The 70,059-nt window shown below is 39.9% G+C and overlaps 1 protein-coding gene, 1 long non-coding RNA gene and 1 pseudogene across 2 annotated transcripts; 1 reads left to right on the top strand and 2 right to left on the bottom strand.

The window, feature by feature from the left end:
• Window positions 1-10,848: 10,848 nt before the first annotated feature.
• Window positions 10,849-13,640, bottom strand: LOC116527957. Its single transcript, XR_004258800.1, has 2 exons — window positions 12,964-13,640; window positions 10,849-12,516 (listed from the first exon to the last, which is right to left on the bottom strand). It is a non-coding gene; the product is annotated as an uncharacterized LOC116527957 (long non-coding RNA).
• A 28,335-nt stretch (window positions 13,641-41,975) lies between these two features.
• Window positions 41,976-53,951, top strand: LOC116528036 (annotated as a pseudogene).
• Window positions 53,952-58,510: 4,559 nt separating this feature from the next.
• On the bottom strand, window positions 58,511-65,014 carry LOC116527956 (olfactory receptor 9A2). The gene has a single exon (XM_032245186.1). The coding sequence runs from the start codon at window positions 61,134-61,136 to the stop codon at window positions 60,192-60,194; it is 945 nt and encodes a 314-aa protein (XP_032101077.1). The 5' UTR covers window positions 61,137-65,014; the 3' UTR covers window positions 58,511-60,191.
• Window positions 65,015-70,059: the final 5,045 nt, after the last annotated feature.

Here is a 70,059-nt window from a genome sequence, read left to right as displayed (position 1 = left end):
AGGGCCATGGTGTACTTGCTGGATGACGGTGAGTGTGGAGAAGTGGAATAAAGCCATTCTGCCCCCTGGGGCCAGATGGTTGGGGTGTCATGAAAGTCATAAAGAAAAGTCAGAACTTCATACATTAGAAAAGAAAGCATTGGGGAAAATAAAGCTTTTGAGGAAAGGTGTGACAAGACACAATAATATCTAAGAAGCACTGGTGTGGTATTGGGGATCCGGACTGATTGGATAAAAGACAAGAAACAGAGTGCTTAGCTTGGTGTTGGAGGAATGATGAAGATAGGGCCCAGCCCAGGGGGATGGCAGAGGGGAGGGAAGTGCGTAGAAAGAAAAATTGTATGGAATAAAGTCATGGCAATGGACTGAGTGGAGGAGGGGTCTATCATACAGCCACAGAGGAGCTCCACGTTGCATTTCTGCATAACTAGGGGAATAGTGATGCCAGTGATAGAAACAATGGAATTATGGTTAAGGGTGGGGGTAGGAATCAGTGTGAGGGGAAAATGATGACTCAGGATTCTAGAGGTGTTTGGTCTGTGTGGGTACATCCTGATGGTGCCTCCTTTGCAAACTTCACTTCACCAGAAAGTCCAACACTCTACCCATGGGCTTTTAGTTCCTTCACATATATTCCCTTCCTCACACCTTTTCTACCAATCAAATCCTCTGAGCTGATGTTTCCTTAGGAAAATGATAATGTAGAGCACTTAGATTAGATAAGAGAAAGTTGAAAAAGGAATGTGCTATGTGACATTACCCTATGGACAGCGCCACAGCCTAGACTCAGATTCTCTCCCTGTCAGAGAAGCTGAGCCACCCACAGGGATGAGGCAGCACAGCTATCAGGTTCACCAATCCCTACTCAGCTGCCTCCTGAAGGCAAAGCAACGTCCATCCTGGGAGCTGTCTCAGGAGCATGGCTTCCTCTTATCACCCAAGTCCTACTCCATGCTGAGTCATCACCAGCGCAGTCATACCTGGTCATGGGAGTGCAGCAGCCTCCACTCAGATCTAAGCACAGAGAAGAGGTGTGTTAACAGCTGGGGCACATGGACCACATTTATCTTTGTGGACACTGCCTCCTGCTTGCCTTAATTCTCCTGTCTGTCTATTCTAATTCCAGGAGCTTTTGTTGGATGTCATAAGAGTATCAAATAAAATACTGGTAATAATAAAAATAACCACTTTTTACTGAGTACCTCCTTTGTGCTAGGAATGTGCTAAATGTTTTGCTTCTATGTTGTCCTTCAATCTTTACAGAAATTTTGTGAGGAAAATAAGAACTATTTTTAATAGAGACGAGGTTTCACCATATTGGCCAGGCTGGTGTTAAACTTCTGACCTCGTGATTTACCCACCTGGGCCTCCCAAAGTGCTGGGATTGCAGGTGTGAGCCACTGCGCCAGCCTGTTTTTGGTATTCTGTACGTGTCACTTTTTTTCTTCCCAGTCCAACAGGTGTTGAAGGCAGTACTCTGAACACAGAGACTCTAATAAGTTGTGTCAATTCAATGTACGTTTCCTCAAGAAAATTTACATAAGCTCTTGCTAAAACCAAGGTCTGAGTCAAATACTACCATAATAATTGTTTGTGACAAACCACCCAAAACTCAATAGTTAGAGAAACAAGCATTTATTCTTATGTTTAAACGTCTCACTTGGAACAATGAGAAACAAAAGGTTAGGACAAGCTGTGTGGTTCTCCCTCTGTGAACACAAGAAATATGATTAAGGGGTTAGGAAACATACCAGTTACTTATTGCTCCATAATAAACAACCCTTTATTTGGTGTCTTAAAAAAATTATTCTCTCCTTTCTATGGATTGGCAAATTAGGAACAGCTGAAGTATCCTCTGTGCTCCTTTGTGTTTGTTTTCACATAACAGGCCAGTTCAGGGCTACCTATTCCAGCATGGTCTCACTCACATGGTTCATGGCTGACTGAGGCTGTTGGCCAAGGTGCCTCAGATCTCCTCCATGGGGGCCTCTAGCAGGCTAGCTTGGGCTAGTTCCCATGGCAGCTGCATTCTAAGAGAGCAAGAGTAAATGCTGCAAGTCTCTGGAGACTTAGGCTTCGAAGCTCTACAGTATCACTTCTGTCATATTCTATTTGTCAATGCAAGTCCCAAGGCCAGCTGAGATTAAAATAAACTCCACCACTTGAGGGGAGGATTTGCAAATAATTTGCAGTCATGTTTAATATGCCACAGGAGGAAGACAGTTTTTCTGTGAAGCAACCTATCATGAAGAGATCACTGAACCAGGAGTTGAAAAACTTGATTTTCAGTCCTACATTAGTTTTAAACTAGCTGGGTAATATTTACCTATTTTTTCATCTCGATAAAATCTAGCACTGAAAATCTATGTTTCTAGGTTTCTGGTATGGTATCTATTTCTTTCGAGGGGCCTTTAACATCCTGAGTCTTCCAAAGTCTCTTAAGTTTAAGGTCAGAGCATTAGTATCAGTGTATGGTAACTGATTCTCTCCCCGTTAAAGATGACCATAGATGAAAGAAGGAACTATCTAAATCCACTAACCCAGTCCTGAAAGTGCTGGCCAAGATGTAAGCAGAGGGTCAGAGTAGCTACTGAGACTCTTCCTTAGGAGGCACGTGGTATTTTTCCATTGCCTTGGCGTGATTTGCTGTTGCTGTTGCTGTTTTGTTTGGCCCTTCCTCTATTCTGCTGCCCAGAAGGAAGATGTTTCCTTCTAGGAAGCTAAGCTTGACAAGAAGGAGGTTCACACTTGCGGGAACTGTTAGGCTCTTGAGCTGGAAGGAACCCAGCGTCTAGGTGCTGTGGACATTGTGGAGAAAAGTGGCTATATTGGCTCTGGACTGCATCTCTACAAACTTTTACATATAAGAAAATAATCGTTTTCTTTAGGCTACTGTTCTTTCTTTCTAGTACTTAAAACAACTTTACTACTACTAATAGATAAATAGTAATACCTAAGATAAATGAGGTTTGACAATGTCTACCTACTCAGTGTTGTTAGGTACAGATGACCATGTTGTAAACTGTACAACTTTAAGGACTGACAATTACATAAACTAAAATGTGCATGGTTTTCTACAGGGTTGAGCCACACAACCCGTACCTAACAACTAGTATGATGTGGAAAGAGGAAGTTGATCTCATACTAATGTGTTGTTCCTACACTTCGTGTTGGTTTACTCAGAGGCCTCAATATTCTTGCTGAAGTTATTCAACTTGTGTTATTGTTTTCTTTTTTCTTTTCTTTCTTTTTTTTTCTTATACACAGGGTCTTGTTCTGTCACCCAGGCTGGAGTGTAGTGGTGCAATCTTGGCTTACTGCAGCCTCCACCTCCTGGCTGTACAACCTTAAATTGTCCCCTTTGTTTTGAGATGGGGTCTCACTCTGTCACTTGGGCTGCAGTGCAGTGGCATGGTCACAGCTCACTGCATCCTTGATCTCCCGGGCTCAAACAATCCTTCCACCTCAGCCCCATCAAGTAGCTGAGACTACAGGTACACACCACCACACCAGGCTAAATTTTTGTTTACTTTGTAGAGACCAGCTCCCACTATGGTGTCTAGGGTGATCTTGAACTCTTGGGCTCAAATGATCCACCTACCTTAGCTTCCCAAAGTGCTGAGATTACAGGAATGAGCCCCTGTACCTGGCCACTTTTAGAAGTCTAAAACAGTTGGAACCCTCCCAAGAAAACAGAAATAGCTCTAGGTATTTCAGAGAAAACTTAATACATCTAACTAGATACATAGATAATAGAGTAACTGAGAAGTTAAATGGGTGGGGGAGGGAAAATGAGGCAGCCCTAAAATTATCAGCAGAAAAAAGCCACTACAAATCTTTAGTTTAGAGGAACAAAGAGAAGGGTGTTATCAGAGCCTAGGAGTTGTACCACCTACAGAAGATGGACCATTCTGGACCTTCTCAGCAACGTGGGCTTTTAGAAGAAAGAACTATTTGTGGACATATTCCTGCCCTTGGAGGTACTCCTTGAAGCAGAGAGAGAAAAGAAGAAACATCCTAGTTTCTTTGCTTCCACCCTCTTCCCCTTGTCTGAATCTTTGCAGAAGTCAGAAAGGAAAGAGCCTTGGGAAACATAGTTCCTTGTGATACAGAGCAGAACAGAGGAAGCCAGGAAGCTGACCTGCAAACAGGCAAATGACTGGCACGGAGTATTAGTAGGAGTATTTGATTCATGCGTAAAGGCACTGGGAACACACAGTACTGCTTCACAGCCCAAGGGTGGCTCAAAGCTGAGCAGAAAACGCTTCTTTTATGCAGAACTCCTCAGTATCTTGAAAATTAGATGTTTTTATTATCTGGAAACAGCATCTTTGAAATAGACATTGCTATTCTTATGATAGTCTGCAACAGCAGTAACAAAGGTAAGCCTCCCTCATATACCTCTGTAGATAACAGACATTAACTCAGAGAAATAAGAGAAAAAGAAAAATAACACAGTGGATGCTGCATAGTAACCACAGCTGACTGGATGATTTATTTCCTGTGAAAATCTACCCCTCAAGGAATTCCAAAAACACTTGAAGTGAACTTTTTGGGAGAGGCAAGTACAGGAAATTCGGGTTATTGATGTTCATATGACATCATGTGTATCCCCAGATGAATGGATCAGGCATCACTTGAATTCTATGAATATGTACTTCAAGAGTATAGTCTGTATTAATAAGCAAGCATGGTCTATGTTTTTTCTTTTTAAAAATGTCATTTGCAGTCTGGGCATGGTGGATCATGCCTGTAATCCCAGCACTTTGGGAGGCCGAGGTGGGCAGACCACCTGAGGTCAGGAGTTCAAGACAAGCCTGACTAACAAGGAGAAACCCTGTCTCTACTAAAAATACAAAATTAGCTGGGTGTGGTAGAGCATGCCTGTAATCCCAGGTACTTGGGAGGCTGAGGCAGAAGAATTGCTTGAATCCAGGAGACAGAGGTTGCAGTGAGTTGAGATTGCACAATTGCACTCTAGCCTGGGCAATAAGAGCAAAACTCAGCCTCTCTCTCTCTCTCTCTCTCTCTCTCTCTCTATAATATATATATATATATATATATATATATATATATATATATATATATAATTTGTATAGCCTGGGCAACATAATGAGATCTCATCTCCACAAAAATTTTAAATAATTTAATCCTATCTACTCAGAAGGCTGAGACTGAGGTGGGAGGATTACTTGAGCACAAGAGTTTAAGGCTGCAGTGAGCTATGAAGGCAGTGATTTTGTGACTTGCAGAATGAGATGGCCTGGGTTTTCTTTCAGCCTCATATATCCCAGTCATGGAGCTGAAGAATGCAGAAACCTGGAAATGAAATAGATGCAGACAATACGATCCCCAAGGGAAGCCTGCTCTCTCCAGCCAAAGAAGCAGGAAGAGAGCAGCCTACCAAGACAGAAAACCTGTAATGTCACTCTACTCAAGCCAACTACCACAGAAAAAATGGTGGCTCCTCTCCCATCCATGCCAGCAAAGGCTGACGGGAAAGCCTAGATTTCCACCTTTGAAACGCATAGTGAGACATGCAAACAACCTCCCACCACACACACACACACACACACACACGGCATCAGAGAAGCCCAGGTAGGAAGCCAGAAATTTCATCCCCACTGGGCAATAAAGAGGCCCCCATCCCCTCCTGTTAGAGATGCTGATAGAGGGAGAGTCAAGACTTTCAGCATTAATCAGTAGTAAGAAGAGCAAACCATCCCCCAGCCATAATGTCTTGGAGGCCATGTGGGGAGGAATCACTCCTACCCCTCCAGACAGAAAGTCCTACCCCTTCACACAGAAAGGTATTAATAGACATCAAACGGGGGCTGGAACCCCAACCTTGCCCAACATGAATGAAGAGTCCTCTGGGTTGTCAACAGAGGTCAATTGAGGAACTCAAATTTCTCTTTCACCAAGATGGTGCTCCCGACTGCCACCACTCTGCTGGAGAAGTGCCTGAAAAAGCCAGCTAAAATAGACGGCTTAAATAAGATCTAGATTCTCATAATAGAATACAAAGATGCCCGGGTTTCTATGAAAATATCACTCATTATACCAACAACCCTGGAGATCTGAAACTGAAAGGAAAAAAAAAGAGATAATCAATAGATATTAGCATAGAGGCCTGTTGTGGTGGCTCACACCTGTAATCCCAGCACTTTGGGAGGCCAAGGCAGGTGGATAACCTGAGGTCACGAGTTCGAGACCAGCCTGGGCAAAACTACTAAAAATAAGAAAATTAGCTGGGCATAATGGAGGGTGCCTGTAATCCCAGCTACTCAGGAGACTGGGGCAGGAGAATGGCTTGAACCCGGGAGGTGGAGGTTACAGTGGGCTGAGATCGCACCATTGCACTCTAGCCTATGTAACAAGAGAGAATCTCCATCTCTCTCTCTCTCTCTATCTCTCTCTCTCTCTCTCTCTCTCTATATATATATATATATATATTAGCATAAAGATGATAGAAATATTAGAGTTATTTGATAATGATTTTAAAGCAATCATAATACAATTGGTTAAATGAGCTGACACAAATGGAAAAAAAAGAAAGTTTCAGCAAAAGAATAGAGGATGTAAGGAAGAACCAAACAGAAATTTTGGAACTCAAAACGCAAAATTAGAACCCCAAAATAAATAAATAAATAAATAACAATTTAAAACTCAGTGGATGGACTCAACAGGGAACAGATGGGAAAAAAAAGCAATGTACTAGAAGATAATATAAATTACCCAATCTGAACGACAGAGAGAAAATGGACTGGGAAAAATTTGAACAGAGCCTCAGAGATGTGTGAGACTATAATATTATAATAAAAGATCTAGACCAGGCACAGTGGCTCACACCTGTAATCCTAGCATTTTGGGAGGCTGAGGCAGGGGTATCGCTTGAACCCCCAGAAGCGGAGGCTGCAGAGAGCCGAGATTATGTCACTGCACTCCAGCCTAGCGACACAGTGAGACTCCATTTCAAAAAAAAAAAAAAAAAAAAAAAAGATCTAACGTACTTTCATCAGAAAAAAGCAGGGCTAAAAATGTACTCAAAGAAACGATAACTGAAAACTTCCCAAATTTGGCAAGAGACATACACCTACAGATTCAAGAAGCTAAGCAAATCCCAAACAAGATCAACCCCAAAAAATCCACACTGAGACGCATCATAGTTAAACTTCTGAAAACTAGACACACAGGAAGATATTAAAAGCATCAAGAAAGAAATAACGTCTGTATTGGAAAAATGATTCAAAGGACAGTGGATTTCGCATCAGAAACCATGGAGGCCAAAAGGAAGTGACATAATGTTTTCCAAGTGCTGGAAAAAGAGGACTGCCAGCCCAGAATCCTATACTTCGAAAAAATATACTTCAGGAATGAAAAGGAAATCAAGACATCTCAGATAAAGGAAAACTATGAGAAGTTATCATTAGCAAAACTAAGAGAAGTTATCACCACCCTAAATGAATGACTGAAGAAAGTTCTCTAAACAGAAAGGAAATTACAAAAGAAAGAAGGAAACTTGGGGCCGGGCATGATGGCTCACGCCTGTAATCCCTGCACTCTGGGAGGCTGAGATGGGCAGATCATCTGAGGTCAGGAGTTCGAGACCAGCCTGGCCAACGTGGTGAAACTCCCTCTCTACTAAAAATACAAAAATTAGCTGGGTGTGATGGCCCGCGGCTGTAATCCCAGCTACTTGGGAGGCTGAGGCAGTGAACTTGGGAGGCAGAGATTGCAGTGAGCCAACATCATGCCATTGCACTCCAGCCGGGGCAACAAGAGCATCCATCTCAAGAAAAAAAAAAAAAAGAAGGAAACTTGGAACATCAGAAAATAAACCATAATAAGCCAGTATGTTGGTAAACACAATCGACCTTCCTTTTTGTGGAGACTTTGAAATTGTGCTTGATGATTGAAGTGAAAATTATAATGTATCTGATAGCAATGTAGAAAAAGACCAATTACATTATAAATATGGGAGAAACTGCTGGGCACGGTGCCTCATGACCTGTGATTCCAGCATTTTGGGAGGCTGAGGTGGGCGGATCACCTGAGGTTAGGAGTTTGAGACCAGCCTGACCAACATGGAGAAGCACCATCTCTACTAAAAATACATGTAATGTAATATTAAAGAAACCACTAAATTTATTAGAGCAAGGGCCAGATGTGAGGCTCAAACCTGTAATCCCAGCACTGTGGGAGGCCAAGGTGGGTGGGTAATTTGAGGTCAGGAGTTCAAGATCAGCCTGGCCAACATGATAAAACCCCATCTCTACTAAAAATACAAAATTAGCCAGGTGTGATGGCATGTGCCTATAATTCCAGCTGCTCGGGAGGCTGAGGTAGGAGAATCACTTGAATCCGGGTGGCAGAGGTTGCAGTGAGCTGAGATCATGCCACTACACTCTAGCCTGGGAGACAGAGCAAGACTGTCTCAAAAAAAAAAAATATATATATATATATGTGTATATATATATATATATGTGATACATATATGATACACATATATCTTACACATAAAAGAGAAATAAATACACCCAAAAAGACTATAAACGTATCAAAATAGTTTGAAAAATGTTCAAGTAATCCACAGAAAGCCATGAAATTACAGAAATAAAAGAGAGGCTAAACATAAACAAAAAATTAAATAAATGTTACGTTTTAATGCACCAATAATTACATTCTATGTAAGGGGTCTGACAAACCAAGTTAAAGACAGGGATTGGCAGAGTAGGTTACAAACATCACCCACTTGGTTGTCTACAAAAAATTTACTTAAAATATAATGATATAGACCGCTTAAAAGTAAAATATTGGAAAATGGTATATCATGCGAACATTAAGCAAAAGAAAGGAGGACTAGCTTTATTATTACCATGTATAATAGAGTTCACAGCAAAGAAAATCATCAGAGACAGAGATATTTTACACGGTTACGTCTCCAAAAAGACATAGCAATCCTAAAAGTGTGTGCACCAAACAACAGAACTGAAAAATATGTGGAACAAAAACTGATAGAACTGGGAGGAGAAATAGACAAAGTCACACTTATAGTTGGAGATTTTAACACCCCTTCTCAACGAATTATAAACTATCTAGACAAAAAAACCCTCAAGGATATAAAAGAACTCAATGTTCTAGTTAACTGGAGGACTTGCATTGGGCCCTGATTTTGTTCTCTGGCTCTTTGAGGCATGGAATACGGTGTGCTGGTGGCGGGGTGGTGTGTTGAGGCACAGCCGCTGTGGCAGAGCGCCATTGGGTGCCAAGTGCCTGCCTCCTTGCAGGTGTTCACCACAGTGACAGCGGCAATGCAGACGGGTTGGGGGACAGTGGAGTAGGCGAGCCCTGCTGGAGACTGTGTGTATGGTCACACCGGAGGTAGTGCTGGGTCTGGTGTGAGGTGCTGGCTGGTGCAGGGTGCCTTCTCTATGCCCTACAAACAGGAGTGATTGTTCAGGGTGGAGGAAGATCTGCTGTTCTCTGCACAGTGTTAGTGCAGGACCAGGCACTGGCAGGGGTGGGGCTTCTGAACTTGTGCCCACCGAGGCTCCATCTGCAATGGCAGTCTGCGAAGGGAAGCGGGGAGGATTGCACTCCCCTCCGCTGACAGGGCAAAGAAAGAAGCCCTTCCCATTAGTGTTGGCACATGCCAGCAAAGTGATGTGGGGAGTTGCTATGGGCCTGGAGGAAGCTTCAGTCTGAGGAGTGAATGGGTAGCCTGGTGTGTGGCCATGGAGCCACCCAGCTGGAGCTCTCCCCTGATCAGGCACAGTCCACCAGCACAGAAGCTATGGTGCCAGCCCCCAGGGCATCGGGGACTGCCCTACAAGCAGGTGTGGGACCGAGGAGGTCCCGGCTAGGGACCGAGGAGAGGCCAGCAGACCAACGAGTGTTCAGGTCAGATCAGCCTGGTCTGATGGGCAAGACCACCCTGAAAGATCAGGCCCTACAGTTCCTCTAGGGTTAAAGTCTCCCATGGGAGCAAGTCAAGCCTGGGGGATGAAACGCATACATTTCAGGCCATCCCTGGAGGTGCTCCACTGCAGACACTCCCACATCAAACCCTCAGGCTCCACGTCAGCTGGCTTGCTGCCTCTACCTCTTCTCTAAGCAGTGCTCCCTGCCCACTTGAGTGTCTGTGGTGGTTGAGGAGGCTCCTCCTGCCGGGTTCCAGAGGCCTATGGTGAAAGCGGGTTGCCAGAGGCCCTGGCACTATATTTGCCAAAAGTTGATCCACACTTTGTACTCTTTCTCCCAGTTTTTACTTGGCAATTGAAGTCTGGTTGCAGATGCATCTCATTAGCAAAGCCCAGGTCAAAGCCTGTGTCTGACTGCAAGGGAGTCTGGGAGAGCATAGTCTGATTTCTCTCTTGGAGAAGAGGAATTTGTAACATGGGAAATTCTCCAAACATAGAAAGACGTTCAAAAGATACTTTTGAGTTACAAACACAATAAATGTCCACTACAGATAGAATACCATGTTTGGTAACTATGAGACTATATTTGCTTTCTGAAGATCTAAAGACAATTTTCAAGTTCTGCTGGATAGAGTAGGTAGGAGAAGCGAGTACGTTTCTTTCGTAAATTATCCACTTTCTCTTTCAGTTCTTGGTGTTCTCTTTTTCCTTGATTCAGTATTAATATATTGTATTTTAATAGAAATACACACATTTCACTTATCTAATTTTATTAGCATATAATTGTGCCTAACACATCCTAGTTTTAACATTGTTCTCCATTGCTATGTATCCTATTTCTAATTTTATTTTCTTTTGTATTTCCTTCTTTTTATTACAAAACATATGTTCATTATAGCAAAATTGAAAATCGTAAAAGCACACAGAAGAAAAAAATCATTTTTATTTTAGTAAAAATAGCTGTAATATGCCTAGCAATAGCTGTAATAAACACCCCATTATCCATTCCACTCATACCCCATTGTAAAACAGACAATGAAGTTTCTATGGGATTCCGTCTAACATCCTATCTGGGGTGGACCATATTTGACCTGAGCAAACCAGACGGTTTTATTCCCCGGGCCAATGTGATTAGTTCAGGTAGAGTCCCGAACTCAGGAGAACTCAGGGAGAGCCCTGTCTTTATAACAACCCATTCTCAGGGAACGAATCAATTTTCAAGAAAACTACTTCAGGCTCACCAGAGCAAAAACTCACTCACTACCGTGAGAACAGCACCAAGTTATTAAAGAGGGATCCATCCCCATGACCCACACTCTTCACATTAGGTCCCGCCTCCCAACACCACCATATTAGGGATCAGATTTCGGCATGAGTTTTGGTAGAGACAAACCATATTGAAGCCATAACTGAAATTAAGTCTTCATCCCATCACTAGACTCTCTAACATCATAATTTCAGAGGTCTAGTCCCAGGCTGTTGCTTTTACTTCTTAGTTGAACAAAATAAGATTTATACAGATTTATCATTTGACAACAGGAAAATGTGTATTTTGGCTCTAAACCTACTCTAGATCTGCTTGTGTGGCTGCCTTGATAAGGGGTCTCCACGATAATTCTCTTTTGGGGACCTGGAGTCTCCCAAGCAAATCCTATTTTGAAATAAAATGTTCTTGCTTTGCTTTCCAGATTGTCCTCTAAATTTTCTAAAGTCTGTGGTCCATAAATATAGAACTGGCGGATGTAACTTGATTTTATTACAGCAGTCTGGGTTTTGGTGCCAATGCTATGTTGAAATGTAAGAGTGTTATTGGATTTGTACTATCTATATTTAAAAGACTGGTGGGTTACTTGAGCCTGGAATGCCTAACAACTTCCGAGAAGGGTCAGAACCACACTCTGCTCACCCAAAAAAGAGATGGCCTAGAGGCTGGCTAGCTGTGAATGTCGAAAGCCACATGACATGCACCCTGTCCTGGCTTCTACTGTGGAACCTACGGAAACCCACTTAAAACTGTTGTTCCTCCCCTGACTAAACCTGAGGACAGCCAGATGCTTGAGGGCCTCCAAGCTCTCACATGTGTCATGAAGACACAACCCTCCAGCTTCTCTCCAATATTTCCAAACACACTGGGCCTGGGGTCGTGAGAAGCCATGCAGTAATACTGTATACTTTATTTTATTTGAGATCCTCCTCTGTGAGCCGTGGTGGATCAAAGCTAGCATGCCTCCTTCATACCTAGAGATTCACTCACTTAGGGAAATAATCCATTCTAGTTCCTCTGTGGAAGTTGAAAGACAGTCTGCATAAAGTGACCTTTGACTCACATTCTCCTATTTATAGATGGCAGGCCTTTTCTTCATTCCTGACAGGCATTCATTAGTGCGGCTCCTCTCTTCTGAGGTCTCAGTTGTCAGTTCTCAATTGTGGGTGAAAACTCTAATCTCCAGTATGTCTTAAAAACTCTGTGAACTTTGTACAGGTCTCTGACCAAGACATGGGACAGGGGACTTCCATGGCTTCAAGCAATGCACTGCCTTCTCTAGGTCTGCACTTCACCTTCTGGGTTAGAGAGTTTTGGGAGTTGCTGTTTCTGAAAAAAAGAAAGGTATTGGGAGTGGGGCAGGGCAGGGTGAATGTGTGTTCTGACACCCAGGGGGAGAAATAGGCAGACAATATACAAGTATACAAATGAATACTATAATTTCAGGTCACAATAACTGCTGTGAAGAAAGATAAAGCAGAAAAAGGGGACAGCAAGAAAGGTAGTGGTATAATGAGGTCATTTTTGATAAGGTGATCCAGCATTTGAGCAGAAGGAGTGAAGGCGTTACCCATGTGAGGATCTGAGGAAACACGATAAACTTTCCTTCATGTGCGGTGGGATGTCACTGGGCAGATTTTAAAAGCTTGTCCAGGCTCCTGAGGCAGGTGGTGGTAAATGGAATTACTGCAAGATCCAGGCAAGAGATAAAGATATGGATTAAAGTGATAGGAATGCAGGTGGCAAGAAGCAGCTGAAATCAACATATATACATACTTTCCTCAAAGGTAGCACCGGTAGGGCTAGTTGATGAATTCCAGGTGAGATGATAATGCTGAGGTTGATGCCTGAAGAGCTGGATGAATGGTGGCGCCATTTTCTGAGGGAAAGACAGTTGAAGGAGGAACTGTATGTGAGTGGGTACACGTGGAGGGCTTCCTTGGTTTTAGATGTTTAAACTAAGGGATGTTTATTAGATTTTGAAGAAGAGATTTTTAAGTAAAAAATTTTAAAAAGCATTTAGAGCTTAAGGAAGAAATCAAGGCCAGAGATAACAACTAGGAAGTTATAATTACAGCCAGAGACCCCAGAAGACCACGCAGGGACGAAGACAGAGCATGGACCTCTCTAACACTGGACAGACAGAAAGAGAATCCAGGAAAGGAGATTTTTTTTTTAATTGTAGATTCAGAGGGTACAGGTTTGTTCCATGGATATATTGTGTAATGGTGACGTTTGGGCTTCAAGTACACCCATCACCCAAATAGGGATCATTGCACCCAATAGATAAGTTTTCAACCCTCACACTTTCCCTATTTTTGACGTCCTCAGTGTCTATTATTTCCATTTTTATGTCCAAAGTATACTCATTGTTTACCTCGCACTTGTAAGTGAGAACACATGCTATTTTATTTTCAATTTCTGAGTTATTTCACTTACGATAATAGCCTCCAGTTCCATATATATTGCTGCAAAAGACACAATTTCATTATTTTTAATGGCTGCATAGTATTCCATTACACACACACACACACACACACACACACACACAGAAAGAGAGAGATATCTCTGTGATGTATATATACACACCATATATATTAAATGTAAGTGGTCTGATAAACCAAGTTAAAGACAGAGATTGGCAGAGTAGGTTACAAACATCACTCACTTAATTATATACATATATCACATTTTCTTTATCTAACATCTGTAGATGGACACTTGGGTTGGTTCCATATCATTGCTATTGTGAATAGTGCTACAATAAACACATGAGTTCAGGCGTCTTTTTGATATAATAATTTCTTACCACTGAGGAGATACCCAGTATTGGGACTGCTGGGTCAAATAGTAGTTCTATTTTTAGATATTTGAGAAATTTTCACACTGTTTTCCATGGAGATTGTACTAGCTTACATTCCTACCAACAGTATATAAGTGTTCCCTTTTCTCTGCATTTTTGCCAACATCTGTTGTCTTTTGACTTTTTATTAATAGCCATTCTGACTGGTGTAAGATGGTGTCTCATTGTGGTTCTAATTGCATTTCTCTGATGATTAGTGATGTTAAGCCTTTTTTCCTATGTTGGTTGGCTGCTTGTATGTCTTCTTTTGAGAAATGTCTTCATATCCTTTGCCCTCTTTTCAATGGGGTTATTTGTTTTTTTCTAATTGAGTTACTTGAGTTTTTGTAGATTCTGTTTACTCTTTTTTTTTTGTTGTTGTTGTTGTTGTTTTGTTTTGCTGTGCAGAAGAATTTTACTCTAGTTGAGGTTCATTTGTCTATTTTTTATTTTGTTGCATTTGCTTTTGGGGTCTTTATCATAAATTCTTTGCCTAGGCCAATGTCTAGAAGAATTTTTCCTACATTTCCTTTTAGGACTCTTATAGCTTCAAGTCATACATTGAAGTCTTTAATCCACCTTGAGGTAACTTTGGTATGTGGTGAGTGATAGGGATCCAGTTTCATCCTTCTGCATATGGCTGTCCAATTTTCACAGCACCATTTATTGAATAGGGTGCGCAGGAAAGGAGATTAATTTAGGGAACATTAGGATTTTTTTTCTCTCTGTCTCTCTCTAGGTGTGTATATTGATGTTTTTTATTTTTTACTTTTATTTATTTATTTTTTTTGAGGTGGAGTCTCCCTCTGTCGCCCATGCTGGATTGCAGTGAGGCCATGTCTGTTCACTGCAACCTCTGCCTCCCAGGAGCAGGTGATTCTTCTGCCTCAGCCTCTCGAGTAGCTGTGATTACAGGCATGCATCACCACACCCAGCTAATTTTTATATTTTTAGTAGAGATAGGCTTCACCAAGTTGGCCAGGTTGGTCTCAAACTCCTGACCTCAAGTGATCCACCCACCTCAACCTCCCAAAGTGCTAAGATTACAGGTGTGAGCCACTGCACCCAGCCTGATATTTTTAAATTGGATATATCACATTGGGGTATCCATATAGATATATTTATGCACTAAAATTATTCTGCGTTTTTAAAATTATATTTTATCACAAGTTTATCAGTGTTCTTCCTCTCATCAAATAATTAGCTTTTAATTTTGTATATAATTGTGCCAGTTACTTTCCAGGTTATTAATTTATGCTTTTAAATTGCTTCCCTATTTTGCTTTAAATTAATATTTTATTCTGTTCTAGAATTCTACAGTACAATCATTTTTTCATGAATATTTCTTTTTTATTTCTTCTTATTAAAGACCTTTAAGTGAGTACATTTTCTTCTAAACACTGTTTTGGCCTACATCCCAATACATTTTAATATGCAGAGCTCTGTTTATTATTACTTTAAAATAGATTTTTATTGAATTCTTAATTTGTTTCCTAAGCCAATTTTTACTTATAAAAAAGTATTTTTAATATGCAAAAAATTAAACAATTTATTCATGTTCTCATTATTTATTTCTTTTTAAAATATATTGTGGCTAAAACATGTATTGGGCATAATTTCTGCCATTAAGAGGTTGGTGGTTAATATTTTTAAATATATCCTTATGGCTTACTTAAGATTTTTTGTTAACAGCTATATACAAATATATTTTTAATTTTCTCATCTAAGCTTACAATTTATTGAAGTTGCCTGAGTAACTGGATTGTCCAAGTAGTCAATATTTTTGTTAATTCATTTTATCATCTTGATATTGTCAGTTCCTGTCTTCCCACCCTGAAGAATCGCCATTCTTTTTGAGGTAATCCTGAGCAAGAAGTATTACATTGAAGGTATTAGTACTGCCCATACAAGGAGTCTGTGATGAGTTATCTTTTTCCTAACAGGTTATTTGTGATGACCAGGTGAGCCTCCAGAGTTATTGTTTTCTTACCATGACCTCTATAATGACTGATGCAGTAGAAATTCTGCCTCCATTTCTGGTTGTAAAAACTCTAGGACTGGATATCAGCTCCACCTTGACCATTGCTGTTCCCTGGCGAGCTTGATTTTGCTCCTTGAACCCTCAGTAACTGGGTGAAAAAAGGAGTCACCCACAATTATGCATTCCCAGTTACTTCCTGGTGCTGATGCTTCCTGCATTTGAGACCTACTACTACTTGAGACCTTCTCAAAACATTGAATTCTGCCAAAAAGAAATCCAAGTTTACCACTAGTATCTACCCCTCTTAGAAAACCACTGCATTGCTGAATCCAATTCTGACTTCCTTTTTCTGCTACACATGAACTATTGAGGTTCTAGTATGCTGGCTACTTGAAATTGCTAACTTCAAATGATGTGCAATTCAGATCTTTCTCCACAAGTGTATTGTTTTGTCACTCTTTTTGTGTTATTCCATGTTCTCAGAGAAGCAGATGTCAAAACCAGATTCACCATGCAGGTGCTTATTAGGGGGAAATGTGAAGGAATATGGAGAAGGAATATGGAGAAGGAACCAGAGAACACTGGGAAGAGTCATCAAGCCACAATGCAAGTCTGACCTGGAGTGTAGGAAACAAGGAGAAAAGGTGAGCGGAAACCTTCTAGACAGCCACATTGTCTGAGAAGGCTGGGAAAACCAATAGGGAGTCCTCAAGCCAAAGTTGCAGTCAGAGATAATCCTTTTCTCCAGGAATAGGTTGTGCCTTAAATCCCATGAGAGCAGTATGTAGGTGGCATAGCCTCGCATAGGGATAGATTCCAAAGCTGGCAGCTGGAGCTCTCCTCAATTAGCTCCATGTACTTGAAGGTTTGCAAAGAGAATTTTGATGGCTGCCACACTCTCCTCCATGTCAAACAATTGTGCATTAATGTTTTAATGATACATTATTTAATTGAATGCAAAGTTGTTAAGTGTTCTTTTATAGTGTGTCTTTTCCTTACATTATATAGTTCCCACTATGCCTAATAATTTGTGTATTGATTTCTACTTTTTTTTCAAGACAGAGTCTTGCTCTGTCACCCAGGCTGGAGTACAGGGGTGCGATCTCAGCTCACTAAACCTCCACCTCCCAGGTTTAAGCGGTTCATGCTTCAGCTTCTTGAGTAGCAGGGATTATAGGTACCCACCACCATGCCTGGCTAACTTTTGTATTTTTAGTACAGACGGGATTTTGCCATGTTGGCCAGGCTGTTCTCGAACTCCTGGTCTTAACTGATCTGCCCACCTCGGTCTCCCACAGTGCTGGGATTACAGGCATGGGCTACTATGCCCCACCATGATTTCTACTATTTGGAATATTATTTATACTTTTTCTGTAATTTAGAAATGTCTTAACTCATCTTCAGTTTTTGAAATTGTATAAATTGACTTTGTTTTTCAGTATAGAACGATAGTTTTCTGAGAGGTTTGTTTATTTGTTTGAATTTCTTTGCAAAATAGTAATTACCGTTGAAATCCACTCTAAGGAATTGTTTTGTCCCCTTCCTATACTTCTTATCCTGTTCTGCTTTAACAATTATGAGTTTTTATACATAGACTATATATATATATATATATATTTATTTTTTTTTTTATTTAAATTTTTTTTTTTTAGAAAGAGTCTTGCTCTGTCACCCAGACTGGAGTGCAGTGGCATGATCTCAGCTCACTGCAACCTCCACCTCCCGGGTTCAAACTATTCTCCTGCCTCAGTCTTCTGAGTAGCTGGTACTACAGGCACGTGCCACCACAACTGGCTAATTTTTGTATTTTCAGTAGAGATGAGGTTTCACCATTTTGGCCAGGATGGTCTCAATCTTCCGACCTCTTGATCTGCCTGTGTCAGCCTCCCACAGTGCTGGGATTACAGGCGTGAGCCACTGTGCTGGGCCACATAGACAATATTTACATGTTCTTCTAAAACGAGTTGAAGATAGCTTTATTTAATTCAATTATACAAAGTTAACTAATGCAAAGATTTTTTACTTCTGGTTCCAAAATGGCAATATAGAAGCAAGATGGTTTCACTTTCCCCCCCACACACACAAAAACAGAAAACCATTACACAGTGCCAGGATATTCGCCAGCAACAACCCAAAAGTCAAATGCAAGAATGAAATAGTTCCCAAGGCCACAGAGAAGTAAAAACATTAAGCAAATGGTAAGAGAATCAGACTTACACATCTGCAATGCTCCTCACCCACCATTCTGCCTAGCACCAAGTACATGGAAAATCGCCCCCCAACTCACAATCTACACTTGAAAAAGAATGATTAAGGGGGTTAACCAGCTTCCCCATCATCTTAGGTGCTCTGGCAGGAGACCTTTTCTTGCCTTAACCCACAGAAAGCATCATGACTGCCTGAAGGGAGAAATAACCCTAAGGAGAGGCAGAGACAAAGTGTGTAGGCAGGACTAACATCCCCAGCTGTGGAAACTGATCTATTACTTAGCCAATGAAGACACCAGATCAGAGTGGTTGTTCAGCAGCACCATGCTTTAGAAGGTACATTCCACAGGTCTCCTGGGCACAAAGCCCTAGCCAGCCTTGACACAGATAATCCCAAGATAATCCCTTTGGGTTCTCCCCAATTCAGGATAGGCAGTGCCTTGATCATTTACTACAGCTGAGGTGAACCTGGCACCATCTTGAGCCAAAAAGAGGGCAGCAACCTAGCAGCGAAGATTCACTAAGCAAATACATCTAATAAAAACCAAAACAAGCTGGACAGAGGAGATTGGAATGAACAGTCCTTCAATGCAAAGACATAGACATATACCCATAAGAAACAACTGCAAACAGAGAATCATGACCTCACCAAAGGGACAAAGCCAAAATCCAGTAACTGACCCTAATGAGATGGCAATATGTGAGCTCTCTGACCAAGAATTCAAAAGCGCAGTTTTGGGTAATGAAATAATCTGTACACCAACCCCCTGTGACATGCAATTTACTCATGTAGCAAACCTGCACATATACCCCCTGAACCTAAAATAAAAGTTGGAAGGAAAATGAATAAATAAATAAAACTTAAATCTCACTTTAAAAAGATATCTTCATCAAAATAAATCCAATCATTCAGCATAAAGACTAAAATAATCACCTGTAATGATGAACTAGTGACATTAAACAGTACAAAGATGGTGTTATTAATGAGGAGGAATGTTATAATAGCACATATCTGAGTTGGCATAGCTATTCATTGCAAAGGTAAAAGACTACACAGAAGCATTCTTGGAACCAACCCAAATGTGCATCAATAATAGAATGGATAAAGAAAATGTGGCACATATATACCACGGAGTACTATGCAGCCATAAAAAATAATGAGTTCATGTCCTTTGCAGGGACATGGATGAAGCCGGAAGCCATCATTCTCAGCAGACTAACACAGATACAGAAAAACACTGCATGCTCTCACTCATAAGTGGGAGCTGAACAATGAGAACACATGCACACAGGAAAGGGAACATCACACAATGGGGCCTGTCAGGGAGTGGGGAACAAGGGGAGGAAGAGCAAACACCTAACGCATGTGGGGCTTAAAATCTAGATGACGGGTTGATAGGTGCAGCAAACCACCATGGTACATGTATAGCTATGTAACAAACCCACACGTTCTGCACATGTATCCCAGAATTAAAGTAAAATTAAAAAAGAAGAAGAAGAAGAAGAAATATTCTAGGATGTCAACTAAGAGAATGTAAATAATTTTTTTTTTTTTAAAGATGGGGTTTCACCATGATGGCCAAGCTGGTCTTGAACTCCTGACCTCAGGTGATCCACCCACCTGGGCCTCCCAAAGTGCTAGGATTACAGGCGTGAGCCACCGTGCCCGGCCCAAATTTGTGTTTTTCCTTTTTGTGGAAAATGGGGTCTCGCTATATTGCCCAGGCAGGTCCCAAGCTATCCTCCCGCCTCTGCCTCTTTAAGAGCTGGGATTACGGGCGTGAGCCACAGCACCCAGCAATAAAAAATTTAAAATTAGACAGTAACCTAGCAGTAAAGATTCAGTAAGCAAATGTATCCAATAAAAACCAAAACAAGCTGGACAGAAAAGACTGGAATAAATAATCCTCCCATGCAAAGACATGGACATATTTCCACAAGTAACAAGCACAAACAGAGAACCATGACCTCCCTGAGAGGACAAAGCAAAAATCCAGTGACTGACCCTAAGGAGATCAGATTAACAGAATCAAGGACAAAAAATATAAGATTATTTCAATAGATGCTGAAAAAGCATTTTATAAAATTCAACATTTCTTCATCACAAAATTTCTCATAAAAATACATAAGGAAGGAACATATTTCAAAATAATAAAGACCATATATGACAAACTCACAGGTAACATCATACTGAAGAGGGAAAAATTGAAGGCCTCTCCTCTAAGGGCTGGTAAGGATGCATACTCTCACCACTGTTATTCAATATAATACTGGAAGTCCTGGCCAGAACAATCAGGCAAGGTAAATAAAGGGCATCCAAATTGGAAAGAAAGAAGTCAAATTACCTTACTTGCAAATGACATGTTCTTATACCTAGAAAAACCTAAAGACTGTACCCACCCCCCCAAAAAACTGTTAGAGCTGATAAATGAGTTCAATAAAGTTGCAGGAATCAAAAATCAACACACACAATTTAGTAGCATTGATATGCACCAATGTCGAACAATCTGAAAAAAAAAATTAAAAAATCGATCCCAATTAGAATAGCTACAAAAATATAAAATACATAGGAATCAATCTAACTAAAGACATGAAAGATCTATGGGAGGAAAACTAAAACTCTGATGAAAGAAAGTGAAGAGGACATGAAAAATAGAAAGATATTTCATGCTCATGTATTGGAAAGATTAATAATGTTAAAATGACCATTCTACTAAAAGCAACTTATAGATTTAATATGATCCGTATCAAAATGTCAGTGACATTCTTCACAAAAATAGAAAAAAAAAGCCCTAAATGTATAAGTAACCATAAAATATCCCAAACAGCCAGCTCAATCCTGAGCAAAAAGCACAGGCTGGGGGCATTACACCACCTAACTTCAATGGTTTATTTATTTATTTATTTATTTATTTATTTAATGAAAAAGGTATAACTTTATTCATGAATAATTATGAAAATTTTTTTTTATTTTTTTAATTGCGTTTTAAGTTTTGGGGTACATGTGAAGAACATGCAAGATTGTTGCATAGGTATAGTAAACAAAACAGCATGGTACTGTCATCGAAGCAGACACATAGACAATAGAACATACTAGAGAACTGGGATATAAATCCATGCATTTATAGCCAACTCATCTTTGACAAAGATGTCAAGAACATACAAAGGAGAAAGGATAATCTTTTCAATACAGGGTGATGGGAAAACTAGATAATTATATGCAGAAGGATGAAATTAGACCTGTATCCCTCATCAAACATACAAATCAAATCAAAATTGATTAAAGACTTAATCTAAGACCTGAAACTATGAATCTGATAGAAGAAAACTGTGAGGAAATGCTCCAGCACATTGATCTGGTGAAAGATTTATTTGTCTAAGATCTCAAAACCACAGACAACCACAGCAAAAATACGACGAGATTATAGCAAGCTAAAAATCTTCTGCACAGCAAGGGAAGCAATCAACGAAGTGAGAAGACAACTCGCAGAATGGGATAAAATATTAGTATCTACCTGGCAAGTGATTAATAATAGCCAGAATACATAAGATGTTAAAAGTAGCAAAGCAAACAAACACAAATAATTCAGTTTTTAAGTGGGCAAAAGATCTGAGCAGACATTTCTAAAAAGAAGACATACAAATGATCAACAGGTATTTGAAACAAAATGTTCAACATCACTAATCATCTGAGAAATGCAAATCACAGCCACAGTGAAATATCATCTCATCTTAGCTAAAATCATTTATCAAAAAGATAAGCAGTAACAGATGCTGGTGAAGATGTCTAGAGAGGGAAGCCATCATACACTGCTGGTGGGAGTGTAAATTAATTATTACAGCCCCTATAAAGAACAGCATGGATGTTCCTCACAAAACTAAAGACAGAACTGCCATGTGATCCAGCAATTTTACTATGGATGTGTACACATAAAATCTGGATGTGTACCCCATAGTAAATTAGTTGAACCATTGTGGAAGACTGTGGCGATTCCTCAAAGATCTAGAAATAGAAATATATATATATATATATATATATCTTTTTCCTTTTTCTTTTTTTGAGACACAGTTTGCTCTGTCACCCAGGCTGGAGTGCAGTGGCATGATCTCAGCTCACTGCAACCTCCACCTCCGGGGTTCAAGCGATTCTCCTGTCTCAGCCTCCTGAGTAGCTGGGATTACAGGTGTGCACCACCATGCCCAGCTAATTTTTGTATTTTTAGTAGAGATGGGGTTTTGCTATGTTGGTCAGGCTGGTCTCAAACTCCTGATCTCGTGATCCACCTGCCTTGGCCTCCCAAAGTGCTGGGATCACAGGCATGAGCCACTGCACCTGGCCAAGGGAAGCGTGCAGAGTCTCTGCACTCTCACGTTTAATGCAGCACTATTCAAAATGGCCAAAATATGGATTCACCCTAAGTGCCCATAAACAGATGAATGGACAAAAAATGTGTTATGTATACACAATGAAATATTACTCAGCCTTAAAAAAGAGTAAAATCCTGTCATTTGCAGCAACATGGGTGGAACTAGATACCACTATGTTTAGTGAATTGAGCCATGCACAGAGAGATCAATATTGCATGATCTCACTTATATAAGCTGAAAAAGTAGATCTCATGAAGACAGAGAATAAAATGGTGGTTACCCAGATGCCAGGAAGGGTGAGAAGGTGGGAGGGATAAAGAGGAAAATAATAATATAAATGTATTTATTACCACTGTAAACTTAAAACAGTAAAGACAGTAAATTTTAAATGTATATTTTACCTCAATTTTGTAAGGTGTAAACAAAATTTCTATTTATAAACTGCAAATAGAAATGTTGGATTTCTTTCTTTGATGTGAAGTTTTGTACTAGTGGTTTTATGTCTAAAAATGCCTCCTTCCTTCTCTTTTTTGATCTCATCCAGGGTTTTAAATCCAGCATTATACTAATCATGACATCAACCAATTAGCTGTCAGGGTTCTCAATGATACCTTTCAACATGATTTTCCCATTCAGTAAGTTTCTTAGAAAAATAACTTAAAAATTTTTAAATATATATGTATATTTTATTGAACTTTAGGTTCTGGGGAATATGTGAAGAACATGCAGGATTATTGCATAGGTACATACATGGCAATGTGGTTTGCTGCCTCCATCCGTATCACCTATATCTGGCCTTACTCCCCATGTTATCCCTCCCCAACTCCCTACCCCCATTGTCCCTCCCTTAGTTCCCCCACAACGGACCACAGTGTGTGATGCTCCCCTCCCTGTGTCCACATGTTCTTATTGTTTGACCCCTTCCTATGAGTGAGAACATGTGGTGTTTGATTTTCTGTTCTTGTGTCAGTTTGCTGAGAATGATGATTTCCAGATTCATCCATGTCCCTACAAAGGACACAAACTCATAGTTTTTTATGCATGCATAGGATTCCATGATGTATATGTGCCACATTTTCCCTGTCCAGTCTGTCATGGATGGGCATTTGGGTTGGTTCCAGGTCTTTGGTATTGTAAACAGTGCTGCAATGAACATACATGTGCATGTGTCTTTATAATAGAACAATTTATAAACCTTTGGATATATACCCAGTAATGGGATTGCTGGGTCAAATGGAATTTCTATTTCTAGATCCTTGAGGAATTGCCATGCTGTCTTCCACAATGGTTTAACTAATTTATACTCCCACCAACAATGTAAAAGTGTTCCTATTTCTCCACATCCTCTCCAGCATCTGTTGTCTCCAGATTTTTTTAATGATCGCCATTCTAACTGGCGTGAGATGGTATCTCAATGTAGTTTTGATTTGCATTTCTCTAATGACCTGTGACGATGAGCATTTTTTCATGTTTGTTGGTCTCATATATGTCTTCTTTTGAAAAGTGTCTGTTCATATCCTTCGCCCACTTTTGAATGGGTTTGTTTGTTTTTTCTTGTAAATGTGTTTTAGTTCTTTGTAGATTCTGGATATAAGTCCTTTGTCAGATGGGTAGATTGTAAAAATTTTTTCCCATTCTGTTGGTTGCCAGTTCACTCTAATGATTGTTTCTTTCACTGTGCAGAAGCTCTGGAGTTTAATTAGCTCCCATTTGTCTATTTTGGCTTTTGTTGCCAATGCTTTTGGTGTTTTAGTCATGAAGTCCTTGCCTATGCCTATGTCCTGAATGGTTTTGCCTAGGTTTTCTTCTAGGGTTTTTATGATGTTGGGTCTTATGTTTAAGTCTTTAATCCGTCTGGAGTTAATTTTAGTGTAAGATGTCAGGAAGGGGTCCAGTTTCTGCTTTCTGCACATGGCTAGCCAGTTTTCCCAACACCATTTATTAAACAGGGAATCCTTTCCCCATTGCTTGTTTTTGTGAGGTTTGTCAAAGATCAGATGGTTGTAGATGTGTGGTGTTGCCTCCGAGGCCTCTGTTCTGTTCCATTGGTTTATATCTCTGTTTTGGTACCAGTAACATGCTGTTTTGATTACTGTAGCCTTGTAGTATAGTTTGAAGTCAGGTAGCATGATGCCTCCAGCTTTGTTCTTTTTGCTTAGAATTGACTTGGCTATGCAGGCTCTCTTTTGGTTCCATATGAAGTTTAAAGTGTTTTTTTCCAGTTCTGTGAAGAAGGTCATAGGTATCTTGATGGAGATAATGTTGAATCTATAAATTACTTTGGGCAGTATGGCCATTTTCATGATATTTTGTTCTTCCTAACCAGAGCATGGAATGTTTCTCCATCTGTTTGTGTCCTCTCTTATTTCCTTGAGCAGTGGTTTGTAGTTCTCCTTGAAGATGTCCTTTACATCCTTTGTTAGTCGTATTCCTAGGTATTTTATTCTCTTTGTAGCAATTGTGAATGGCATTTAGTTCTTGATTTGGCTCTCTTTAAGTCTGTTATTGATGTATAGGAATGCTTGTGATTTTTGCACATTGATTTTGTATCCTGAGACTTTGCTGAAGTTGCTTATCAGTTGCAGGAGATTTGGGGCTGAGACGATGGGGTCTTCTAAATACACAATCATGTCATCTGCAAATAGAGACAATTTGAATTCCTCCTTTCCTAAGTCAATACCCTTTATTTCTTTTTCTTGCCTGATTGCTCTGGCTAGATCTTCCAATACTATATTGAATAGGAGTGGTGAGAGAGGGCATCCTTGTCTAGTGCTAGATTTCAAAAGGAATGCTTCCAGTTTTTGCCCATTCAGTATGATATTGGCTGTGGGTTTGTTGTAAATAGCTTTTATTATTTTGAGGTATATTCTGTTGATACCTAATTTATTCAGAGTTTTTAGCATAAAGGGCTGTTGAATTTTGGCAAAAGCCTTCTCTGCATCTATTGAGATAATCATGTGGTTTTTGTCTTTGGTTCTGTTTATGTGGTGAATTACATTTATAGACTTGCGTATGTTGAACCAGCCTTGCATCCTCAGGATGAAGTCTACTTAATCGTGATGGATAAGCTTTTTGATGTGCTGTTGCAATCGGTTTGCCAGTATTTTATTGAAGATTTTTGCATCTATGTTCATCATGAATATTGGCCTGAAGTTTTCTTTTCTTGTTGAGTCTCTGCCAGGTTTTAGTATCAGGATGATGTTGGTCTCATAAAATGATTTGGGAAGGATTCCCTCTTTTTGGATTGTTTGCAATAGTTTCAGGAGTGGTACCAGCTCCTCTTTGCATGTCTGGTAGAATTCAGCTGTGAACCCATCTGGACCTGGGCTTTTTTTGGTTGGTAAGCTATTAATTGCTGCCTCCACTTCAGCCCTTGTTATTGGTCTATTCAGGGTTTTGACTTCTTCCTGGTTTAGGCTTGGGAGGGTGCAAGTGTCAAGGAATTGATCCATTTCTTCCAGGTTTACTGGTTTATGTGCATAGAGTTGTTTGTAGTAATCTCTGATGGTGGTTTGTATTTCTGTGGAATATGTGGTGATATCCCCTTTATCATTTTTACTGAATCTGTTTGATTATTCTCTTTTCTTTTTTATTAATCTGGCTAGTGGTCTATTTTGTTGATCTTTTCAAAAAAACAGCTCTTGGATTTATTGATTTTTTTGAAGGGTTTTTCGTGTCTCAATCTCCTTCAGTTCTGCTGTGATCTTAGTTATTTCTTGTCTTCTGCTAGTTTTTGAGTTTTTTTGATCTTGCTCCTCTAGCTCTTTCAATTTTAGTGATAGAGTGTTAATTTTAGATCTTTCCATGCTTCTCATGTGGGCATTTATTGCTATAAATTTTCCTCTAGACACTGCTTTAACTGTATCCCAGAGATTCTGGTACAGTGTGTCTTCATTCTCGTTGGTTTTGAAACATCTTTATTACTGCCTTCATTTCATTGTTTATCCAGTCAACATTCAATAGCCAGTTGTTCAGTTTCCATGAAGTTGTGCAGTTCTGAGTTAGTTTCTGAATTCTGAGTTCTAACTTGATTGCATTGTGGTCTGAGACACTGTTATGTTTCTGTTCTTTTGCATTTGCTGAGGAGTGATTTACTTCCAATTATGTGGTCAGTTTTAGGGTAGGTGTGAAGTGGTGCTGAGAAGAATGTATATTCTGTAGATTTGGGATGGAGAGTTCTGTAAATGTCTATTAGGTTTGCTTGGTCCAGGTCTCAGTTCAAGTCCTGGATATCTTTGTTAATTTTCTGTCTTGTTGATCTGTCTAATATTGACAGTAGAGTGTTAAAGTCTCCCTCTATTATTGCGTGGAAGTCTAAGTCTCTTTGTAGGTCATTAAGAACTTGCTTTATGTACCTGGGTGCTCCTGTATTGCACACGTATATATTCAGGATCATTAGCTCTTCTTGTTGCATTGATCCTTTTACCATTTGTAATGCCCTTCTTTGTCTCTTTAGATCTTTGTTGGTTTAAAGTCTATTTTATCAGAGACTAGGATTGCAACCCCTGCCTTTTTTTGCTCTCCATTTGCTTGGTAAATCTTTCTCCATCCCTTTATTTTGAGCCTATGTGTATCCTTGCATATGAGATGGGTTTCCTGAATACAGCCCACTGATGAGTTTTGACTTTTTATCCAATTTGCCAGTCTGTGTCTTTTGATTGGGGCATTTAACCCATTTACATTTAAGGTTAATATTTTTATGTGTGAATTTGATCCTGCCGTTTTGATACTAGCTGGCTGTTTTGCCCATTAGTTGATGCCCTTTCTTCATTGTGTCATGCTCTTTACCATTTGGTACGTTTTTGGAGTGGCTGGTACTGGTTGTTCCTATGTTTAGTGCTTCTTTCAGGAGTGCTTGTAAAGCAGGCATGGTGGTGATGAAATCTCTGAGCAATTGCTTGTTCGTAAAGGATTTTATTTCTCCTTCTCTTATGAAGCTTAGCTTTGCTGGAAATGAAATTCTAGGTTGAAAGTTCTTTTCTTTAAGGATGTTGAATATTGGCCCCCATTCTCTTCTGGCTTGTAGGATTTCTGCTGAGAGATCCACATGAGTCTGATGGGCTTCCCTTTGTGGGTAACCCAACCTTTCTCTCTGGCTACCCTTAGTATTTTTTCCTTCATTTCAACCCTGGTGAAACTGATGATTATGTGCCTTGGGGTTGCTCTTCTTGAGCAATATCTTTGTGGTGTTCTCTTTATTTCCAGGACTTTAATGTTGGTCTGCCTTGCTAGGTTGGGGAAGTTTTCCTGGATAATATCCTGAAGACTGTTTTCTAGCTTGGATTCACTCTCTCCATCACATTCAGATACACCTATCAAACGCAGATTAGGTCTTTTCACATAATCCCACATTTCTTGGTGGCTTTGTTCATTCCTTTTTCCTCTTTTTCCTCTAATCTTGCCTTTTCATTTTATTTCATTGAGTTGATCTTCAATCTCTGATATCCTTTCTTCTGCTTGGTCAATTCGGCCATTGAAACTTGTGTGTGCTTCATGAAGTTCTCATGTTGTGTTTTTCAGCTCCATCAATTCATTGATATTCCTCTCTAAGCTGTTTATTCTCATTAGCATTTTGTCAAGCCTTTTTTCAAGGTTCTTAGTTTCTTTGCATTAGGTTAGAACACGTTCTTTTAGCTCAGAGAAGTTTGCTATTACCCACTTTTTGAAGCCTATTTCTGTCAATTCATCAGATTCATTCTCCATCCAGCCTTGTTCCCTTGCTGGTGAGGAGTTGTGATCCCTTGGAGGAGCAGAGGCGTTATGGTTTTGGGTGTTTTCATCCTTTTTGTGCTGGTTTCTTCCCATCTTTGTGTATTTATCTACCTGTGTTCTTTGTATTTGGTGGCTTTTAGATGGGGTTTCTGGACATCCTTTTTGTTGATGATGAAGTTCTTTCTTTCTGTTTCTTAGTTTTCCTTCTAACAGTCAGGCCCCTCTGCTGTAGGACTGCTGGAGGTCCACTCCAGACCCTGCTTGCCTGGGGATCACATGCAGTGGCTGCAGAACAGTAAGGGTTGCTTCCAGTTGTCCCAGAAGGTTACCTGCCAGATATCAGCCTGAGCTCTCCTTTATGAGGTGTCTCTGGATATACGGGGATCAGGGAGCTGCTTGAAGAGACAGTCTGTTCCTTATAGGACCTCAAATCCTGAGCTGTGAGCTCTATTCTTCTGTTCAGAGCTGCTGGGCAGGTACGTTTAAGTCAGCTGCAGTGGAACTCATAACCACCATTTTCCCAGGTGCTCTGTCCCAGGAAGGTGGGGCTTTATTTATAAGTTCCTGTCATGCTTCTGCCTTTTTTCAGAGATGCCCTGCCCAGCGAGGAGGTAGCCTACTCACAGTCTGTGACCTGAGGTGTTGCTGAGCTGCTGTGAGCTCTACCCAGCTGCTGTGTGAACTTCTTTGCAGTTTTGTTTACAGTGGTATAGTTAGAACTGCCTTGGTAATGGCTGTCTGCCTCAGTAATGGCAGGTTGTCTCAGTAATGGCGGACTGCCTCAGTAGTGGTGGACTGCCTTGGTAATGGCGGATGCCCTTCTGCCCACAGAGCTGGATCATCCCAGGTCCTGCTGTGCTTGCTGTGAAACTCTCAATCCAGAGTGTTTCAGATTACTGGTCTTTTGGGGGGTAGGACCAGCCGAGCCAGATCACCTGGCCCCCTGTTTCAGCCCCCTTTTTTTTTTTCAGTTGAATGGGCGACTCTCTCTCCCAGGCTTTCCAGTCGCCAGTTGAAATGGCACCCGGTTTGTGTGAGTTTTTGTGCAGAAACCCACTGTGCTGGCTGAAACAGCTGCGCTGGAGACTCATGGTGATTTTTCACCAGGGGAATCTCCTGGTCTGTGGGCAGTAAAAATGTGTTTGGAAATGTGGTGATCACTCACCCTCTGCGTTTTCACTGGGAACTGCACTCCAGAGCTGTTCCTATTCAGCCATCTTGGATTGGCTTCCTTAATTGTTATTCAGCGATAATAAATGTGGTTAGCAATTCTCTCTCTGGCCTTTGAATCTATGAATGATTTTTCTACTTTTTGTTTTGTTTCCAAATAAATGATCACCTAACAAGAAAAAAATGATCTTTGGGGTGTAGGTTTTCTTCAATAACTTACAAATATTGTCCTCTTCAAGAATTTTGTGATATAGGTTCTAAAAGTTGTAGTCATCCTAGGCTGGGCGAGGTGGCTCATGCCTGTAATCCCAGTACTTTGGGAGGCCAAGGTGGGTGGATCATTTGAGGTCAGGAGTTTGAGACCAGCTTGGCCAACATGGTGAAACCCCATCTCTACTAAAAATAAAAATACAAAAATTAGCTGGGCATGGTGGCAGGTGCCTGTGGTCCTAGCTACTTGGGAGGCTGAGGCAGGAGAATCACTTGAAGCTGGGAGGTGGAGTTGCAAAGAGCCAAGATCACGCCACTGCACTCCAGCCTGCATGACAAGAGCAAACCTCCATCTCAGAAAGAAAGAAAAGAAAAAGGAATAAAAGTTGTTGTCTGCAATCTTTTGAATTTTATCAGCTTATTTTTAGGCTCATGTATCATCATTGCATTGCCGTGGAAATGAAAGGTGGAAGCAAGTAACTCCAGGCTTATTCATTAGTTTTTCTTTTTTTCCTATTATTGGTCAGTATGTTTCTGGATGTGAACAACAGATACCCAATCTGAACTAATTTAGTCAAAAAAGATTTTTTTCTTGCGTAACCACAAGGAAGGAAGAGTATTGGGACTATTTTGCCCTCCACTCCTTGTCACAGCTTCTTCCTAACACTGGCTCTATTATCTCTTCTTCAAGGTTTCCTCCATGTGGGTGGTGATAGCTCTAGGAATGCACCTTTGATTCCCAATATCAACAAAGAGATGACACTCCTTCTCCTCAAGTGCAGTTTGGCATTTGCTGAGGGAGAGCTGTGATTGGTCTTGCTTGAGTCAGGTAGACACCAGTGCCATCACTTATCACTGGGGTAAGGTGGTGTCTACATGATTGGCCCAGTTTGAGTTATGTGCTCACCTTCAGGCCTATCATTTGTGGTCAAGTGCATAGACTGGGAAGGAAAATCACATGTTCTTAAGCCAAATGTTTGCAAAGGGGAAAGAAGCATTTCCCAAGGGAAAAAGTTGCTTCCTCAGAGAAAGGAGGAAGGCGTTCTAGGCAGACTAAAATGATTCCTATTAATTATAATGACTTTTACTTATTTGACACCACCTATTCAAAAACTCTCTTTATATCCAAGACAGATTATTATACACCATTCTCAAGTTTTGTCATTTTTAATGCCTTATTTTAATCCAATTATAGTTTGGGTTTGATTTCCTGGTCTATCCATCAATTAGCTTTTCAAGGTTGACAACAATAATCTTCTTTATTGACATTTTAAAAATAACTTTAAAAAATCAAGAAATACAGCTACGCATAAAGTAATGTGAAAATTTCCGGCCTGTTGTCCACTTCCCTCAAATCCTCAGCCAACCGATATAACAGTTTGGGGGGTATCTTTCTAACCCTTTTTCTAATCATATCCTAACACACACACACACATACACACACACACACATACACACACACATACACACACACACACAAATGTTTTAAAACAAAATATATGATACCTTGTATGATATTCTATAGCTTTATTTTTATTTTAAAGTATTCAATTTTATATATCAATATACATAGTATTCCCCACTTCTATTTAATGGTTACATAGTAAGTATTCCATTTAATAAATACAACAACATTTATTTAATCAGTTCCCTTTCCTTACACACTAAAGTTGCTTCCAGTTACATTCTTTTATTTTGTTTATTTTTATTTTTTGCGACAAAGTCTCACTCTGTTGTTCAGGCTGGAGTGCAGTGTTGTGATCACAGTTCACTGAAACCTCGACCTCCCAGGGTCGATCCTCCTGCCTCAGCCTCCTGAGTAGCTGGGACTAAAGGTGCCCACCACCAAGCCCAGCCAAATTTTAAAATAATTTGTAGAGATGGAGATCTTCCTATGTTGTCCAGGCTGTTTTTAAACTCCTGAGCATAAGCGATCTTCCTGCCTTGGCCTCCCAAAGTGCGGGAATTACAGGCGTGAGCTATCACATCCAGTCAAGTTGCATTATTTTAAAGCAAAAGACATGTATGTTTCCAACCAGAGTATATGGGTCCTTTTGTACATATCTTCACACCCTCATGCAAGTACCTTTAGAAGAACAATTCCTAGAAATGGATAGCTGGGTCAAAGAGTATGTCAGCAATACCCCTAATTACTCTGTTAAGGTTAATCATTATGTTACCATCTCTTTTATTCTAACCTGTCCTAGATTCATGGCTGCTACAATTCCTCTCACTTATTTGCTAAAACATATTACCCATTCTTTCTATTTTGACTGTGATTTTCGGAGTCATTCCATTGAAGAAAAGTTAGAAGTTTCTCCTGAGCTCTTATGTATTATAATGTTGTTTTCTTTTGCAAGAATAATTTTCCTGACTCCATTTTTGCATACCTAGTGCCAATCTTTGATACTGATGTTTTCATTTGTATTGATGTTTTATTATGTTCAATAGAAAAGGAAAGCTCTGACCAATTACTTTGGCATTTGGTGACATCTTTAGTTAAGCATTTAAAAATATACTGCAGTTGAAACACCACCAACATGAAATGTGTTATTCCATTTTCCAGAGAGCCGAGCCTAAGTTTTAGACTTAATCATTAAAAGTTTGTATATTTTATTTAAATTTAGGCATGAAAATCAGTCTTAATTGATTCTTTTGAGCATATCCGAATGTCTTCTTGGTTTCTCAAGGCCATCATTAGGACTTCACTGTCATAAATATGGGATCTCAGAGAAGGTTTGCTCCTGCACTAAATGAACAAAATGTCTTAAGTCCTTTGGTCACAGTTGCTTGTTAATTTCTCTTAACATGCCTCTTAATTGAGAGCTAACATGCTGCTTGTTTTCAGTAGAACCAGCCTTTTTTTTTTTTTTTTTTTTTGGAGACAGAGTCTCACGCCGTTGACAGGCTGGAGTGCACTGGCACAATCTCGACTCATTGCAACCTCTGCCTCCAGGGTTCAAGTGATTCTCCTGCCTCAGCCTCCCTAGTAGCTGGGACCACAGGCACGCGCCACCATGCCCGGCTAATTTTTGTATTTTTAGTAGAGACAGGGTTTCACCATGTTGGCCGGGATGACCTCAATTTCTTGACCTCCTGATCAGCCCACCTCAGCCTCCCAGAGTGCTGGGATTACACGCGTGAGCCAGCTTGCCCGCCGACCCTGCCTTTCCTTATCTCCTTTCTATGCGTAAATCATTTTATCAAGCTTGATGTAATTGTCTCCAATAAATAAATTAACAGATTAAAGGGAGTCTAACAGACTTCCTGTCAGTAAAGTGCCTAAGCTTTACGTAGTTCATGGACTTTGTAACATTTATTTTGTCTGCTTGCTGGTTTATTTTGCTATTTTCTGATTCCCATTTATGTTCTAGAAAGACTACATGGTTGAGTTTTGGATTAATAAGACATGTATGTTAATTATAACACCTAGAGAACACCAGGATCATAGAGTACCCCAAATACAGACGTTTTCGAAAGTGCCAGAATATCGAAAGAAGATATAACTATACTCAAATATTGCATGGTTCAAAATTTTAAAGGATACTGTGAAACACTTTTCTACCTGATTCTCCTCCCTCAAGGCAACCAATGTTATCACTTTCTTCTGTGTCTTTACAGAGGTAATTTTAAGCATATACGTCTGCATAAGCAAATGCATGCAAGTACATTTTCTTTTTGTACAAACGGTAGTATATCGAACATATGTGCTATGCCGCACAGATCATTGTATATTTATACATAAGACATTCTTGGTTTCGGTTTCCTTTTTTAATAACTCCAGATTATTCCACCAAATGAAATATATATATATACATATATATATATATATTATTTCCCTGTACCAGAATATCTAAATGACAATTTCTAGAAGAGGAATTGCTAAGCCAAAGCATAAAAGCATGTGTCACTTTAATATATATTACATAATTGCCTTTCATGCAGGTTATTACGTTTTACACTACCTATTTTCATGCAGTGTATTATAAAAATTTTTGACATTTGTCAGTTTAATAAGTGAAAATGGTATCTTAATATGGTTTTAATTTTTATTGTTCTCCTTATGAGTGAAGATGAAAATAGTCTCACATGTGCTTATCTTTTGCTCATTTTTCTGCTGAGTAGTTATATTTTTTTCTTATAGGAGCTTTTTACAGATGACGCAAATTAACCTTTTGTGATATGAGTTGTAAATGTTTTCTGGTGTTTTCATGTGTCTATGTACCTTGGGGTGGTATTAACTACAGCAAATATTAAAAAAATTCTTCATAAAGGCAGGTTTGTCAATTTTCTATGACATTTGTGTTTTATGTCATCCTAAGAAAGGTCTTATCCATTCTTTTATAATTCTTTTTATAAACATTCTTTTATTTCTTATGTTAAATCTATGGGTTTTTTTTTTTTCAACATTTAAATCTTTGACCCATTTGAAACAGCCTGGTTTGTAATGGAATTACAGGCAGTAATGGAATTAACTTTTGTTTTTTGGATAGCTGACTAGTTTGTTTGACTATGTATTGAATAATTCATTTTTTCCCAATGATAGTATTTGAGTCTTTAAATTATAGCTATATAAACTCTTTTATAGATGTAGTTATTCCTCATTATGCTTCTCTTTCAGAATGTTTTTGAAAAGTTTTTGATTATTTTTTCACACAAAATTTAATCTGAGCTGGGCACAATGGCTCACGTGTGTAATCCCAGCTATTTGGGGGGCTGAGGTGGGAGGATCACTTGAGTCCAGCAGTTCAAGGCTGCAGTGAGGTATGATCATCAAGACTCTGTCTCCAAAAATATAAATGAATGAATGAATAAATAAATAAATAAAATGTAATCTGCTTGTCTAGCTTTAAAAAGTACTATCAATTTTAAAATTGTGATTGTATCATTTTTATGGATACACTTAGGGGAGAATTTATATCTTTATATTGTTTACGTCACCTTTCCATTTGTTCAAGTCTACTTTTGTGTCTTTCAGGAGCATTCTTTTTTAGTGTGAATCTTATTTAAACGTGAATTTTTACTTGGTAGGTTTATTCCTAACAATGTTATATTTCTTTGTTTTTGCTTTTGTAAATGTGGTCCTTTTCTTCCATTATATTCTCTGCATATGTTTTACATGTGAAGTCTTTTGACTCTCAATATAAATTTTGTGCCCACCCACATTGTTTTTTTAGTTTATTTTGTTGAGATTTCCAGATATGCAAATTATATCAAATTCATGTTAATCTTATTTTCTCCTTCTTTGTAACATCTTGCCCCTGCATTTTTTCTCTTGTCTAATTGCATAGGCTAACATGCCAGAAATTTTAATTACTTTATATAGAGATGAAGTACATAACTTTAAGTTGAAAATCTGTCATTTCATGAGACATAAGTTATGTGTGTTATTATTTATTTTAGATCAATCTGTCCTTTCATTGGGAGTTCAGGCAGCTGTTAAACTCTGGAAAGAGGGCCTGAAAAAGATAGGGGTATGGATAACGGAAGCCCTGCATACATTCCAAGCAAAGTGGCAGAAGCATTTTCTAACCCACCACCCTGCCTCTAGGGAGGGCAAAGACTGACGTTAATGTCTTTGCTGACCTCTTCTGGCAAATCTGAAGTTAACCAGAAGATGGAAGATTTGATTGGTTATTTTCTCCATTTCAATTTACATGTGATCACAAACTCCCTGGGTTTGCCTGATTTGCCTGTTTGAAAATATTTTTCAGTATCTCAGAAGTTATTTTTAAAGTCCACACTTACTTTAACCTCGCTGTCTTCTTCTTTTCTTCCTTCTCTTTTATAAAATGTTAAAATCGTTATCTCTTTTCCCGCTCTCACATTTTTGGCTGTTCATACATTTCTGTATTCATAATTATCTTCCCCAATTGGCTTTATTTCTGAGCTCCAAATTCATGCAGTCCTTGGAAATAGGGCAAATAGGAAGTCACTGATCACCTTGGCTGGAAAAGTTTCAGTGGACAGTGGGAAGGAGAATCCAACTTGCTATGGGTTTAAAAAAAATGCATAGGAAGTATGGAAATAATAACAGTGGGAATGCATTTGCATTTCAAAAGCTTTGCAAGAAAGGAGTTATAAGATTGGGTGGCAATGTAATGGTTAAACAAGGGTAAGAAAAGGGCATTCATTCATTCATTCTTTCTTTCTTTCATTTATTGTTTAGGGTGTGCAGTGGTCCTGCAAATAGCCCTCTCATATCTCTAATGACAGGGAGCATAGCTGACTGGCAGCCCTAGCTGCTATGCTCCAAAATCCTTCTTATGTCTTGGTTAGACCATGCTTTCCACAGCTGCTCCCAGCTAATGACTGTGGATGGCAGGTGGCAGCTCAGGTAAGCAATGTAGACTCAAGAACAACTCGGTGCCCTTGTGGGACTTTGTTAGAGCTGCACTGCAATCTCAAACTCTTCCACTCAGACTTCCCACCTTCCCTTTCTCCTTCATAAGGCTCACACGCCCATCACTATCTGAAAGCTCTCCCTGCCTTCCCAATGCCAGGCTTCGTTCTTTTTCTCCCTCTGCATTTTCCCTAAGAAATTGCTCAGGCTTCTGATCTTGTTTGGTGGCTAATTCTTGGAAGACTCCATCTACCACAGAGTGGAATAGCCTGGAGCAGGTTTGTAGGGTAAAAGTAGAAGTGGGAGAGGAATGCTTTACTTGCCATTTCTCTCTTGCAGGTTCCTTCCCAAACTTTTTTTTTTTTTTTTTTTTTGAGACGGAGTCTCACTTTTGTCACCCAGGCTGGAGTTCAGTGGCACGATCTCAGCTCACCGCAACTTCAGTCTCCCTGGTTCAAGCAATTCTCCTGCCTCAGCCTCCCAAGTAGCTGGGACTACAGGAGCACGCCACCATGTCCAACTAATTTTTGTATTTTTAGTAGAGATGGGGTTTCATCATGTTGGCCAGGATGGTCTCAATCTCTTGACCTCGTGATCTACCTGCCTTGCCCTCCCAAACCTTCTCAAACTTTCTAGTCTTTGTCTGTCTGCCAGTCTGGTGTCCTGCTGTCTTGCTACAACTTCCCCTTTTTGCATTCTCCTGATGTGACCCTTGACCTTGTACCAATTTTGAACTTTCCATCTAGCTTTTAACCTAAGTAGACCAAAGGCATCTGATTAACATCAGTGGACTCCAAGGAGGGCAGCCATCTTCCCCTAGGGTTTTTTTTCTGCTGCTGAAACATTGCCCTCTTGTGGTTGGCACCCATAATGACATATGAAAATGTTATGAAATTAACTGGCATCACCTGCATAAATTCTAAGCAAAGTGACAGAAAGCACTTTCTAACCCACCATCCTACCTCTCGGGAGGGCAAAGACTGACGTTAATGCCTTTGCTGACCTCTTCTGCCAAATCTGAAGTTAGGCAGAAGATGAAAGATTTGACTGGTTATTTTTTCCATTTCAATTTACATGTGATCACAAACCCCCTGGGTTTGTGATGAAATGTTACGAAATTCACATTTTCATATGTCATAGAATTTCAAGGCCACAAGAAATAGGCATTTAGTACAAAAACAATTTAAAGAAGTGCCAGACACAGATCTGTAAGACTTATTAAAAATGTCATGACCATCCATTGGCCTTTGTTTCCCCACCCACCCATGCTATAAAGAAAAAGGGTGTTTACTAGAAGGAGTAAATTCACAGGAGTAGAGTTTTATAGTTCCTGCCACATGCCCTAGGCAAGTAAAGGCAGTCTCCAAGAGACTTAGATCCTTTACTTATTCTATAGAAGTTAGGTCTGTTACTTACTCCACTTCTGGTTGAACACAAAACCCCAACAGACCCAACCTGGTGAGTGACATGGTGAGAGAATCTTAGGAAGCAATGTAGCCGAACCGAGATTCAGCTGATCACTGCTCAAACGCCCAACACGAGACACAAATTGGTGGGAGGAAAAGCATGTGCATTTGGAAAGACAGCAAATCCAGACGATGATGGAGTTGCATCCTAAAGTACCATCTTAAGTCAGTACAAATTGTACTCTTTTTGTTAATGTTGGAGAAGGAGAGGGTTGGGATGGAGAGGTGACCAATGACCTCAGACATCCAGGCACCAGTGAGGGTCTGAGGAGGTGGGGAACTTCCTTGTCTTTGGTCAGGCCATGATGCTCCTATAAATCTTTAACAAAACACAGTTGTTTACATAAATTTCCTTTAATCTCAGAGCTGCTTTTTAAAATTACATGATTGCCATTTTTGCATAATATCTCAGTGCTCTAAAATTATCCTAGCCTACATGCAGGAATGGGTAAAGCCCCGTTAAACAAAAATGTAGTTAGTTATATTAGTTATCTTGCTGTCTCACTGTTACAGCAATGAACACCCATCTTCAGAGTCTGAGAGAGCAAAGAGTCCTCTTGCCTTATCCACGGGAAGTTATGATAGCAAGCTGGTATTCCTATCATTGATAGGGCAAAAGGGGCCATGTGGATGCCATGGGAATGATGAACCATGGTGAAGATTCCTGGCCCAAGAGTGCTACCTCCTCAAATGAGGAGACCCCAGCACTGAGAGGCTGTAAGTTAAAGAAAAGTGGGAATTAAAGAGGATCACAAGGCAATGTGAAATGCAGGTGTTCCTATAAGGTATCTAAAGAATCCACAAATGCACCCACTCAGAAAGATATCATTTGGATGCTTGCCGCACAAAAGGGCATCAGCAGCTAGGGATGGGACGAACAGCTCCAGACAAGTGAAAAGACATCATCCTCCTCCCCTGGACCTCCTCTTTCCTGTCTTAATACCAGAGGATCCAGGCAGAGAAGGGGGATGGGAGTAGATGAATAAGGAGAAGTGAAAAGAAGAAGCCGTTCCTGAGCTCCAGGTCTCTAAGTAGCCGGTCAGCTATGGCCAGCAGAAAAGAAGTTCTTTAAATCGGATTCAATATTGAAGTTCGAATATAAATTGGAAAGCACAGTTTAACACCTGATAATGGGTCTTCATGGACACTATGAAGGCGTTTTTAAGCAAAGCGAGGAAAATTAAAGGATCTGCCCTGAATGTGACAAGGGAAGGCAAGGGAGAGCTGATGGAGCCTGTTGGAGGCAAAGGGTGAAGGAAAAACACAGTCATGTCCTACTTCCATCCCACTGAATTTCGCACATTTAATCGACTACACGCACTTTAAAATGTCCTTACATAATACAAGATGAATTAAAAAGTTCTGCCAATAAAGTGAATGGAAGTATTGTCAAGCCCCTTCAGGGGAACCCGATATTTTATTCCTAGTTTATGTCACCCTTCTTTAGGGGCAAGGATCTTCCAGTGCCTGTGGCTTCTCTAATTTTGTGGACATCAAATTGTGTAACCCTTATAACGCTTACAGATTCCTGTATTCCATAAGGCCACTCTTACAAAGCTCATGCAGGAAACAGATTGCTTCTTCTCTTGATCTCAAAAAGCATTCCTAGTAATTTTTTTTTTTTTGATGCTTCAAGACTGCCATATTCATTCGAATCTGGCCAATGTTGTGTACATTCAGGAGCATGAAAAGCATATTGCTGCATTTCATCATCACATATAATTTTAAAACTAGTTAGTTACAATAAATTAATGGTTGCTTGGCAACCAAAGAACTGAGGTTTTGAAAGGAAGTTCTCTATTACTGTTCAAATTAGAACAGCAAGACTTGTTGAAATATTCTGAGTTCTGTTGAATTCTTTATGATGGAACCAAACCCAAAGAAAAACAAGGGAACACTCACATTTTACAGCTCAGTTAATTTTAGGAGAGTGGAGAGGAAGTAAATTGCATCTCATCTCCTAGCTTGGGTTGGAACTGCCCAATTTAAGAACAAGTACTAATTAGCTGAAAGTAAAGCTCAGCTGTGACTTGGCTAAAAATGGGACCTCTTGCAAAAATGTACTTAAAACTGCGTGTGATGGATCTGATTCATTTTGCATGTGAAAACTGGACTCATCCTGACAAAACAACATTGGGGAAAGAGTTTGGGAGCATTTTTAAGACTTCAAGATGTTTTGTTAGAGAAATGACCATCTAGTTTGTCTGTAATATAACGGAAATGAAATCCAAACTGACATTTTGGCCCAGAGTCTTGATGAGTGCCTCTGGCCAACATCCACTAAGTTGGCTACTGGTCAGTCTCATAACCAAGAAAAAGATTTGGATATTAGAACAACATTTTTTTTTCACCTTCCCCCCCGACTAGAACAACATTTTTAACAAAATAAAGGAAAGGAAGACGTACGGTATAATTCGGAGCTTTCTAACAGGATTCTGAAAATGTGCATAAAGCTTTGGAGAAATTTTAAGCAATCATTTTGAAGCCTCCATTAGCTGCGACTCAACACTATTCAAAAGACTGAATGGTGAATTAACACATTTTATTTTGAAAATCCTCTGTGCTTAGTTTTTGACTGAATTTAAATTTCCGTTGGAGCAAGCAAAGTTGTTTTAATTTTGATGTTTAAGTCAATTAACCTCTTGTTGAAACTTTTGCCTTAGTTATACAAATAAAATTTTATATAATGTTGGAGACTCAGTCATTTCGTTGCTGACACTTCTTAATCCTACACGTGGTCATGTCCCTGGAAAGCTATACAAAGCTCTGGAAGCACAGCTGCCTCGGGGAAGTGAGATTGGGTGGCTGGGAGAGAGACTGCTTTTCACATATTCTTTGTTTTCATGCGTTCCTATACTTGTGTACTTTTTGAGCCCTATATCATATGGATGTATTAATAATTTGACAAATAAATGCAATTTAAAACAAACTTTAAAATCAAATTTCAAATGCACGTGGCTCAAAGAAATGGTTCAAATTTCAAATGCACATGACGGAATGGAAAGAACAGGATCTGGAACTATGGACCTGAATTTGAATCTCCTCTTGGCGTTTGTGTAGTCAGGCAAGTTATTTGACATCTCTGAATCCCTGTTTTCTTTATCCTTAACGTGGGACAAAGTATTTAATTTGCATGGTTGTGGTGAGGACAAGGTGAGTAATATCCCTCTGACAGACCTACTTCTTGGCCTGTGCTGAAGTCATATTATTGGTAGCATTCATTATATTCAGTAAAAACAGTACAGCGTGTGCTTCCTGTAATCTCCACAGCGACAGTAAACGCGTCGATAACATCCCAGTTAAATGCATACCCGAGATCAGGATTTTCCCAGACATAGCAACCTGAGTTTACAGTTGTAACCATTTCACCGACCTCTGCCCCAGGCTCCATGGCTCTTCTGGAGGGAATCAACATAGCATTGAATCCCTTTCAATTAACCTTTCTTAAGATCATAGTTCAATCAAACTTTTAAAAATTCGTTAAATCGGCTGGGCATGGTGGCTCACACCTGTAATCTCAGCAGCTTGGGAGGCCAAGGCAGGTGGATCACCTGAGGTCAGGAGTTCGAGACCAGCCTGGCTAACATGGTGAAACCCCATCTCTACTAAAAATAAAGATAATTAGCCAGGCATAGTCTATAATCCTAGTTACTCAGAAGGCAGAGGCAGGAAAATAGCTTAAACCAAGGAGGCAGAGGCTGCAGTGAGCAGAGATCGCACCACTGCACTCTAGCCTGGGGAACGAGAGTGAAACTTCGTCTCAAAAAAAAAAATTAGTTAGATTGTGTTTCCCTATACATGAAAATCATTCTTCTCAGTGAGTGTCTCAGTTCCTGGGTCTCCCTTAAACTATTTCTGAAAATTTGATTTGCTTCAGAATGTCTCCTATTTTTGTTTTAAGTTTTGAAAAAATTTTCCCCGATATTTTCTATCTTTTGTGTTTTTTACTCCCCTCCTCACTTCGGCAATAAGCACAGGCTCTTCGCCTCTCTCCCTTCATCCTACCGGGAACAGGCTTTGCAGTCGGGGAGGCCCGAGGCCCCGTTACCACCGCTGCTGCACTACCTAGAGCTGCCATCAGGTGGGGCTGAACCCACACCTCTGAGACTGCACACGCTTCTGATACTCGGCATCGTGGTCTCTCTGGGTTCTGATTCTTTCTTTGGAAGGTAGGCGGTAACAACAAATTGTTAATAAACAGTAATTAACTTGAAAATGAGAAAAGTACAATGATAGCAGAAACTGTCTCAAGCAAAAATCGTTTCATATTACCTCTGGTCGCTGTAATTAGCAGCGGCTTCCAGTTTAATAGCCCAGGCTCAGCTCATCTGCTCTCCTTCACCTCATTTGTTCTGCAGTGTGTTCCTCTTAGCGCCTCATACTCACACATCTGCAGGCAGTGCACGGTGCCTTTTTGCGAACGGGTGAGGTCCTTGGACTGTGTACTTTGTGCATGTGATTTGCCTGGAGATTGCACAGGGTGCAGGCCATGGCTGGCTTGGGAAACTCAGCGCACAGTGGCTACCAAACTCCTTCAGCTACAGAACTCCCTGAACAAACGGTGAGAATTCCCCCACTTGATGCTAAAAGTTATTAAATGGATCCTTTTTATCACTTGGTTGAGAAAATTCATGCAACACAAAACTGCAGAATCTGCAATACTTTTCAATGGGTGGGCATTTTCTTTGCAAAAGCATCAGCTGCATACGCTTGAACGTAGTCAATATTATTTAGTCAACGCGTGGGTGGTGATTTGTGAGCATCTCACAACAATGGCTGGGAAACCTTGAGGTAGTTCTTTGGCATCAGCCAGAACCAAGTTGAAATACAACTTCTGTCACTGTCGAGGTGTTTCTTAACCTCTGCAGCCCTCACACTCCTCACCTGTAAGATGGAGATAATAACCTTTTCTTAGCAAGGTTATTATTGTATTAGAAATAATGTATGCAATGGATGAAACTGGAGGTCATTATCTGAAGTGAAACAACTGAGACAGAAAGAGACAAATACGGCACGTTCTCATTTATAATTGGGAGCTAAATAATGTGCTCACAGGACATGAGTGTGGAATAACAGACAATGAAAACTCAGAAGAGAGGGGAGCAAAAGAAGGGTAGATAATGGGAAATTACTGAATGGGCAAATAAACATTACTTGGGTGATGGATACCCTAAAATCTGACTACTATGCAATCTGTGCATTTAATAAAATTGCCTCCTAAGTTTAATACAATTTTTTTTTTTTGAGATGGAGTCTTGCTCTTGTCGCCCAGGCTGGAGTGCAGTGACGCGATCTCAGCTCACTGCAACCTCCTCCTCCCGTGTTCAAGTGATTCTTCTGCCTCAGCGTCCAAAAGTAGCTGGGATTACAGGCGTATGCCACCACACCCAGCTAATTTTTTGTCTTTTTAGTAGAGACACGGTTTCACCGTGTTAGTCAGATGGTCTTGATCTCCTGACCTCGTGATCCGGCCGCCTCAGCATTTCAAAGTGCTGGGATTAGGCATGAGCCACCATGCCTGGCCAAATTTTTTTTAAAAAGCAATAATGTATGCAATGTCTTCTTCATGAGGGCTGGAGGTATGTTGTCAGTAATGGTAGTCCTTAACTCCACCGGCCCCCCGACCCCGCTCTCTCTGTTCCTTGTTCCCCAGCCCTGCCTTTGTGAACCTTCCTTTCACCGCCTCAAGTCGTCTTTGGTTCTGCTCTAAGCTGAATCATTCTCTCTATTTTCCAGTCCTTATTCAGTCCCCAAGTCTCCTTCCATCTGTCTCTGTCCCTCCACACACCGCACGGTCTTCCGTTACCTTGATACCTTCACACAAGTCTCTCCATCTTCCCCGTCTCTCCAGTTTCCCACTCAAATTTATATCAACACATCATACATTTATTTTAGCTCAAGGGAAAAAAATTATAAATATAATCCATATAAATAAGATACTGGCCAATTTACATCATTAGACAAGTCAATCTTTCTAATTAGACGGGGGGAGCAAAAGTAGGGTGGATCCCCTGGGGGGGATGTTTTATTTCAGATTTAAAAGAAAAATATTACCAGGCAGAAAATGGTGGGTCCCCTGTGTCTCACACCCGCTTTCAGCTGGGACTTGGCCTCCCTTGAGGTTAATCTCTTGGTATGCATTTCTAGTCATGTTAAACAGACATTTCATGGAAGATCCAACTGATGTGAAGCCAACCATGAGAACATTCAGAAAGCAATCTTATAAGCAGGAACTCCTCCCTCAGGAGTTTCCAGAAGGTAACCAGCTTCTGCCAGGTTATTTAATTTCTTTCTCACAGATGAGCGACTTTTCTGAAGCCTCCCAGAACACTTTAAAATTTGAGCAGAAAACTACTCTGGAGAGGCTATAAGTGCAGAAGAGTAGCTTTAGAGTAGCTTTCCCAGAGGCCCAGATTCTTTCCCCTGAATTTCATCTCATCATTGGAAAACAATTAGTGGAAAAACATGGGATTTACAGCCAGACGTAGGCTCGAGTCTCAGCTCTACCCGTTCGGAGTTGTGTGGGCTTAAGTCAGGTATCCACCCCTGTGAGTATGAGAGGGATCACTTCTTAGGAGTTGAAAAACATAAAAAATGCAATATTTAAGGGAACAGGTACACATTGGGCCATAAGCTTCAGAGGTAGAAGAGCCATCTGAGATCATCTGCACTTTTCTTTGATCTTTGGATTTCTTTTTTCTTTGAATTTGGACAATAAATCATCATCCAAATTCACATGGTTAGTCATGTCCGTGTCAGGAATTGAACCTGGATCTGCTGAATGACAAACAGAAGGTAGACTAGGGAGGAAAAGGTGCAAGAATACATTTATGTGTTCTGTCCCTTGCACCTTTTCCTATGATGTATATACAGGATCCATATATACTTCTATAGCATATAACATATATGATATAAAATGCATATATGTTATATATAACACATATATAAAATATATATTATATATGTAATCAGAAAAGGTGCAAGGGAAAGAATATGTATGTATTAATACATATATGTATGTTTCATAGGCACATTAACAGGAACAAAGACTGCAAGCTGGATAGATTGCTCAGGGAACCAATGGAAATCGAGAAAGATGCACAGTCAAATCCTAAAAAGAATTTCCTAGGGATCAAAATGTAACTAAGTATGAAAGAAAGGAAACATAAATAAATGAATGTTGATAGGTGAAGGAGTCTGTTCATTAATCTATAAGCAAGACTACAAACTCAAAGTAAGATGACCCAGTCCTTCCAAGAGCAGGTCACACATGACAGAAGCAGAAACCCAGGGTGAGGCCAGGGCCACAGTGCAGGGGACAGCTGCCTGACCAAACCTGTCAACTGCCGCTGTGTTCCCCTCTGTGTGCCAAGATCTGCTGCTTTGCAGAAAGCTCCAGACCCAGACCATGCTAAGAGAGAAGAGGCCCAGATCAAAAACGTTGCTGCAGTGATTTTCGGGCCTTTCAAGAAAGAAAGGTGGTGTTATTGTGAGTAATGCTTCTAGAATGTTGTGTGTGAGACACGGAGACAGAGCATAAGCTATATGCGTAGACCATGAGGTGTTATGAGATGAAATATACAAGTAAACACTTTGAAAGAAGTCAGTGTGCAGAATTAAGATGTTAGAAGAAGTTAAAGATGAAAAAAAAATTAGAAAGATTGACTTGTCTAATGATGTAAATTGGCCAGTATCTTATTTATATGGATTATATTTATAATTTTTCCCTTGAGCTAAAATAAATTACGATGTGTTGATATAAATTTGAGTGGGAAACCGGAGAGATGGGAAGACGGAGAGGCTTGTGAGTAGATATCTGAGTTGCTTATTTCCCCATCCAGGCCCAGCTGGCTGCTCCTCCTCTGTGCTGCCACACTCCCCGTATACTCCTCCGTGGGGTGCTTGTGACCATGTGCTGTTCACTAACTCATCCCTCTCCCTCACTGGACTGAGCTCTTGGTTGGATGAGCTGGATTTCACCTCTGAGTTCTCAGTGCCTAGCATAAAGCCTGATGCAGAATGGGTATTCATTCAGAGTTTGTGTGTGTGCGTGAGTGTGTGTGTGTGTGTGTGTGTGTGTGTGTGAGAGAGAGAGGGAGAGAGAGAGAGAGGAAGAAGGAGAGGGAGAATGGGGCGTGGAAGTGAAGGGGAAAAGAGAAAAGTAAAAGGGGGAAAATGGCGAAGAAAAGAAGTAAAAAACAATTGAAGGAACAAGGCCAGGCACAGTCGCTCACGCCTGTAATCTCAGCACTTTGAGAGGCCAAGGTGAACAGATCACCTGAGGTCAGGAGACCAGCCTGGCCAACATGGTGAAACCCCATCTCTACTAAAAATAGAAAAATTAGCCCGGCATGGTGGCAGGTGCCTATAATCCCAGCTACTTGGGAGGCTGAGGCAGGAGAATCACTTGAACCCAGAAAATAGAGGTTGCAGTGAGCCAAGATCGCACCATTGAACTCTAGCCTGGGTGACACAGTGAGACTCCATCTCAAAAAAAAAAAAAAAAAAAAAAAAAGAGGGAATGACTGTGAGATACATCTGGATCAGCACTTCATTCATTACCTGACTCCTTTAGGTTTCTCTAATAAGGGGCCCATTCATGGTGCTTTGGATCTCTGGGAATCAGTTTTAACTCACATACTACTATATCCCACAGCCCTCGACATATCTGAATATCCCCCCTTCTCCAGTGATGATTACTTATGTAGATGGTTGTAGGGAAAACTCAGGGAACTGCTACTAGACATACTTGTCATGGTGTCACAGGACCCTGCCTCTGGTGCCTCAGGTTCCTTTTCATTTGATAGATCCTGGGTCTGAGAACTTGCTCAAATCTGGAGGCTGGGCAAAGATCCTGACTTTCCAGTGGGGTGACTGTCCTTATCCTTTTTCTTCTACATTCTTTGTCTCTTTCAGTTATATATATTCAGCAGAACTCTTGTTGGCTGCCCACACAGCCTGCCTCAAGAACACAAAGTTCTGTGAGCCATCTCCAAAAAGCCACACAATTCAGCCTGCTCCTGTCTACAGTTCAACCTTTCTGCCCCATAGGGTAAGTCTGCACGCTTTGCATCTGACAGTTCAGCACTGCCACCTGGCCTTTGCTTTTCCAGTTATCCATGTCCCCTTGCTACCCTTGCTACTAGGGAACTCAGTTCTGTAACAGCAGCTCCTAACATAATCCACTGCAGCTAATACTTTCTTTTACAGCACATTCTTTTTAATCACCTTGTTAGGCAGAGTGTCCTCCAGGTCTCCTTGGGAACATGATCAGCTGGTAGGCTTTTCTGTCTTATATAGTAGACCCATTATAGCATGTCCACTCTTCTAAGCCTTCTGATCCCTTCCTTCATTGTCTTCCAAGGCCATTTTTGGCATCTCCGCTTAATTTAATGAAGGATGTTACTTTTTCCAAGCTTCCATGAGTCAGCAAATAGCATATATTAGACTCACTTTCCAGGATCCTTACCAGAGTATTAAATCCTGCATGATGGCAGAGTGGCTTCATGTTAACAAACTCTTCCTTATCCAGCTTTATCTTTCAATCACCCCCTGGATCCACTGCCCTCTGGATCCACCCACAGGGACACCTCCTAGTACCTGCTAGTGCACTTTAGCCCATTCTTGCAGGAGCTCTGGGGTACAAAATCTCTTTTCTGTGAGCAACCTCAGCTCTTCCTCAGCTTATGTCGATATTTACCCTTGTATATGAATCTGGTAGAGCGAGAAGAGAAGGGAGCAGATTCTGAGGAAGACAAGCATCGTCTCGTAAGGCACTGACTTTATTTGAACTCTTTGCATATTCCTAAAGCAAGAGAGGGGGCCATATCTTCCAATAAGGGAATGAGATATTTCTGAAGTCCAAGGGAGTTCAGAGGAATCTGGGTGTTCAAAGTTCTCAACTGCATTTATCCAGAAATCTTTACACCAAGGCTAAGAGTCCCACTCATTCCCTATCATGGACTGGTCTTTGCTATAGGAGACTTGGTTAGACTGAATGAATCTTCTTCGAAATTCTGTTACTTTTAAAGTTCAATTCTGAGTCTTCACTTTGTCAGCCCTTTGACCACAGGGAGTATTTCTTTAATTGCTGCCAAAGATGCCCTCTGACTCTCATACTTTTAAGTAGAGCCGAGCCTGTCATTTTCTCTTCTCATCATTGTTGGGGCACTCAGCAAACATCTACTAAATTCCACAGTCCTTATAGTTACTATTTTCCTTGACCCTTTCAAATACTGGTGCAAAAGCAGGGAAAATCTTAACAATTGCATTTACTCCATCATCTCACTGTTCTGGGGTCAGTACCTCCAGTGATGCGGTTCTCTCTGACATCGCCAGCAAGTGACCCACCTCCAGATTGTCCAGATTGTCTGCTTTTAGAATCACTTCCAATGGACTTGGATTGGATTCCCTCGGAGCGGAGCCTGAGACAGGGATTCCTGTGGAAGTGACATATGGTGGAGGTGCTCTCTGGGAAAAAGGTGGAAGGCAAGCAGGAGAAGGCAAAGGCAGAGAGTTAACCTGGGATATGGTTTTAGCCACGTCCCGCAGGACATCCATAGAGGTGATCTTCTGATGAAACCAATGGCATAGCTTTTTATATCTCCCTGTCAGGCAATCTGTCTCAGGCTGTGGGCTTTTTTTGGGAAGGGTTAGAGTATAAACTTGCATGAGGTGGTTTCTGTTCAGCCTACTGTGATTCCCTGAAGGGGAGGTTGTAAGCATTTTTAGAAGACAACTCTCACAGTAGTTTGGGGGGTGGGTGTTAGAGAATAAGTTGGGGGTGGTTGCAGAAGCATCAACAGCTCCCAATTCCATGACAAGTTCTAAAAAGTCACCTAAGAGAAGGCAGATCTTTTTGATATTTAGGGAGAGAAAAGCCTAGTATATAATGGAGTTGGCTTAAGTAACTAGGCAGAAGATCTCAACATCAATTTATCTATAGTCAAAGCTATAGATAAATTATGTGTCTGCATGTAAATGGTTATATCCCTGGTTGATTCTGATTAAATCAGAATCTTTTGTTGTCCTCAGCACTGTTGCTAATGTCCCAGTCTCAAAAAGTGAATAGGAGGCGAAAATACAAGTTAAAGAAAAAAGTTTTATCCCCTCTACCTTAATTCTGGAAAAGAGTGCCCAAGTCTTTATGTAATGGCCAAGAATAGAAAACAAATTTAAAATCTGGTCATTTCTTTAAGAATAGTATTTAGTGCTAACCATATGAAAGAAATTGCCAGTAAATCTAGGCAAAAAGAGTAAATGTACATACAGGTGATTTTGTGGAAAACTGTTCAAAACAGTTTTGAACCGTGCAGGTTCATGGCCTACAGAACAATAAAAAACAAATTCAGGAGAAAAAGTTGCAAACAAATTGCTTTACCAAGACCACATGATCCCAGCATACTGGAAATAATGACCAAGAGATGAAGGATTATCCCTCATACAAATATCTATCTGGTTAGGCCACGAGATCAGCATAAAAAACAGCTGTGATAACACTGTGAAGGTTTTAAAATATCTCAAAAATGTAAAGTTTTCCACTGGTTATTGTTTCTGTGTTAAACCCAATCTAAAAACCCTGAGCCCAAGACAACAGTAAGGCATGACTAAAGGAATGTGTAGCATACGGTTCGCTAAAGACAACCAAACAGCTCAACTTCCCAACCAGATTAACTGAACTCCTCAAGCTTCAAGCTCGACCAGAGAAGAGGTTTGCTCATTTCCAGACTTTAAGTGCTTTTCTTAAATAATTGTTTTCACCAATTACCCTTGTTTATCTGACCAGACTTGTTTATCTGCAGAGTTTCCCCATCAATCATAGTTGCTTTAAAGTTGCTCACCGATAGTTACTATGTCTAGATCAGCTCTGCATTGAGTTCCATTGTTTTTTTCTCTTGAGAATGGATTGTTTCCTTGTCTCATAGTTTTTTTTTTTTTTTAAAGGCTGTACATCCTATGTTGAACAGTTGAAAAACAATCCATTTTCAAGAGAAAAAAAACAATGGAACTCAATGCAGAGCTGATCCAGACATTGGAACTATCGGTGCGCAGTTTTAACACAACTATGATTGACAATGAGCTCTGCAGACTGCCAGGCCAGTTAAACAAGGATAATTGGTGAAAACAAGCATTTAAGAAAAGCACTTGAAGTCTCTGGAAATTGTACTAAGAGCATACTGCAAACAAAGAAAACATTTGTTTCAGAAGATCTATCAAAACTTGGTAAGAAGAGTTAGAGTCTATGATATTTGAACCACAACCCACTGCTTCCTCCCACCTCCCAGCTCATTATGATAGAAAATCCACTCCAGGGATATGCAGCCAAGAGCACTGGGCCTCTTTACTACCAGCTCCCAGTCAAGGGCTGTGGCATCTTCCCAGAAGGGGTAGGTGGCCAAGCATTGCTCATCCCTCTCTTTTCCAACTACATACTGCAGAAGCTAATTTCTAGGAGAGGAAAGACAAGAGGTCAGAGACTTCCTGCTTGTACCCAGTCCTCACTCACAGAGCAGGGGAACTGGCTCGAGAGAAGCACGTTGAGGATGCTGGGATCCCAGTCATCCTCATTCATAGAGCAGAAGCTGTACACCCGAAAAGGCAAGCCAGGAAGTTCAAAGCTGCTACCCCTGCCTACCACCCTGAAACTAAAGCAGAATTGTCACTTAGTGAGAACTGCACCACTGTCCTCACCCCCAGCTCCAGAGCTATGGCTCAAATATTTTGCTCAGGGGAAGAGTCAGGCTGTAAAACAGAAGGCTCTGAAGGAACTCACTTTATTTGAAACAGAGGGTAGGAAAGTTCAAGGCCAAAGAAACTCTCAAAAACAATGAAGGTTTTAGTGGAAGGCAAAGAAGAAGGCTGATACATTCCTGAGAGGTAAGAAATAAATTATAGGCCAGATAGAATAGCTGGGAGAGCCCAAGAAAGAGACAGCTAAGAAATCTGACCTCAAAGCAATCCAAACTTAATTGTTTGGATCAGCCTATGAAACAGTTTACAACCCAGGGCATTATAAAAAATAATACAATCATCATCTGGCAATTAGTGGAGCCTAACAGTTGTGTGTGATCAGTGTGACAGTCGAAGTATCCCTGTTAAAATCACTATTATTTCAGGGTCTGCATATAGGCCTAAGACTGCACCCTCTGAGAGCAACACTGGAGAGTACACACAGCCAGAAAATAGTCATGCATTACTTAATGGCAGGGATACATTCTGAGAAATGCATTGTTCAGTGATTTTGTCAATGTATGAAAATCATAAAGTGTACTTCAACAAAGCTAGATGGTATAGCCTACTGTACACCTAAGCTATATGGTATAGCCTAGTGCTCTTAGTCTATGAACCTGTACAGCATAGTACTATCCTGAATACTCTAGGCAACTGTGACACAGTGGCAAACATTTCTGCTTCTCAACATAGACAAGGTATAGTAATAATACAATATAAAAGATTAAGGAAAGTACACTTACCATAAATAGAGTGTGCAGGACTAGAAGTTGTTTTGGGTGAGTCAGTGGGAAATGACAGGTAAATGTGCTGACCTAGGGCAAAACCTTAGCATACTGTAACTTTTTTTTTTTTTTAACTTTTGGACTGTTTTATAATAACACTTAGCTTAAAATACAAACACATTTTACAGCTGTACAAAAATATTTTCTTTCTTTAGATCCTTATTTTATAAGCTTTTTTCTATTTTAAATTTATATTTTTTCCTTTTAAACATTAAAAAGAAAAACTAAGACACAAACACACACGTGAACCTAGGCCTACAACGGGTCAAGATCATCAGTGTCACTGTCTTCCACCTCCACATCTTGTCCCAGTGGAAAGTATTCAGTGGCAATGAAAAGCATAGAACTGTCATTTCCTATGATAACAATAGCTTCTTCTGGCATAACCTCTTGAAGGATCTGTCTGGGACTATATTAGAGTTAACACCTTTTTTGTAAGTAGAATGAGTACACTCTAAAATAATGATAAAAAGCATAGTATAGTAAATACATAAATTAGTAAAATTATTATTATTACCAAGCATTAGGTACTGTGCTATACTGCTAATTCAGTGTGCTGTGCTTTTATACAACTGCAGCATGGCACATTTATTTATACCAGCAACATCACAAACACATGAGAAATGTGACCAACTGCTACAATGTCATGAGGAGTTGTTCAGCTCCATTATAATCTTATAGAACCACCATATTATATGCAGTCCATCACTGAATGATACATTGTTATGTGGTGCATGACTATAGACTCCACTAATATAGCCCAGCCAGGACACGAAACAATTTGACAATCAAATTACAATAATAATCCCCTGGAAGTGAGATAACAGTATCTATAGTGATACAATGTAATATCTAAACTGTGTAGTGTTCAACAAAATTACAAGACATGCAAAGAAACAGGAAAGTGTGACTCATACACAGGAGGAAAAGCCAACAATAGAAACTGTACGTGAGAGGGACCAGATGGCATATGTAACATTTAAATTCAAAGCAGACATTATAAATATGTTCAGAGAATTAAAGGAAACAATTTTACTTAAAAAGTAAAGAAGAGTATGATGACAATGTTTCTCTGAGTAGAGAATGTCAACAAAAATATCAAAACTATAAAAAGGCCAAAATGGAAATTCTAGAGTTTAAAAGTACAATAAGTAAAGTGAAAAAATTTACCAGAGGAGCATGACTGTATCTTGTAACTGATAGAAGAAATAATTAGTAAACTTTAAGACAGGTCAATAGAAATTATGCAATCCAAAGAGCCAAGAAAAGGATGAAATGCATAAAAATGAAAAAGTGTCAGAGAAATATGGGATACCACTAAGTGTACCAATATACGTGTAATGGAAGTACCAGAAGAATAGGAACGATACAGAACTTCAAAAATATCTGAAGATATCATGGTTGAAAACTTCTCAAATTCAATGAAAAACATTAATCTACTCACCCACAAAGGTCAATAAACTTCTAGTAGAATAAACACAAAGAGATCTACAATAGGCACATAATGGTAAAATCACTGACAAACAAGGGGAAAAAAATCTTCAAAGCAGCAAGAGAAAAGTGACTTCCCACATTTAATGGAACCTCAATAAGATCAACAGCTGACTTCTCATCAGAAGCAATTGAGACCAGAAGGGATCAGGATGACATATTCCAAGTGGTGAAAGAAAAAACAAGGTCAACCACAAATCCTATAGCCAGCAAAATTCTCTTTTAAAAATTAAGGCAGAAGACAGAAATTCTAAGATAAACTAAATGAGAGAATGTGTTGCTACCAGACCATACTTACAAGAAATACTAAAGGAAGTTCTGCAGACTGAAAGCAAGTGACACCAGACAGTATTTAGAATCCACATAAATGAAATTAAAAGCATTGATAAAAGTAAGTTTTTTATGGTAAATAATTATAAAGAATATATAGTAATTATAAAAGAAAGTATAAATGTATGTTTATTCTCTTTACTCCTTTTAACTAGTTTTTAAAAAGTTCTATAAAACAACAAGTATATACTATATTTGTGAATGAAACACATAAAGAAATGTAATATATTTACCAAAAATAGCACAAAAGAGTTAGGTAGGAGCAGAACTGTTTTGGACTAATGAAATGATATCAAATGAAAACTTGAATCTGAGAAACAAATGAAGATAACCAGAAAAAATAAATAAGGTTAACATTACAAATGCTAGAAATCTGTAAATGTTCTCTTTTCTTCTCCCAACTCCTTTAAAATTATAAGTAACAATTATAACAAATATTGTTAAGTTTGTAACTAAATAGGTGAAATGTGTATTACAATAATGATAGAACAAAAGGGGGAAAAAGAGAATAGAGCTACCTAAAAGTAATGCTCTTATATCTCACTAGCATTGTTACTATAAATCTGAAGTCAATCTTATAAGATATATATGTTGCTCCCCACCCGCCGCACGTACTAAGGAAGGCTCACAGCCCGCTGCGCTCGCTTCGCCGCCCTGTGTCTAGCTAGCCCAGCATCCACCGCGCCTCGGCCAAGGCTTCAACAGACCACACCAAAATACCATCTCAAATGGAACATGCCATGGAAACCATGGTGTTTACATTTCACAAATTTGCTGGGGATAAAGGCTACTTAACAAAGGAGGACCTGAGAGTACTCATGGAAAAGGAGTTCCCTGGATTTTTGGAAAATCAAAAAGACCCTCTGGCCGTGGACAAAATAATGAAGGACCTGGACCAGTGCAGAGATGGCAAAGTGGGCTTCCAGAGCTTCTTTTCCCTAATTGCGGGCCTCACCATTGCATGCAATGACTATTTTATAGTACACAAGAAGCAGAAGGCAAAGAAGTAGGCAGAAACGAGCAATTCCCCCGGCCCTGATAAGAGTTGTCCCAAAGGGTCACTTAAGGAATCTGCTCCACAGCTTCCCCCATATAAGGATTTCATGAGCAATCAGGACCCTTAGCAAGTACACAAATAATATCTAACTCCCACTGGACGAGCAGAGAAAGAAAAGTTAAATGCCAGACAAGCTTTTGATTTTTGTATTGTTTGCATCCCCTTGCCCTCAATAAATAAGTTCTTTTTTAGTTCTAAAAAAAAGATATATATGTTAAGCTCTAGAGCATTCAGTTAAAATATAACTAAAAAATCAACAAAGGATATAAAATGTCACAGAGTGATCCCTCAGTATCTGTGGGGGCTTGGTTTCAAGCCAAGGTTCCAAAAGAGGAACCCTGCAGATACAGAAATCCACAGATGCTCGAGTTCTTTATATAAAATTGTATACTATTTGCATATAACCTACATACATCATCCTGTATACATTAAATCATTTTTCGATTACTTATAATACCTAATATAAGGTAAATAGTTGTTATTCTATATTGTTTAGGAAATCATGATTTTAGAAAAGCATGTACATGTTTAGTACATACACAACCAACCATTTTTCCCCAAATATTTTTTTATCTGCAATTGATTGAATCCAAGATGAAGAATCCATGGATATGAAGGGTTGACTATCATAGAAAATATTCACTTAATGCAAACATAATATGTGTAATGAAAATGTCAGATGATGTTGTTGAAAAGGAGGACAACACACGTAAACAAGTGAGGGTTTCTGGTAGAGAGCTTAAAGCTATAAGAAAGAATGTAATGGAAATGTTATAAATAAAACCATGATATGGGACATGAGGAATTATTTCATAGGCTCATTGGTAGATACAATATAGCTGAAGAAAGAATTAACGAACTTAAAAATAGGCCAAAGTATATGCACAGTACGTGTTTCCTAGATTTACTACTGCTATGATTTGAATGTCCCTTTCAAAACTCTTGTTGCAATTTGATTGCTGGCCAGGTGCAGTGGCTCACGCCTGTAATCCCAGAGTTTTGGGAGAGCTGAGGCGGACGGATGACCTGAGGTTCGGAATTCGAGATCAGCCTGACCAACATGGAGAAACCCCGTCTCTATTAAAAATACAAAATTAGCCAGGCATGGAGGCGCATGCCTGTAATCCCAGCCACTCGGGAGGCTGAGGTAGGAGAATCACTTGAGCCTAGGAGGTGGAGGTTGTGGTGAACTGAGATGACACCATTGCACTCCAGTCTGAGCAACAAGAGCAAAGCTCTGTCTCAAAAAAATAAAAGAAAGAAATTTGACTGCCACTATAACAGTGTTGAGAGGTGAAACTTTTAAGAGCTAATTAGGTTATGACGGTTATGCTCTCAGGAATGAATTAATGTCACTATTGGAAGAATGGTTTCATTTTCATGAGAGTGAATAAATTCATGACAGGGCAAGAGAGTTCAACCTCTCTTGCTCTCTCTCCCTCTTGCATTTCTGCCTTCCACCATGGAATGACACAGCATAAAGGCCCTTGCCAATGCCAGCACCATGACTTTGCACTTCTCAGCCTCCAAAATCATGAGCCAAATAAACTTCTTTTCTTTACAAATTACTTAGCCTGTGCTATTCTAACAACCAAAAACAGACTAAGATAGAAAATGTGCACCAAGAGTGGGGCTTTTGCTATAACAACTGAAAATGTGGAAGTGGCTTTTAGCTGGGTAATGAGCAGAAGTTGGAAGAATTTGGAAGAGCAGGCTAGAAAAATCCTAGACTGCCATGAATTGAACATTAAAGGAAATTTTAATAAGAACTCAGAAGAAAAGAAGAAATGTAGAAAAATCTGAAGTTTTTAAGAGATTACTTATGTGGTTGTGATCAGAATATTGGTAGAAATATGAAAAGTCATGGCCAGTTTGATGAAAGCTGAGTCAGAAAGAGGAATGTCCATCCATTTTATAAAGACCATCATTTTATATGAAGTGGCAAGGAAATTAACTGAATTGTGCCTGCTTTAGTCTGTTCTCACATTGCTATAAAGAAATACCTGAGGCTGGGACATTTATCAAAAAAAAAGAGGTTTAATTGGCTCTCAATTCTGTAGGCTTTACAAGAAGTATAGTGGCATCTGCTTTTTGGGAGGCCTCTAGAAGCTTGTAATCATGGCTGAAGGCAAAAGAGAAGCAGGCACCTTCCAACGGCAGGAGCAGGAGCAAGAGACAGGGAGGAGGGTCTACACACTTTTAAATGGCCAGGTCTCATGAGAACTAGCTCATGATCTATTGCAAGGACAGTACCAAGGGGAATGGTGCTAAATCATTCATGAGGAATTTGCCCCTTTGATTCAATCACTTCCCACCGGGCCCCACCTACAACATTGGGGATTACAATTCGACCTAAGGTTTGGGCAGGGACACAGATTAAAACTATTATCAGTGTCCATGCCCATGGGCTTTATGGAAGGCAGAATTTAAGAGTGATGAATGAGACTATCTGGTGGAATAAATTTCTAAGCAAAATATGGAAGGATCTGCATGGCTACTTTTAACCATATATAGTAAAATGTAAGAGAAAAGAAATAACTTAAAGATGGAATCTATAACTTAAAAAAAAAAAAAAGCAGAATGGAAAGATTTTGAAAATGTTCAGCCTGCCCACATGAAGAATGAAAAAGTATGTTTAAGAGAACAGACCAAGGGTGTGACCAAGTGACCATTTGCTAAGGAGATTAGTATAAATAGAAGGGCTCATCAAGACAATGGACATTTCAGAGACCTTTGAGGCTGCTCATTCCATCACAGGCCTAGAGATCCAGGAGGGCAGAATGGCTTTGGGGAATAGGCACAGGATGCCCTTCATAGGCTAGCTGCCCAGAGGCACCTGGAGTTCCTGCTTCCTGCATTCCAGGACAGTGTTCTTTGGCTGCTCCTGGTGTGGTCCAAGTAACCCCAGATGTGGCTTGACCCAACACTCTGGTAGGAAGGTACAACTGGTAGACTTTAGTGGCATCCATTTGGTGTTAATTCTATAGGGATGTACAATGCAAGAGCTATGAAGGCATGACTTCCTCCACCTAGATTTCAAAGGACGCCACAGGAAGCCTGCAGGCTCAGGCAGAAACTTGCTGCAGGAACAGAGCCACCACAGAAATTCTTTACCAGGGAATACCTACTGAAGCTGTGGGAGCAGAACTGCCCCTGACACTCGAGAACTTCAGAGCTACTAGTGTGCAATGCCAGCCTGAGAGAACTGCAGGCACTAGACTCTAACCTGTGAGAACTGCTGAATGGACTGACCACAGCAAAGGCTTGAGGGCTCAACCCCAACCCCAGGGTGACCAGGCTGTGGGACAGGGAGTCAAAGGAGATTATTTTCCAGCTTTATGACTTAATGTTGGTTTCCCTGTTAGGTTTTATACTTCCTTGGCACCAGTCACCTCTTTCTTCTTGCCTATTCCTTTCTTTCAGAATGGGAAAGTCTATTCTATGCCTGTCTTACATTATATTTTGGAAAGATGTAACATTAGTTCACAAGCTTATACAGATGAAGAGAAATTTTCCTTGGGACAAATCATGCCTTGAATCTCACCCATATCTGATTTAGATGAGACTCTTGACTTTGGACTTTTGAGTTGGTGCTGGAATCCGTTAAGACATTTAGCAACTATGGGGATGGGATGAATGTGTTTTGGATGTGAGAAGGATGTTACTTTTGGGGAACCAGGGGTGGAATGCTATGATATGAATGTCCCCTCCAAAACTCATGTGGAAGTTTAATTGCCATTGTAACATTGTTGAGAGGTAAGACCTTTAAGAGGTGATTAAGTCATAAGGGATATCCCCTCATGAATGAATCAGTGCTGTTTTCACAGGAGTGGGTTTGTTATTCCGAGGGTGGATCTGTTATAAAAGTGCGTTTGGCCCTCTCTTGCTCTCTCATTCTCACCCTCTCTTGCCCTTCTACCTTACACTATACAATGACACAGCATGAAGACCCTTGCCAGATGCCTGTGTTACGCTCTTGAATCATAAGCCAAATAAATTCTCAGTGTCCAGAATCATAAGCCAAATAAGTTTATTTTCATTATAAATAATCCAGGCTAGTATTATTTATATTCTGTTATAGCAACACAAAATGGACTACCACTATTTAATTATGACTATACTAGAACTTAATTATAGAAATCTATCTGATTATTTAGCTCTTACATCTTTTTTTTTCTAGTGTAGCTTTTTTTAATATATATTTTTTATTGCTCTTTAGGTTCTAGGGTACATGTGAATAACATGCAGGATTGTTGCATAGGTACACACATGGCAATGTGGTTTGCTGCCTCCATCCCCATCACCTATATTTGGCATTACTCCCCATGTTATCTTGCCTCAACTCCCTACTCCCCACTGTCCCCCCCCACTCTCCTCCACAGACCCCAGTGTATGATGCTCTGCTCCCTCTGTCCATGTGTTCTCATTGTTCAACACCCGCCTATGAGTGAGAACGTGCGGTTTTGATTTTCTGTTCTTGTGTCAGTTTGCTGAGAATGATGGTTTCCAGGTTCATCCATGTCCCTGCAAAGGACATGAACTCATCGTTTTTTACGACTGCATAGTATTCCATGGTGTATATGTACCACATTTTCCCTGTCCAATCTATCATTGATGGGCATTTGGGTTGGTTCCAAGTTTTTGCTATTGTAAACAGTGCTGCAGTGAACATACGTGTGCAAGTGTCTTTATAACAGAATCTTATATCTTATGTTTCCACCAGAAGTTGATTTTTAAAAAATCTATTCTCCAGCATTCAGATCAATACTTAGTATTCTCAGAGTTTTATGTTTTTCCAATTCGATGGATGTGATGTAGTGAATGGCTAAGTAAACTCTGGCAAGTTATTTAAATTCTCTGAGCCTCTATTTTCTCATCTGTTAAAGGATACATCTCTGGGTTAATGAATTAGAAAAATGGTAATCTTTCTGGTTAGAACAGATCCTCATTAACTGGGCTTGGAAACTATGGGCACCTTTGTTTAAGCAAAAGTCTCCCCTTCCTCCAGCCAATGCAGTCCCACCAGGGCCCATTGGTTGGCTTGCAGAGCATGGACTGGCTGAATTTAAAGCCCATTCCCCACCATGTCTGGTGCTTTAATACAATGCAATCTACCCAATCCATACATGATGGTTGTTGCTCCTCACAAGACAAGACAACAAGGCATCCTCACACAGTCCTCTTTAAAATTCTCAGTAACCTCATCATCCTACTGCTGAACAGCTCAATGTTCTCACTTACTTTAGGGCTGGCAGGATCTGCTGATTGTTGTTGTTTAGGTAAATTTCTTCCTTATAAGCCCTTCTTCCAATATTATGTGAAATTCTAACAGTTAGATTACCAAACAGCCAATCCTTGGAATTGCTAGAAATCTGGGAGTCAAAAAGATAGCCTCTTATTTTTTTTTTTAATTCTGCCCACAGAGAAAATACACATGATGGTATTAAGACTGTTGGATTTGAGAGACGAAGAATCAAAAGAAATTATAAAGTTTGAAGTCTATATCTGGATACAGCCTGAACAGACATAGTTGTTTTAAACAGCTATAAAATACTGGATGCTCTCTAGAATTAGTCATTTAGTTCTTATTTGCCCCGTCCCTATGCCCATCACAAAGATAGGCAGTGAAAGAAATCTGCTGAAGCTTAACAAAAATAACTTTTCCCCCATTTTTATCCTCAAATATTTTTATCTTTTTACACCACAAAGATTTGCTGAATGAGAAGCATTCCCATCCTCATGTCACCATTCTAGACTAATTCTGTGACAAAACATAAACATGTTACACTTACTTTGCAGTGTCAGTGGGGCAGAGAAAAAGAGCCTTAGGATATCTAAAATATATATGGTCATCTTGTCAAAAAGTTGCACAAAAATAGAGGAAAGGACTTAGCAACAGTTGATGAAGGACCAAAGTGAGCATCTCTACCTTTGTACTCTGATTAGGATACCTCTCTCAGTCCACCTCCCTCCTCAATTCCTCCCTTCCCCAGAAAATACATTTTCAGAGGTAGACTATAAGAAAATTTATTGGACTAATAGAACTCTTAAAAATACATATGCATTTCCTTTCACTAGTCTCTCCCAAATCACAAGAATATGTTCAACAGTGGAAATAGGCAGGAATTAAGGCTATGAGATTCTCCCGGGCAGAGAATGGATTTAATTTTTACGAGCCTAATCTACTTCCATAGTGTGTACACACTCTTTGACTTTTGTAATGATGATAAGAGAAGAGAGGAGTTAGAGTTCTCTAGGTGACTTAATAATTGACAGTGAGGCTTGTACCACCTAACACTGACTTCGAGAACAGCTAATCTTTGAGGAGTTGACAGCAGCGTTTTGCTCCATCTTGGAGGACCTCTTTGACTTTGTCATTCCAGAGAGTAAAGATGAAAGGGTTTAGGAAGGGGGTTAACACAGAAACCAACAGGGAAACTATCTTATTGTACTCGGTTCCCTGCGTTTGCTTGGGTTTCACATAGAGAAACAAGCAGCTGCCGTAGCCGATCACAACACAGGTGAAGTGGGAGGCACAGGTGGAGAAGGCTTTCCTCCGGCCAGAGGCTGATGGGATCTTGAGGATGGTGGAGATGATGTAGGTGTAGGAGACAATTGTAGGGATCAAAGAACCAAAGAGAACGAAAACAGCCATTAAGAAGAGGATAAACTCTGTGAAAAGAGTGTTGTCACAGGACAGCTTGAGCAATTGTCCTCGGTCACAGTAAAAATGGTCTAAGGAATTCGATTTGCAGAAGGTAAACTGAAATGTGGCATAGACCGGCCAGATTTCAGAAAGAAATCCAAACACCCATGACACAATTACCACCCAAATACAGGTACTGCTGTTCATAATGATGTTGTACCTCAAAGGGTTACACACAGCCACATAACGGTCCACGGCCATCACTCCAAGTAATGCAAACTCCGTGGTCCCCACAGCGAGGTACAGGAAAAGTTGAGCAATACATGCAGACAAAGACACTGTCTGCATCCCAGGGAGCAGCAATCCCCAAAGCATCATGGGGACAATTATGGTTGTGATCAGGATCTCTAGGGCAGAGAGGTGGCCAAGGAAGAAATACATGGGAGACTGCAGACGTTTATCCACACAGACAATCACGATGATGACTGTGTTTCCCATTAATGTCACCAAGTAGAAGAAAAAGAATATAGCAAAAAGAATCTGGTGTAATTCTTGGGACCCAGAGAAGCCTAGAAGGTGGAATTCAGTGGCACTAGAGTGGTTATCCATCATTTAGTCCTTAATTTCTGCTTCTTTTGAAGCCCAAGGATTAAAAGAGAGGTGGCATTGCTCTACATGGTCCTGCTCTCTAGAGAGAAGAAAGAAAGATTAGGATAAGAAACTATTTCCAACCTGAGAACCAGGTGACATGTTCCTGCTACTGTGCTCAGCACATAGCTTGAGGGACATGTTGTCACCCCAAGTCTACATGTGAGGCTCTCACTTCCCAGTGTAACCAGCCCCCTGGAGTGGGTGAAGACATCTTCTATTGGTGGTGAAATACCTTCCTGGTCTTTTTCCCCACTAGATGCAGCTTCTGTCAGCAGGCAGAGGCTAAGACCTTTTAAATAGGCCAGTTTTGAAGCTGAGTCAATCAGGTCCCTCTGGTCTTGGAGCTGCCCTAATTTCTCTTAGGTTACCTGTGCCAGATGACATAAAGGCATCTGGCACAGATTTATATGATGTTCAAAGGATGGAACTTTAAACCCCAGCTCTCATCTGTAATGGTAGTGCATGAATCCACCTTAGGGCCTGCAGAAAAATTTTAAAATCCCTGCTGTTCCAAATTTTAAAATCTCCATTTTACAGAGCAGCAAGATCTCTTAATGAGAACCCTGGAGCTTGGGATAATTTCCCAGAGCAAATCCATTCTTCCCTAATTCCATTTTCCTTCCAAAGTTGAGGGAGGAAGGAAAGACGGCACCTGGCACAGATAAGGAATAGATCTGGGACTGCCAGCTGTTAAGGATGCCTGGCTCTCAGCCTGTCGCTTCATCCCATTATTCAAATGTCACCCTTCCAAAGACTCTTTCCAATCACTCTGCCCAAAACAGAAAGATACATTCATTATTGGACTTCCATTTTTTTCATAACAGTTGTTGTTACCTGGTATTATGTCTAATTATTTACTTAATTCCTTCATTTAACAATAAACAAATGTAGTCATGAACAGAACAAAGAAAATTCCATGTCCTGTGGAGCTTATATTCAAGGAAGAGGTGGGGGCTAGACCACACACAAGACACATAAGAAAAATATGTAATAGTCTAGTTTATTAATCACGCCACAGGGAAAAAAAATTAAGCAAGGAAGAGGAAGAGGAAGTTTAAGTGTATTTAGTATTTATCTATGACATTAGAATATAAACTTCATAAGGGCTAGGACATATCTTCACTGTTGTATTCTGAGGCTGGCACATAAAATTTACATACATAAATTAAGTAGTTATATATCATATATAACTTTTATATAGCTAGATATTACATAATATATATCATAGATATATATTATGTATTAAGTTATATATTAATTCATCACAAGGGAACCCAACTAACAGCTGTCTGAGTCAAGATTGAACCCAGGTCTGTCAGATTTCATCACCTACACAGCTAACTACCATACCTTATATTATTTATTATATTATTTATCTTATCTTACTAACAAAAGATATATAAAATATATATCATATGTTTTATTTATGAAATATTTAAATATATAAGATATATATGTCATATATTTATGTATAGGATGTATATGTATGATTAAATAATCCTGTTCTGGCCAGGGCAGGTTGGGCCACATTCCCTCAATCCTACTCCAGTTGGTTTTCCTTCCTCCTTCACATTACCATTTTCCTTCCCTCCCTTACCTTCCTTAGGTAACCCCCTCCCCGTCTCTTTCACTGTTTCACTAATGGTTAACAAAGCTTCAGGGGCAGGATTGATAGGAAAGCTCAGTGGTCTGCTTTTCCACAACCTCTGCATAACCAGCACAAGATGAGGAACCATGAGCGAGAAGGACCCCGACTATCAGGGAGCTGTGTCTATGTCCAGCATTGGGTCTGAGAGGAGCTGGAAGTGCTCTCTGCTATGCAGGTAGGATTTGGAGATTAGCCTGTACACTCTGCTGCTCCCCCAGCCCACACTTCAAGATCTAGAAGACAGGTAGACCTAGAACGTCCCACCCTAAACTGCTCTCACCCTCTCCTTCACAGAGGAGACCCCTTAGGGAGACACTCACCTCTATGGAGGGGCTTCGCTGCCCCTTCTAATTTTCTCTAGGGCTCCACTGAAGCTACCTCCTGTCTTGCTGGTGCTGAGCCATGCACAGGGGCCAAGGCAAGTTGCTGCCGTCTCTACTCATGGTGAAGAAGGAAACTGTCCTCACAGAAGAGCTTAGAAAAAGCCTAGAAATAAGTGTTGTTCAAAATTGGAGGTCCTCTCTCTCTCTGCTCCCCTCCCTCTTCCCTTCTTCCCAAAGGTACTTAGTCACCGAGGTACCTCTTCTTAATTAGCCCACTTTCAGGGAGTCCCCAGGCAATCAGTCTAGTGGGAGCAGAACAAATTCTAAGTTGTTCCCATTTTTGACCAATTAAGTTTTAGGACTTTTGAAAGGTTTTGTTTGGTGGGAAAACCTGAAATCTTACCAATCAGGGACTTCTTAATACCAGGATTGCCTTCCTGCAAAGCCTCAAGTCTATGTTTCCGGGTGTCTCTGAGTCTAAACAGTTAACCCCCTCTGTCCTTAGACTTTTCTCAAGTTTTTCCAGTTGTTTGGAGCCCAAATCAATCTCCTTCCCACAATAGGAGGCACCACAATTGGCCGCTAAAACATGCACCAATATCCCAAAAATGTCTGTATATTGGTCTTGATCAAAACCTTAACTTCACCAAAATCCTCTAAAAAGCCTGATGACTCCTTCATTCACTTTGGAAAGGCTCCTGCTCTTAGTCCTGTAGACCCTACAGAATACTGTAAGAGGTTCCACCCCTAAATTGAACTCTATTCTGTGCTATTGCCTCAGGTTTTCACTCCTCTGAACGTATGTGCATCTGCATGCATTTGAGCAAGATTCTTCCAGCCATTTTTTTTTCCCCATGGCATGTCCCTGATTACCAGCTGGACCACTGTAAAGTAGAGAGAGCATAAGGACAGCTTATGTACGCAGTTATGTTTGCAACCTGAAGGAACTGACAAAATGTAAATTGGAAATCTGTCTAGTGCTGGAGTAAGACAGAAAAAGTAGGAATTATAAAACATTTGTCTGCATTGTGGTTTTCATTTTTAGTATTTTTAAGTATACCTGTTAAGTCTGAGAATTTCAACTGGTGCCTAAGGGTATAAGTTGGGAATAATCTTTCTTCCAATTCCTTAAATTGACCCAACCCAACTACTTGCCATACAATTTTAGAGAAATTTTCCAAGCATATATCTCCATATCCTTTTTTGCAAAGGCTGTGAAAATCTGTTTGCAACCTCTCTTCCTCATTTAACAACATATAAAATATAACTTTCCATATCAGCACATATTACTCTACCTCTCTTTTTTCACATAGGATTCCATTATGCAGATGTCTCATTCTTTACTAGATAGCTCTCTATTAATTAGTTTTCATTATTGTTTCCATTTTTAATTATGAAAAAAAATGATGCTATAAATATTCTTAGATCTTTGTAAGTACATAAACAATTATACTTCTGAAAAAAATTCCCAGAGTTAGAATGGCTGGGTCCAATGCAGGTGTACTGAAGCTATCACCTTTTATTGGCACAAAATTACACTCCAAACATTTTGTATTGATTCACACAATTACTAAGACTCTATAATACAAGGGATCTTGTTTTCTTGGTCTGTTATAAGTGGAAGGCATAATTAAAATTTTAATTTTAAGTTGAAGAGAATAAAAATAAGACACCTTAAAAGGGAAATCAATTAACAACCCTGATGAAATGGAAACATTTTTGAAAGATAAAAATGACCAAAACTGACTCAAAAACAAATGTAACAACTGAATATTCCCAAATATGTTAAATAAATTAAATTCACAATTAAAAACTTTCCCACACAGAAAACCAGATGGCTTTACTGGTATATTCTATCAAATATTTAAGAAAGAGGCCGGGCGCGGTGGCTCAAGCCTGTAATCCCAGCACTTTGGGAGGCCAAGGCGGGTGGATCACGAGGTCAAGAGATCGAGACCATCCTGGTCAACATGGTGAAACCCCGTCTCTACTAAAAATACAAAAAATTAACTGGGCATGGTGATGCGTGCCTGTAATCCCAGCTACTCAGGAGACTGAGGCAGGAGAATTGCCTGAACCCAGGAGGCGGAGGTTGCGGTGAGCCAAGATCGCGCCATTGCACTCCAGCCTGGGTAACATGAGTGAAACTCCGTCTCAAAAAAAAAAAAAAAAAAAAAGAAAGAAAAAATACTAGTCCTACAAAATATCATCTAGAATATTGAGGAGAAGTGAACACTTTCCAGTTTATTTTATAAGGCCAGAATTATCTTGGTACTAACAACATCACAGGAAAATAAATCTATACACCAGTATCTCTGAGGAACAAAGATGTAAAATTCCTTTAAAAATTAGCAATATGTAAGGAGTATAGTAAACTAGAACAAGATGGTGATTTTTATCTCAAAAATGCCAAGTTGGTTTAACATTAGGAGATTAATCAAAGTAATTCACTATATTAACAAAATCAAAGAGAAAAATCATGTGATAATTTGGATGGGGGCAGAAAAGACATCTGACAAAAAACATCAACATTCATTTCTTAAAAACTGGCAAGAAAAGCTCTTCCTCAAACTGGTAAACAGAATCTATTAAAAAACAAAAAACAAACAACAACAACAACAACAACAAAAAGCCTGGCACTAACAAAGCTAATGGTGAAAGGCTTAACACTTTTCTTCTAAGATTGGGAACAAGGAAATGCTATCTTCAGTAACCATTTCTACTAAACATTGTGGTGGAAGTTTTAGCCAATTCAATAAAGCAAGAAAATGAAATAAAAAGCATACCATTAGGAAATAAAAAAATAATTTTTTATTTGCAAATAACATAATCTCTATATGTTGCAAATCCTAAGAAGTCCAGAGGAACTAATAAGTGTGATTATCAAGGTCACAGGATAAAAGGTCAATATACAAATAAATCTATGGTATTGTTATACACTAGCAATAAACATTGGAAATGTAAATAAATAATACAATTTATAATAACATTCAAAACATGAAGAAAACTAAGGAATACATTTAACAAGCTATATGTAAGACCTATACACTTAAAACTATAAAAAATTCCTGAGAGAAATTAAAGAAGACCTAAACAGATGGTGAAATGTTCTATTATCATGAATCAGAATATTCAATTTTGCTAAAATGTCTACTCTCTCCAAATTAGATTATAGGTTCAATGTAATTTCAATAAAAATCCCAAACATCTGTTAACATCAAAAAGCTAGCCCTAAAACTTATCTGCAAATGTGAAGGACATAAATAGTAAAAACAATTTTGAAAAAGAAGAACAGAGCTGGAGAGCTCACAATACCTAATTTCAAGACTTACTATGAAGCCACAGTAATCAAGACAGCGTGGTTTTGGCATAATATCATGTAGATCAATGAACAAAAGACAAACAAAATACAGAATTTAGACACAGATCCAGACAGATATCTTCAACTGATTTTAACCACATTAGGTTTTGATGAAGATGTGGAGCAACTGGAATCTTCATACATTGCTGGTGGGGATGTAAATGGGTACAAATAACAACAGTTTAATATACACTTACCATACATACATACTTGCAATTTTACTCAGATATTTTCCCAAGGCAAATTAAAACATATTTTCAAATATAAAAAACATGAATGTTGATAGTTTTATTCATAACAAGCTGCAAAACGACCCAAATGACAATTAATAGGTGGGCAGATAAATAAATTGTGGTATATTCATATGGTAGAGTACTACAGGCAATAAAAAGAAATGAACTGTTCATAGATGCATCATCATGGGTCAAAGATGAGTCTCTAAAAGGTTATGTTAAGACAAAGAATCCACACATAAAGGTCAATTCTTTATTATTTAAGAAACTAAAGAAATAAAAAATTTAATCTGTAGAAACAAAAGGCAAATGGTTGCCTGAGACTGAAATTGGAAATAGAAATTGACCTGGAAGGGGCACAAACAAAGCTTTTGGGTGATAAACAGGTTCTATAATTCGATTGATGAGGAGATTAGGTGCATATAAATCTGTCAAAACTCTTGCACTTAAAATGGCTGCAGTGTACTACTCAAAATAGTCAAGATATAGAATCAACTCAAGTATCCATCAATGGATGAATGAATAAAGAAAATATGGTATATATACAATGGAATAGAATTCAGTCATTAAAAGGAATGAAATCTTGTCATTTGTGTCAACATGGATAAAACTGGAGGACACGATATTAAGTGAAATAATTCCACTTAATGTACCAAGGCCCAGGCACATAAAGACAAATACCACATGTTCTCACTCATACATGGAAACTGAAACAGTTGATCTCATAGAAGTATAGAATAGAATAATGGTTAACAGAAGCTAGATAGGGTATAGGGGAGGGGAAGACAGGGAGAGTTTGGTTAATGGGTACGAAATTACAGTTAGATAGGAGAAGTAAGTTGAACTGTTCTATGGCATAGGAGGGTGACAAGTTTAATGACTATGTATTGTGTATTTCAAAACAGCTAAAAGAGAGGAATTTGAATGTCCCCAACACAAAGAAATGACTAATGTTTGAGGTGACAGATATCCTAATTACCCTGCTTTGGTCACTACACACTGTATACACATCAAAATATCACATATACCTCCCAAATGTGAACAATTATTATATACCCATTAAAAGATTTAAAATAAAATAAATGGCCACAGATGTTGTACAAAATTTAATCTTAATAAAGTTGAAAATATTTTGAAATAAATAAATTCAAAGGAGAGGCCAACATGGCCGAATAGGAACAGCTCCGGGCTGCAGCTCCCAGGGAGACCAATGCAGAAGGTGGGTGATTTCTACATTTCCAACTGAGGAGCCCAGCTCATCTCATTGGGACTTGTTAGGCAATGGGAGCAGTCCAAGGAAGGTGAGCAGAAGCAGGGTAGGGCATTGCCTCACCCAGGAAGTGCAAGGTGCCAGGAGACCTCCCTCCCCCAAGCCAAGAGAAGCCATGAAGGACTGTGCTACCCAGCTGGGTTACTATGCTTTCCCCACAGCTTTTACAGTCTGCAGATCAGGAGACTCCCTTGTGTGCCTACACCACCAGGGCCCTGGGTTTCAAGCACAAAACTGGGCAGCTGTTTGAGCAGACACTGAGCTAGCTGGAGGAGTCTTTTTTGTACCCCATTGGTGCCTGGAACCCCAGAAAGACAGAACCATTCACTCTCCCTGGAAACGGGGCTGAAGCCAGGGAGCCAAGTGGTCTTGCTCAGTGTGTCCCACTCTCCTGGAACCCAGCCAGCTAAGAATCACTGGCTTGAAATTTTGAAATTCTCGCTGCCAGCACAGCAGCCTGAAGTTGACCTGGGATGATCCAGTTTGGTGTGGGGAGGGGAATACACCATTACTGAGGCTTTAGTAGGCAGTTTTCCCCTGACAGTTAAGGATGCTGGGAGGTCTAGACTAGGTGGAGCTAACCACAGCATGGCAAAGCGTCTGTGGCCAAACTGCTTCTCTAGATTCCTCCTCACTGGGCAGGGTATCTCTGAAGGAAAGGTAACAGCCCTAGCCAAGGGCTTACAGACAAAACCCCCATCTCTCTGGGACAGAGCACCTGGAAGAAGGGACAGCTGTGGATGCAGCTTCAGCAGATTTAATTGTTCCTGCCTGCTGGCTCTGAAGAGAACGGCTGATCCTAACAAGAGGAATTCTCCCAGCACAGCACACCAGCTCTGCTAAGGGACAGACTGCCTCCTCAAGTGAGTCCCTTAGCCCTGTCCCTCTTGACTGGGAGAGACCTCCCAACAGGGGTCAATAAACCCCAGCAGACCTGCAGAAGAGGGGCCTTGACTGTTAGAAGAAAAACTGACAATCAGCAACAACATCAATATCAATATAAAGAACCCCCACACAGAAACCCCATCCAAAGGTCATCAGCCTCAAAGATCAATGGCAGATAAATGTGCAAAGATGAGGAAAAACAGTGCAAAAATGCTGAAAATTCCAAAAACCAGAATGCTTCTTCTCCTCCAAATAATTGCAACTCCTCTCCAGCAAGGGCACAAAACTGGACAGAGAATGAGGTGGACTAATTGACAGAAGTAGGCTTCAGAAGGGTGGTAATAACAAACTTCTATGAGCTAAAGGAGCATGTTCTAACCCAATGCAAGGAAGCCAAGAACTTTTGTAAAAGGTTACAGGAACTGCTAACTAGAATAACCAGTTTAGAGGAGAACATAAACGACCTGATGGAGCAGAAAAACACAGCATGAGAACTTTGTGAAGTATACATAAGTATCAATAGCCAAATCGATCAAGTGGAAGAAAGGATATCAGAGATTGAAGATCAACTTACTGAAATAAGGTGTGAAGACAAGATTAAGAAAAAAATAAAAATGAATGAACAAAGCCTCCCAGAAATATGGTACTATGTGAAAAGACCAAACCTACGATTAATTGGTGTACCAGAAGTGATGGGAAAAATGAAACCAAGTTGGAAAACACACTTCAGGATATTATCAAGGAGAGCTTCCCCAACCTAGCAAGACAGGGCAACATTCAAATTCAGGAAATACAGAGAATGCCAGTAAGATACTCCTCAAGAAGAACAAACCCAAGATACATAATCGTCAGATTCTCCAAGCTTGAAACAAAGGAAAAAATGTTAAGGGCAGCCAGAAAGAAAGGTCAGGCAGAAATAAATAAGCTTTGTGAAACCAATGAGAACAAAGACAACACATACCAGAATCTCTGGGACACAGCCAAAGCAGTGTTAAGAGGAAAATTTATAGCACTAATGCCCACATCAGAAAGATAGAAAGATCTAAAATTGACACCTTAACATTACAATTAAAAGAACTAGAGGAGCAAGAGCAAACAAATTCAAAAGCTAGCAGAAGACAAGAAATAACTAAGATAAGAGCAGAACTGAAGGAGCTAAAAACA

Source organism: Sapajus apella, unplaced genomic scaffold (genome assembly GCF_009761245.1).
Source record: "Sapajus apella isolate SASKATOON/1434 unplaced genomic scaffold, GSC_monkey_1.0 scaffold56, whole genome shotgun sequence".
Classification (NCBI taxonomy): domain Eukaryota; kingdom Metazoa; phylum Chordata; class Mammalia; order Primates; family Cebidae; genus Sapajus; species Sapajus apella.
This window is presented reverse-complemented; position numbering and strand designations above follow the sequence as displayed.

What these genes read in the sequence shown, in the direction of transcription:
- LOC116527956 (XM_032245186.1), bottom strand. Translation starts at nt 61,136, where the DNA reads ATGATGGATAACCACTCTAGTGCCACTGAATTCCACCTTCTAGGCTTC.